Source organism: Protopterus annectens, chromosome 13.part0 (assembly GCF_019279795.1).
Source record: "Protopterus annectens isolate FY-2018-M chromosome 13.part0, PAN1.0, whole genome shotgun sequence".
NCBI lineage: Eukaryota > Metazoa > Chordata > Ceratodontiformes > Protopteridae > Protopterus > Protopterus annectens.
In genome coordinates, this window is record NC_056747.1 from 371,856,785 (window position 1) to 371,928,873 (window position 72,089).

The following is a 72,089-nucleotide window of genomic DNA, read 5'->3' on the forward strand; positions in this document are numbered from 1 at the left end:
AGTGCAATAGCCTTTGCTGATCGTTTGTAGTCGTTTAAAGCTGTTTTAAGTGTATTTTTTACTGTCTTTGCCTTATCTTTTAAAAAAACAAAAGAACCAAAAAAAAAGTCCTTGTTTACCGCCTTTCTAAGCTAGTATAGTCCATTTTTCAGGCTAGTGCTGAATTCAGGGCTGTGACACTAGTTTCTGAGTTGCCCATACCTTGCTTGGATAGAAGGAAGTTTCTCTGTTCACCTGTGAGAGAGGGGAGCTTTGAGCAACTTATCTGTCCCTGGAGGAGTGATTCCAGGCCAGAAGTTAATAGTTTATTGGCCATTTTGGGCTAATTTCTATCTCTTTCAGATCCCTACTATAAAAACCGTGTTTGCATGGTTTTCCGCACTGGGCAGTGCCGGTTAGCTATGGTTAAATTATTCCCGGCTCCACTAAGTCTCCTCTTCAGTTTTTCCCTTGAAACTAGTCTAACTCTCAACCTAAGCACTCAAAAAGCATCTTACAGCCTAGCACTTGCTCAGACCTAATAGCAAGCAATAATATACCCTGACACTGATTGCCCAGCAGGGCAAGGCTCTTTATTCACCCCTCACATACCAAGCAACTAAGCAGCTCACCCTACTATTCAGGCATGACCAAAGGACAACTTCAGGTGCACCCTCCAGTCCAGCTGGTGAGTCTGGGTATCCTGAGGCAATGTTACAACTGCCTCATGTACACAGACAACCCTCTCATCCTACCACAAAACACTAACATATGCAAGAGATGCAATTATACAGCCAAACTGGAAGCTAAGCTGTCTCCACCCAAGACTGGAACAGACAGTCAAGAGGAGAAGGTTAACACTTGCACCACACCTCCAGCCGCACACAGACTTACTAAAACAGCACTAGCAAAAATTACACATAAATACACAAAATCATACTCGGAGGCTCTAAATAAAAACCTGCAAAAGCATCAGAGACCTCCAAAGCAGACACCCAAACAACCTGCACTTCCCATCACAAACCAGACAACACATGAAACACAAAATCAGTGTGCTGCACAATCACAGCCCCTAAGGTGAAATAACATACCTAACACACTAGTAATAGGTGACTCTATAGTCAGGCACACTGACATCCCACTCACTAGGCTGGACAAGCAGAAGGTTACTGTTAGTTGCCTGTCGGGAGCCAGAATCCACCACATAACACAAGCACTCAGGTCACTCCAGAACAAGTACAAATATGACTCTGTCGTTGCTCATGTTGGTGTGAATGACCTGAGATGTACCTCCCTGGACTACATGAAAAGAGACATGGAAGAGCTCTCTGATCATGCAGCCCAGGCTAGTATGACCCTGACCCTGAGTAGCAACCTGCCCTCACCAAGAATGATACCTTAATATAAAGAAAAAAATGATCAATTTCAACAATTGGCTAAGCTTCTGGTGTCATTCAAAGGGGATCCAGTGTATGTCAGCCTGGGACATCATGCTTGACAAGCCGAGTTGCTTTGCAAGAGATGACTTGCACCTGTCATCCCTAGGCTTTCGAATACTGGCCAAGGCTCTTGTTGCCCCCATAGTGCCTTTTTAGGCAAGGCTCAAAAGTCAAACCCACCTCCGTAAACAGCACAACTAACAAAAAACTGAGGGTTATGCTACTCAATGCCAGGAGTTTAAATCTCAAAATGCACACTCTCGAAGCACTCCTCAGTATGGAGAACGTCGACATCTGTGCAGTAACTGAAACCTGGTTCAAGGCTCCAGAGAGCACCCCAGCACTACCGGGCTACAACTCATACCACACGTTTCGGCCACAGAACACGGACCGAAACACAAAAGGAGTGGGTGTATTCATTTTCATCAAAGATATTTACATCTCCAGGTTAGTGGCGCAGCATGATACCTCTGAGATCATCCATGTGCAACTAACATCGGGCAAATCTACAATGTAAATTGTGGCCTGCTACAGATCACCCACCATGATCTAGGACCACCACTCCACCTTTCTGGAGACAGTGGAAAACATGAAGGTCCTACCGAACACCCTGATATTGGGCGATTTTAATTACCCTACCATTCACTGGGAAAACTACTGAAGTACAAATTCCCAGGCCCAGCACTTCCTGGAATTTATCAACTCAAATGCCCTGGATCAGCTGGTAAACTCTCCTACCAGAGGTGAAAACATATTGGACCTGGTCATCACCAACATGGGCGACAGGTGTTCCACACCGGAGGTCAACCCATCACTGGTTAGATCAGACCATAAACTAATCACTCTGGATGTCCACACCCCACCACCACCCCCAACTAAGGAAACCACAGTAAAAAACTTTTCTAAAGCAAACTTCACTTTATGGATCATGCCATCCCTAGCAAAACCAAGACTCATTCCTGTAAGAGAAGGAAACCAGTTTGGTGGACCTCTGCAATAAACAGGCTATACAATAGAAGGAGGAAACTAGTTAAAAAAAAGCAAATCCCAAGAAGAAAAGACATCCCTGATCAGTATTAGTAAGAAACTAAGCTCCATCATGAAATCATCCAAGGCTAACTTTGAAAGAAAAATAGCCAAGGATTCAAAAGATAACCATGAAGCCTTCTTTAGCTATGTTAAGAATCTAAGTAGCAACTCGCAGATATGCACTGAACCTACTGATATTGCCAACATCTTGGCAGATAGATTCAGTGCAAACTTCACCCCCCCCACCTCCAAAAGAGCCCACAACAATACCGGAAAAGTGTAGTGTCCCAAAAATCACAGACGCACAAGTGAAAACAGCCCTTTCAAAAGCTAAAAACACAGCATCAATGGGACCATATGGTGTCCCAGGCTGTGTCTTGCATGAACTACAGAGCAAACTAACCTCCCACCTAAACACGCTGTTCAACCTCAGCCTCTCCATAGGCTATGTGCCCATAGAATGGCACACAGCAACGGTTATTCCTCTCCACAAAGGAAGGGCCACAACTGACCCTGGTAGCTATCGCCTCATAAGCCTGACTAGCCTGGAACTCATTAACAAAGCAAACACTTGACTCGACCCAGTTTGGCTTTGCTAAGGGCAGATCATACCTACTAAACCTGGTTGACTTCTTAGAGACAGTCACCAAGGCCATAGACAAGGGAAAGGTGGTTCACACAGCCTACCTTGATCTTGTCAAGGCTTTCAACACCATTCCTCACTCGGGTATTACAGAAAAACTCACCAGCCTGAACATAAACCCCTACTTCATGAGATGGGTTGCCAACTGGATTACAAACAGAACTCACACGGTAAGAACAGTGGGCTCCAGGTCCGACTCTAAACCAGTCACAAGTGGTGTCCTGCAAGGCTCGGTCCTGGGACCCCTACTGTTCGGCATATACTTCTCAGAAGTACAGGCAAACACAGGAGGACTATGGCTTACCAAGTTCTCCAATGACTGCAAACTGGAAGCCATAATTAACTCTCCAGCTGACATGGACCTCCTCTAAAAGGGCCTTACTGAGACGGACACCTGGTGTTAAAGTCATGGCCTCAAGCTATATGCCAAAAAATGCATAGTCATCCCATTTGGGAAAAACAAAACACCCATGAATTGCTGCATAGGTGGCAGCCGCCTTAATACAGAAGAGGTAATAAGAGATCTGGGGACCCAGGTAGATAGTAATCTCTCCTTTGACAATCATATTGCCAAAGTAGTTAGGAAATCCTTCTATGTGGCCCATCTAATTACTAAAGGGTTCACATCTAGAAATAAAGAGGTTATAGTTCCCCTCTACTCGTCACTCATTAGACCCATCATAGAGTACAATGCCCCATTTGGGATGTACCTCTCAAGATACTTCCAATAGCTGGAAAGACCACAAAAGTACCTCACCAAGAGGATTACAGGCCTCAAACATATGTCCTATGCAGCCTGACTGAAAAAATCCAGCTGTACTCAGTGGCATATCGCTTACTCAGAGGTGATCTCTGCCTGACTTACAAAGCCATGTCCAGCTCAGAATTGATGGACATGCTCCACCTAAAAAAATCCAAGTCACTGCGAGCCATGCGCTTTAGTGAGCTAAACCTCACCACAACAATAAATAGAACATGCTGGAGGGATAGATTCCTGACACAGAGACTTCCCATGCTTTGGAACAAAATTCCAAATTACACCAGGCAGAGCCCCTCACTAACACTCTTCAAGAGAAACCTTAATGAGTGGATGGGTAACAGGAAATACACCCCTGGGATCACTTCATTGGCTCTGCTTGACAGAGGATCAGTTAATTAATCAATGGGGTGGCGAAAGCCGACACACTCTGGCTAGGCTTATAAATGTCCTCGGGCAGATAGCCTAGTACCTACCTATGAACCTAAGAAGTGTCCATAGCTAAGCCAGCATTCTGTAGGTAGTATACCCCATAAAAATGAAATCATTATGTTCTAATACCAACTCAAGCAAAAAAAACAGATAAATTCTATCTTATCAATACAATAAGTGATGTTCACCTGTAGAAACTCCTTTGCCAACTGTATACCCTCTAAATTTAGAATCACAATGAACAAAGACTGAATGTCTAATGTCACCATGTATGTGGGTACTCTATTGTCACTTATTTTAAGATTATTGTGTAAATCTTGCAAAAACTGTTTACTATCCTGTAATACTACACTATACTGATATAAAACAGGTCTCAACTCTTTCTTAATATATATTGATAGTGGCTTGGTGAGCCACCCTCCCGCTGATACTGCAGGTCAAAATGCGGGTGTTTCTTATGAATTTTTGGCATTCCCTGCAACATGGCAATTAATAGATTCTCAATAAAGTATTAGAACAATTCTTTAGTGATTATGCCAGCACTCACAAAGTCACTTAATGAAGCTGTAATTTCTTGGGACATCAAGATTATTGTACTTTTTTCAATGACTTTGCACATACTATTATCTTGTAACATTTCATTCATCTTCATAAAATAGAACGCCCTATCCATCACAACCACAGAACCTTACAGCAGGTCTAATGACTCCTGATTTGTCCATCTGCAGTGCCTTCAAAGCTTCCCTCTCTTCCTCAGTCAAATTAACAAATCCAGATCTCCTATTACTGCACAACAAATCATATATTTCTCCTTCACAAACTAAACAGTAAACACTTATAGTAGAGGGTGATTCTGTGGTGTGTATGCATGTCTACAGTAACATCAGTCTGTTTTATCAAACATTAACGTAAGCATCAAATTCCTAACAAAAAGCTTTAAATCAACAATACCATGTCAGCCAGGTCCACTTGCTGAGCTGGTATAAATGATAGGCCCTTATTAAGGACCTGATATTCAGCTGTTGACAAACTTCTATTCGATATATTCCAAACAATTGTCATTTGTCTTTCTCCATATCTTTTTTATGGTTGGATAATTGGTTTCTTCGAATGACTGCTTTCTCTTGGTTCTTCCCTTGCTGTGAGATCTGGTTTTGATATCCTTCCTGTCTCCTCAAAAGGGAAAGAGTAACATAGGAAAAACCTGCCCACCATTAGGAATAGTTGTTTTAGGGTGAACAACAGGTACTATGACAACCTTAGCAGTTTGCTGAACCACCCCATTTTCAGACAGCCTGCCCTCCTGTGGTGTACCATAAACAGATACATTGATCACAGGAGTGAAATATTCTCATTATGGTGCAACATTGGCTCCCACACCATCATCTTGGACTGCTTCACTCGGTTGTTTAGCATTATTTTCTTGTGAACTCTCTTTGGGCCAAGTAAAAACATAATTGTACTGAAAATCCCTCATGTCTCTTTGAACCTTCGATTTCTTTTGTTGTATGAGTTTCCTCTCATAAACACCTACTTGATCAATAAGTTTACAAATATTAACATCTACTTTATCATGCTCTGCTAGAACATTCAACTCTTCTTGTAGTCACTAAATACTGAGACATAAACTGTGTTCTACTGGTTTAAAATAATCAACGAGCAGTTGCATATATAAAAAGCTGGTATCCAAGTTGATTTTCTGCCATTTTGCCAACAATTGAGGGTGTTCCCCCCCATAATATATACTCTACATGTCCACATTATCACTTAAGCAGAGTAGATAGGGCCATGTGTGTGTGTGTGTGTGTGTGTGTGTGTTTGTTGATATATATATATATATATATATATATATATATATATGGATCTACTGTATTTGGTCGAATTTCATTTGGTTGAAAATGATTTCCGGCAGCCCACTTCACTGACAGCTCATTTGACTGAAAGCACATTTGGTCGAAAACAGAATATAGCCCTTGCCCCACTGCAGTGCGACCCTGGAGTAAGAATATAAAGTTGGGCATGTGTGGGGGCACAGCCCCCCCCATTGGGGGGTGTGGGGGTGTAGCCACCCACATTTTGCAACCAGTTTTTACTGATGTTATATGTTTCAATGTATTTTCAATGAATACACGTATATAGAACCACTGTAGCTGGATAGTTTTTGCCCACTAGATGGCACCCTTTTCCCCTCTATATATTTCCTACTGACTCACATTAGAAATTCTTAGGAAATTGTTTTACATTACTTATTTCATTGTAGACCCACTTTAACCTTCCTTATTCACTATACTTCACTTAACTACCCTACCTACTCTGACCATTATTAAACCTATCACCTCCTTTAACTACCTCTACCTAAACTCACCTGTAATAGTCAGCATTCCACTGATTGTTTTTTACAGGTTTTCCTCCTTCACTTGGCTCTTCCTGCTCCGTTCGCCCTGCGGGCTCACTACGCTCCCCTACCCTACCCCCAAATCTCACCCACCTCCAGTCCATCTATCCTTATACTCGTCTAACCACACCCACTTCCTCCATCATCAAATCAAATCCCATCCCATAACACATTACGGTTTTTACATCTTATACACCACTCTTCCTACTACATTACATAAATCCTACCCACCCCCAGTGCGTCTGTCATAGCTTCATAGGTTCATACTAGGCTATCTGCTCTAGGGCATTTATAAGCCTAGCCAGAGTGTGTTTGGCTTTCACCACCCATTTTAAATTAATTTTGCTATACCCTTTTTTGAGGTTAGTATACTGTGCCTCTGTCTAACAGTGACACAGGAGTGATACCCGGGGTAAACCTACGATCTCCCATCCAATCATCAAGATTCCTCTTGAAGAGGGTCAATGAGGGACTCTGCCTAACCTGGACTGGGATTTTATTCCAGAGTGAAGGGAGCCTCTGGGTTATGAATCTGTCCCTCCAGCATGTCCTATTTATTTCAGTGCTGAGGTTCAAGTCTCTTGAGCGCGTGGCTCGATGGGATTTGGATTTTCTGAGGTGCAGCATGTCCATTAATACCGGGTTGGACATGGCTTTATACGTCAGGCACAGATCGCCTCTGAGCAGGTGGTATGTCACTGAGTAGAGCTGGAGTTTCTTTAACCGGGCAGCATATGGCATCTGTTTGAGCCCTTTGATCCTCTTGGTGAGGTACTTTTGGGGTCTTTCCAGTTGCTGCAGGTGTCTGGTAAGGTACATCCCAAAAGGGGCATTGTACTCAATTATGGGCCTGATGAGGGATGAGTAAAGAGGCACGATGACCTCCCCTGATCTAGATGTGAATCCCTTCATGATTAGGTGGGCTATATAAAATGTTTTTCTAACCATTTTGGCCACGTGGTTGCCAAATGAGAGATTGCTATCAACTTGGGTCCCCAGGTCCCTAAGTACTTCTTCTGTACTCAATGGATTACCACCTATGTGGTAATTTGTGGACACATTGTTTTTGCCAAAGGGGATGACTATACACTTTTTGGCATTTAGCTTGAGGCCATGGCTCTGGCACCAGTTGTCTGTTTCTATTAGGCCCTGTTGGAGGATGCTTGTGTCAGCTGGAGAGTCAATTATGGCACCCAGTTTGCAGTCATCTGCGAACTTGGTCAGCCACAGTCCTTCCGTGTTGGCCTGTACCTCCGAGAAATATATACCGAACAAGAGAGGTCCCAGGACTGAGCCTTGTGGGACACCACTTGTAACTGGTTTGGAGTCTGACATGGCTCCAGCAATTCTAACCATGTGGGTTCTGTCTTTGAGCCAGTTTGCAACCCATCTAGTAACATAGGGGTTTATATTTAAGCTGGTGAGCTTATCTATAATGCCCGAGTGGGGTATTGTATCAAAGGCTTTTGCGAGGTCCAGTAGGCTGTGTGGACCACCTTCCCCTCGTCAATGGCCTTGGTGACTGTTTCAAAGAAATCGACCAGGTTTAAGAGGCAGGATCTTCCCTTAACAAAGCCGAACTGGGTAGGATCCAGTATCTGTAGGTCCCCAATATATTTATTTATGAGGTCCATGATGATCCTTTCCATAGCTTTGCAGACCAAGCTAGTCAGGCTTATAGGCTGATAGTTTCCAGGATCTGTTGAGGCACCACCTTTGTGGAGAGGGACCACTGTTGCTGTACGCCACTCTTTGGGTACATATCCTGTAGTAAGGCTGAGATTGAACAGTAGTTTTATGTTTGGGTTTAGCTCTTCTTGGAGTTCATGTAGGACGCAGCCAGGGACACCGTCTGGTCCCATTGATGCTGTGTTTTTTTCTTTGGAGAGGGCGGCTCTTACCTGAGCATCTGAGATGTCAGGGGGGCAGCACACTGCTGGGATAGATATTTGCCCTTTTGGTGGGGAGGGGGGGGAGAAGTTTGCGCTGAACCTGTCAGCTAGGATGTTGGCAATGTCTGTGGGTTCGGTGTATTTTTTGTCATTTGGACTAATTCTGAGCATATCTGGGAATTCCCACCCAGGTTCCTGACATAACTAAAGAAAGCCTTGTGATTATCCTTAGTGTCCTGTGCAATTTTTCTCTCTAAGCTGGCCTTAGACGATTTTATGATTGCCCGTAGTTTTTGCTAATACTGATCAGAGATGCCTTCCCTTTTTGGGATTTTGCTCTATCATGTAGTAGCTTCCTCCTTCTATTGTATAGTTTGTTTATGGCTGGGGTCCACCAGACAGGATGTCTGCCTTTGGAGGATTGGGTCTTGGTTTTATTTGGGATTGCATGATCCATGCATTCCTGAAGGTGTTCATAGAATGTGTTTATAAAGGATTCTGTGGTCTGGGCCGTATTTTCCACAGGCCCGGGGGCTTTGAAGGATTCCACCTCGGTTTTGAGGAGTGTGAAATTTGCTTTAGAGAAGTTTTTCACTGTGGTTTTCTGGGCAGGGGGTGGGGTCGGGATGTGAATATCCAGTGAGATTAGTTTATGGTCTGATCTTACCAGTGAGGGATACACTTCTGGTCTGGAGCATAGAGTCCCCATGTTGGTGATGATCAGGTCTAGTATGTTTTCCCCTCTTGTGGGAGTGGTAACAAGTTGTTCCATAGCATTTGAGTCCTTATACCTCTCTAACCACTCCCACTTCCTCCAACATCAAATCGCATCCCATCACACATGTTTCCATCTTATAGATCACTTGTCCTGCTAAATTACATTACCTCACCTTCCTATACTCCACTCCCAACTTCTTCAGCATTATGGCTCCTTTACCCATATCACCTTACCTCAGATCCTTACTTCTGTTCTCAATTCTTCCTTTCCTTCTCCTTCCCTACTTCTTAACTGCCTATGAACATCTTCATTACTCTAACTTCCACCAACCCTCTAAACAAACATCCCTTCCTGCTCTACCATCCACCTTGAAACACATAAACTTAACACCTACCACCAGCTATTTCCTCCCACATTTCATAGAGTCTCCCATATTACCTATCAACACTACCATGTTAAGAAAGCACATAACATACTAAATCTTTCTCTTATTCACACATTTAGTCTACACCTTCACCTCCTACTAGATGGTGACATTCACCTCAACCCTGGCCCTACCAATAACAGCCCCACCTTCCCAACCATACCCTCTCCCTCTCATACCCCTACAAGGCCTCCTAACTCCCTCTTCTTAGCCCACTTAAACATTCATAGTATTAATGATAAAGTAACACACCATCATGCCCTACTGGATATACATAACTTTGACGTTCTATGTTTAACTGAGGCATGATTAAAACCATCTACCCCAGACTATGAAATCACCCCTCCAGGATATAGTATTTTAAGATGCGATCGCCTTCATAAGAAGAGAGGGGGCGTAGCCTTAATATACAAAGCAGGGCTCCAAATTACACTACTTGATACATACCCTCCATCTGATACCAATTCTGAAACTATTTTTGCTAAGCTACAACTAAACACTTGTAAGTCCATCTACTTTTTATGCTCATATCTTCCCCCAGGAAATAATATCAACTCCCTTGAAAATATCCTAAGCTGGCTGTCCACTAACTTTCCTCAAGAAACCATTGTACTAGGTGACTTTGATATCGACTGGAATACCTGCAATTCTGATAACCCTACCACCCACATAAACCTACATGGCTTCTCTCAAACTATCACCTTACCTACTAGAATTCATAAGGCCACCAACAAAGAATCCACCCTAGATTGGATCCTTATAAATACTCACTCTCCAAGCTATATGGCAGGCATCCTCCCTGATGACATAAGTGATCACTCACTAACCTATTTAATTAGACAAAAGACCTACACACCAAGCCCTACAACCTTCAGAACTACTCGTTCCAGTAAACATTTTAACCCTGAACACTTCCAAAATGAACTGAGAGTTTGCAACTGGTCACCCTTAAAACACCCCCAACTAGAGGAAGCAGTGGCATACTTCAATTCTAAGTTCCTTTAAATCCTAGACTAACATGCCCCTTCTCGTACCCTTAGGAATAGCACCAAAACTGCACCTTGGCTTTCAAAGGAAACTAAACAAAAGACTTTGCTAAGAAACAAACTTTGGGCCAAATGGCGCTCTTCCAGAAACCCATTGGAGCACTTAAAATTTCAACAGCTCAGAAACTCTACTAAAACTTCTATACTATTAGACAAAAAAACTTCTTCTTTCAACTTCATCAAGCCAACCAACAAAATCCTCAAAAATTTTGGTCAGGAATCAATAGAATCCTTCATCCAGGCTGCTCTAAGACACCCACCCCATCCGGAATTACCCAAGAGACTCCCAAACATATTGCTGACTCCTTTAATAACTTCTTTACTGAAGCTATCCAGTCTCTTGCTAACTCACTACTTCCAGTATCCACTACTTCACCCCATCCTCCTATTTCTCTCCACCCACTTTCCAACTCCAACCCATCCCTACATCCCTCATCTGTACCCTCCTTCAGAAACTCAAACCCTCTACCCTTCAGCTGACCTCCTACCTGCTAATTATCTTCAGATAGCAGCCAAAGTTATTGCTTATCCTATCTCGATCCTAATAAACAGAACCATTAAAGAAGGTACCATCCCATCTATCTGGAATGTCTCACACATTATCCCCCTACATAAGGGTGGCAATTCAAATTAACTTTCCAACTATCATCCTATTGCCCTACTCTCACCCATAGCTAAAATCATGGAAAAATACATCCACCGCCAACTATTAGACCACCTTCTCCTAAAATGGCCTACTAGCCAACTCTCAGCATGGCTTTTGACCCTTCCATAGCACCACTACTGCCCTCTTGTCATTTTCTGACCACATTAACAAAAACCGTAACAACTACACACTGTCCTCTGCTATCTTTATTGATCTTTCAAAAGCATTTGACATGGTTAACCATCAACTACTCTTGAATCTTCTCAAGCCCCTCTCACTAGATACTCAAGCACTACAGTGGTTCAGGTCTTACTTAGATAACAGGCAACAAGCAGTGCTTTGGGAAAACACTCTATCTGCCCCTCTTCCTGTCACCCTTGGTGTACCCCAAGGATCTATTTTAGGCCCTCTTCTATTCTCCATCTTTATAAACGATGTATCCTCTAGTATCCCTCAAGCTGTAACTATACAATACGCTGATAACTCCACATTAATATCCTCAGCTACAGGGCCTTCTGAACTGCAGTCCCTTACCCAAAATGTCTTTGAGCTTGTAGAAGATTGTTTTTTACAACGCAGTCTCCTCCTCAATGCAAAAAAGACTAAACTTCTAATATTTACTCCTACACAAAAATCTACCCCATTTCACTTCTCTATCAAATCCAAAAATGACACAGTCATTTCTCCTGACATTTCTACCAAACTCTTAGGAGTCACTATTGATAACAGCCTTAACTATGATACTCATATCAACTCCACAATAAAGTCAGTTAACCGTAAATTAGGCTCCCTCTACAAAATCAAACCCTTCCTCATTCCCTCAGCCAGAACTACTATTGCCTATACCCACCTTATCTCTACTCTCTTTTATGCCTCTCCTATATACACAAATCTATCTAAAACTAACCTCAACAAGCTTGCAATCTCCTATAACAGCATAGCCAGATTTGCTACTGGCTCCCACTTTAGAACCCACCACTGCCAAAATCTGAAGCAACTGGGCTGGCTTGAACTGCACAATCAGATTTTATTTCAACAACTAATTATTACCCATAAAACCCTTTATTATCCAGGTAAAACACCAATTTTCACAAATCTTATCAGCCCATATAACAATCTTAAAAATCTACGCTCTGCCCACAAACTACTTGTTTCTGTACATAAACCCTACAATAAAGCAGGTGACTCCCTCTTCTCTAATGCAGTGGGTAAAAGCTGGAACCTACTGCCCTCTGAACTTACCTCTCTCTCTTCTACTATACTTTTCAAAAAGAAACACAGTATTTCTAACTAGCCACTGGCTATGTCCCTGTACTAACCCAGACTACTGTTCTCTCATCCATTTATCATTATCATCTATTTCTTCCTTTGCTTTTCCACCTCTACTCAGTTTTCTCTTAAAGTCCACTACCTCTATGTCAGACTTATTCTTCCCAAGATACACATAATGAACTTCTCCCCTGTCGCTCTGAGTATCTACCCCTCAACCAAATTTCTCCCAACTCTCTTCTCTTTAATCTACTCTCTCCTGCTGCTCCTTACTTATTACTTTGTTCTGGAATCTCCTCATCCTTCTAAATACTTCCTTCCCACAGTGATTTGCCGGGGGGGGGGACGGGACAAAATAACTTATGGGATATCTTATTTTGTTCTACTGTCTTATATCACATATGCTTATTTACTTTGTAGCACATGTTTTGTATGACTAGTATCTTTAATTGAAGTTTAATGTCTTGAAACTGAATTATTAATGTGCTATATATTTTATGTGGAGCTTTTCTCCCCGGGCCTCTACTGAAAATGGACATATATCCAGTTAGACTAGCCTAGTCAACAAATGTAAAATAAATAAATAAAAATAAATATAATAGTGCATAAACTGCAATTACCCCCTTACTTAATATTCTCACTCCAGGGTTGCACTGCAGTGGGGCAGGGGCTAAATACTGTTTTCGACCAAATGTAATTCAACTAAATGTGCTTTCAGTCAAATGAGCTTTCAGTGAAGTGGGCAGCCTGAAATGATTTTCGACAAGGTGTAATTTGACTAAAAGCAGTAGACCCATATATATATATATATATATATATATATATATATATATATATATATATATAGCATCATAAGTGCATTTTGTCAAATGTGTCCCAGTTAGATGCAATTCTGTAAAACAAAAGTAGAAATATGAAGTTTTACTTGGTGATATGTGTTACCTACACATAGTCACTGCTGCTCTGGTTTCTTTTATGAACCAGCAATCATGTCTAGAGTATGGGGTTTCTCTTTTCTTCTTGGTTATGCAAACCTGGCATTTGTATATTTAAGTAAGGGGGGATGAAATCTCTACATACTGGGGGTGTAGTAAGGCTACATTTTTATGAAACACTTTCCAGTGGGTTCTTTTTACTAGGTGATGCTTTATCAACTGGTTTCTAACCAAATGGTCATTAAACTAAATGGGCTAATAATGATTTAATCACTTAGAATTCAACCAATTTGTCTAAATGTCGTGTGTGTGTGTGTGTGTGTGTGTGTGTGTATACGTACATATCTTTCTCTCTCTTTATATATATATACATATATATATATATATATATATATATATATATATACACGTATACACACACACACACACACACACACACACACACACACACACATGCAATCACAAATACAGAGATGGAGGGCAAAGCTCCCACACCTCACTTTAACAAACACCTACACATATTCCCATTTGGTGAAAAAGCATAAATAAATAAAATCTGGGCCGCAATAAATAAAGTGTCTGTTACCTAGGGTTTTGGAAGAAATTTTCTTAAAGAGTAGTGAAGTTGTGAAGCCACAAGTCACAGAACAGATTCCTATACCTCAGACATTTCACTTACTAACTCTCAGACCCAATATATACAATTTACCCATTTTCTCTTGTATGTTCTACTTTCTTTGCATAAGGAGATTTACTAGTGCAGCCATTAGTTTTTAGTGAATAGAAAAGATACAGTTTTACATTTTCTTTGTGCTTCTGTTTTTTAATTAGTTAGGGGGTGTATCTTAGTCTCTTGAACAGATGAAATCCATGGCCACCATTAGTGACGGATCTATTGGCCAGTATGATAGGCTATTTTTTATTTACCTTCATTTATTTTTTTAATTTGTAGATAGTTTTGAATCTTATTTTTCATGATTTTATTTATTTTGAGAATGGCAGGTTTAAGATTTGAGTTGGATGGCATACTGAAGGGCTTTTGGTTATGATGTGTGGTTGACAATGTATCCTGTGCTTCATGATGGGTATTAGAAGTGCCTTTGGTAGTTTGGACTCATTGGAAAATTTGGAGTCTGATAAGTTTACAATACTTTTAGTATTTCCTTATTATTATTATATCTTTCTTGCGATAATGTTTTCATTGTTTTCTTCAAAAAGCACATTTGCATATGTCTTTGTATTAGGAACAATTGAGCTATTTATTTTTGGATTAGATTTTTTTTTCATGAAAGCTGGAGAACTTAAAATTTTTATCAGTTTGTTTAGGCATATGTATTTGTAACGGTGATGTGTATACTATAATTATGACTGTAATTTGTTTTGGAAATATGTGTGTGTGTTATTTTTGGTGTACCTTGGATGTTGTTATTGTTAATAGTTATGTGTATTTGTCTTATATGTTCTTATATATGTGTATAGGTGTGCTTTTACTGTGTATCATGTTATGTGTGTTGCTTTGTGTTATATTTTTATGTAGATTTGCTTCATCATCATCTTCTTTCGGCTGTTCCTGTTAGGGGTCGCCACAGCGGATCATGAGTTTCCATTTCTTCCTGTCCTCTGCATCATGCCCTTTCACACCAACCGCCTGCGTGTCCTCTCTCACCAGATCCATAAACCTTATCTTAGGCCTTCCTCTTTTCCTCTTACCTGGCAGCTCCATCCTTAGCATCCTTTTCCCAATATACCCAGCATCCCTTCTCAGCACATGTCCAAACCAACGCAATCTCGCCTCTCTTGCTTTGTCTCCAAACTGTCCAACCTGAGCTGACCCTCTAATATACTGATTCCTAATCCTGTCCATCCTAGTCACACCCAGTGCAAATCTTAACATCTTTAACTCTACCACATCCAGCTCTGACTCCTGCCTTTTCGTCAATGCTACCGTCTCCAACCCATATAACATAGCTGGTATCACTACCCTCTTGTAGACCTTCCCTTTCACTCTTACTGGTACCCATCTGTCACAAATCACTCCTGACACTCTTCTCCACCCTGCCTGTACTCTCTTCTTCACCTCTCTTCCACACTCACCATTACTCTGAACTGTTGATACCAAGTATTTAAACTCATCCACCTTTGCCAACTCTACTCCCTGCATCCTCACCATTCCTCTACCCTCCCTCTCATTTACACACATATATTCTGTTTTAGCCCTGCTGACCTTCATTCCTCTCCTCTCTAAAGCATATCTCCACCTCTCCAGGAGACCCTGGAGAGGTGGAGCCCTGCTGACCTTCATTCCTCTCCTCTCTAAAGCATATCTCCACTTCTCCAGGGTCTCCTCAACCTGGCCCCTACTCTCACTACATATCACAATGTCATTTGCAAACATCATAGTCCACAGGGCTTCCTGTCTAATCTCATCTGTCAACCTGTCCATCACCACTGCAAATAAGAAAGGGCTCAGAGCTGATCCATGATGTAATCCCACCTCCACCTTAAACGTATATGTCACTCCAACCGCAGTCCTCACCAATGTCACACTACCCTTGTACATATCCTGTACCACTCTTACATACTTCTCTGCCACTCCCGACTTCCTCATACAATACCACAACTCCTCTCTAGGCACCCTGTCATATGCTTTCTCTAAGTCCACAAAGACACAATGCAACTCCTTCTGACCTTCTCTGTATTTCTCCAACAACACTCTCAGAGCAAATATTGCATCTGTAGTGCTCTTTCCTGGCATGAAACCATACTGCTGATCACTAATCATCACCTCCCTTCTTAACCTAGCTTCCACTACTCTTTCCCATAACTTCAAGCTGTGACTGATCAATTTTATCCCTCTGTAGTTACTGCAGCTCTGCACATCACCCTTATTCTTAAAGATAGGTACCAACAAGATTTTCTTCATGCTTTTGATTATTAGGTTATGCTGTTTTGTGTGTGTGCAGTTTTGTTTATGAGTATTGTGTATGTTCTGTTTGTATTGTGTGTTTGCAGATTTTATTATATGGATGTATGTAACATTTTCTGTTACTTTTTGTTCTGTGGGTTGGCTTGTTTTATGTTGAGAGTGACTGTATTGGGTGATAAATTAATTTACTTGTTCTTATTGAGCATGCTTTATTTATGTTATTTATTTATACTAGAATATCTACAATTTGCAATTCATTGTTTTAGGTAATGCAGACGCTTTTGGTTTAGTGTTCTTTTAATATTTGCTTATGAGTTAGGTTCTTAAAAATCATTATGATGTACTCTGTTCTTATTACTATCTCAATACATTATTTATGAATAATAAATTACTTTTTAATTTTTTTTTTTATTTTGATTCCTTGTTTCTTTGTTTTTTTTTTATTTGACTTTCTTTCTTTCTTTTAGGGGTTTTTCAAAGAGCATCACAATTTGTTTTCTTTCATCCATTTTTCTATGTTTTGTAACATCTTGTTTATATTATTTTTTTAATAATGGATGATTATTTTTGGCTATGTATTCATTGTTTGGTGTGACTATTTCACCTGTAAGTTTTTCTCTGATCTTTCCTGGTATTTGTTTTTTATTTTATGTTATTTCTCCTTTTTATATTATTTCTAAGGCTGTTTGTCAGTACTGTGAGATTTGCAACTATGAGGGACTATCTCTGAATATTATACATTGCATTTTCAATTTCTATTTAGTGGATTTTTATAGGCATTATAATTGAATGGAGTGTTTGTGTGTGTGTGGGGAGGGAGTTTTATGTTAGGATGTAGAGGTTATACCACCTAGATCTATATGCAAATTAACTTTTGGGATTGCTGTACCCTGGAGTTTGAAGAATGCACTGAGATGATGTATGTGTTCGTGCATTTGCACTTTCAGTGTATTGCTATTTTGAGAATCACAAATATGGTCCTCATATTTCAACAAGAATTTGCATTTTGAAGTGTGTGTTTTTTTTTTTGCTTATATGTTTATCAGTTCTTTTCTGATGTTATATTTGCTTTTATTTTATTTATTCTTTTCCACATGATATTATGTATATTTTTACTATTTTGTTTCTCAGCCTTTTAAGAATTTTTCTTTGTTGTATTTAATCATCTATTGCAGGGTTTCTTTCATAACATTGTAAGGAGTTTTTAACTGTGTTACCATTTTTGGTATTGGGCATTGCGTGCAATTGGTTATGTTAGCTGCTGTGTTCTATAGGTATTGGTCATAGTTACTGTGGTTTAGATGTTGTTAATCATGGCTGTGTGTTGAAATGGCTACTTTTAGTGTTTTTACTTGTGTTTTATATTCCATGATGGTAGTTGTATGACGTTTGTGCTTTGTTTAGATGGCAATTTATTTTTTATATTTTAGTATTGTACATTTTAACTTTATTCAGGTTTAGTATTACCACTGTTTTCCCACTGAAGTGAAAAGGGGGTTGTTTGTTTGTTTATATTAGCTTGCATTGTGCTTTTTAAATGTTAAGTTGGACATATATGTTTGTATTTTATTGTGTATATTGTATTTTGCTACTGTAGCCTATAAATTTTGTTTCCATAAAAAGAATAGGGGATTTTTGCTTCATTGTCTGTGGGGATGTAGATCCAGTTTGCTTGCTTAATTTTGTTACGATGATGAACATATACATATTTTTGGATGGTGTAATCAACATGCACATTTTTTTAATGTTCATACTTTCTAGTAGATATGTATTTTTATTCTAACTTAATTTAGGAGTCGATGCCTCCAGAATGGGAAAGAATACAAACGTATCTAGTTTATAGCACACATTGAAATACAGAGCTGTAGCTGACTTATCTAATGCCCTGTGCTTATTCCTGAGCTGGGGCCAGCTGTCCTCTGACTTAGCCTGTAAGTTGTCTTCTTTTCTAATGAGCGCCAGTGTGATAATGATTGCTAATGTTGTGCTTCCCAACTCTTGGGACAAAAAAAATCTGTGCTTGCTACATTTGTAGCAACTGTAGCAAGTAGTTTAACACAAGTTATAACACACACATGAAGCAGTAAAGCAAGAGCTTCACTTAGGTCCTGACAGCAACAGTAGTATTTCTGTATTGGCACTCAGAAATACTGGCCCAGAAATGAATACGCTACCAACTGAGTGGTATCTGTGGATCATGCTCCCCTAACACCTTACACCTGGGGCAGCTGCCCCTTCACTCCATCCTAGCTACATTTCTGCTGAAAAGGGGATTCCTTGCTTTGCCATTTTTTTCCTTTGTATCCCTTAGCAGAGAAATCAGATCTTCAGTCTGTTGAAAATAAAATTGACCTGATTAGAAACATTATGACAGAGCAGCACTTTTCTTTTGTTTATTCTCAGGAGAATGTAAAATATTAGCAGATGTGTCGTTTATTAACAGAATACATTTTAAGCATGAAATAGAGGTTTATTCTGAATGTTATCCTGTATTTATTAAAGACACTAAATGGTTCTTGATTACTAGTCATTTTCTTGACCTGTATATGTTCCATTGAAGCTAATTTAGTCAGACCAGCCATTTGACTGGCATTTAGCTAACCGTGAAATATACATAGCCAAGACCAGAAAATATGTGAGTGCCATCCAGTTGGGAAGGCCAGATAAGGCAGGCCTCAACAGAAAGGTCTGTGACTAAGCCACCCAGCTCTTTCTTACTTAGATAAAGCTTGTAGGCTAATTTTTAATTTTGCAAATGTAGTAGGCATCAGGAATGGCATTTTCTGAAAGCCATTTTAAATGACAGATCACCACAACTGATATGAATAACATAAAAATGAAACAGACAGAATATGTTTTAGGAAGGAATATGTGATTTGCTCTGAAAGTTGTGTTGGTGGTGTGAAAATAAGTGAAATGTTCTTTGCTAGATGAGATTTGAAGTTCAGAGTTTATTAGGTCAAATGTAATAACTGCCAAGAAAGTCTCTTCCACAATCCATCTGTCCATTCATTCTCAACCCCTTTTTCCCATTTTGCACATGGGGTCGGGGTGTCACTTCAACAGTGACAATCATCTTGAGCCAAAGTTTACACTGGTGGGTGGCTAGTCCTGCCATGGTAGTTCATCCATACCACTCACTCACACGCACGGCCAATATAGAGTGTCCAATCCACCTACTGCATGTCTTTGGAATGTGGGAGAAAACAGGAGTACCTGGAGGAAATCCACGTGAATGCAGGGAAGACATGCAAACTCTGCACAGAAGGAATCCCAGCTGAGAATCGAACCAATGAACCTCTTGCTGTGAGGTGACAACTCTAACCGCTACACCACTGCAGCCGCCTTTCCACAAAATACTTTTTAATTGTAAGTACCCACTAATTCATATGCAAGAGAATACTATTTTGTTTATGTGTTTGCATTTGTTAAAGGGGGCATTTATATATTTATTTAACAGCATGTTAAATTTAACTCTAACAGCATGTGTCCTATCCTTAGCCATTTGGCTATCCACCTGCTGACATAGGGGTTTATGCCCAATTTTGTGAGTTTATCTATAATACCCGAGTGGGGTATTGTGTCAAATGCTTTGGCCAGGTCAAGGTAGATAGTATGTACTATCTTACCCTCATTCATGGCCTTGTTGACCTTTTCAAAGTTCTTCACCAAACTGAGTAGGCAGAACCTGTCCTTGATAAAGCCAAACTAGAGAGATTTCCTACTTTGCCTGTCCCAGCATGATGGAACAATGAGTCCTGATATTAAGGAGAAACAAGTATAACGGGGAGCATCTGATCACTTGCTGATTCTCTGGAGCCTTCTGTAATAAACCAGAACAAAAGTTCAGTTGGAATTACACAGCAAGGAAAGGAGCAGGAAACAGTGGCAGCTCTGATGCAGGCAATGTTGTGGAGTGATGGGCCAATGAGGTTCCATATAAAGGAGCAGCAGATAATGCAGGATGCAGCTGAAGAGGAAATGTCACAGGAAGACATTCTGGAACTTCCTGTAGAATACCCACAGGAAACAGAGAGCAAAGAATCTGCCCTCCATTTAGAAGAAAATGATCTAAGGGAAAAGTTACTTGATTTACTAGAGATAGACATATTAAGACAGATGAAATAAATAGATTACAGAAAATAAATAAGGCTCAAAATGTTAGAAGTCTGGTAAAACAGATGAACACAGTAATCAAGACTATTAACAGAAATTTGTGTGATATAACAGAAGTAAATCAGATATGTTAGTATGCAGATAAAGTCTTACCTCAAAAATACAGACCAATAAGGGAATGGAAGGAAGAAATAAAATGCCATAGTGGAAGCATCAAAAAGAGAAAACTATAAAGCAATTAAGGCAATAAGTGAGGTGTTAGAAGAATATAGAAGAGGAAACAGATCAACAAAAATACTTAAAAAATAGATGTGACAAAAGCGACACACATCAGAACAGACCAGGATCTATCATACACTATTGCAAATAAACTAAACTAAAGACAACAGCACAGACAGAAAAACTTAGGGGATATGCAGATAACTATGAAGGAAAACAACAAAATAAGCATTTCATTGATGACCCAAAAACGTTTTATAGAGAACAAAATGCACTCACTCGAGGCACTCCTTAAAATGGGGAACATCAACATCTGTGCAGTGACAGAGACCTGGTTCAAGGCTCCAGAGAGCACCCATGCATTACCAGGCTATAATTCATACCACACCTTTCGGCCACCTGGACCGAAACACTAAAGGCAGAGGTGTGTCCATAATCCTTAAGGATATCCACACCTCCAGGCTAGTTGCTCAGCATAATGCATCCGAGATTATCCAAGTGCAACTAACTCTGGGCAAGACCGCAATCCAAACTGTAGCTTACTACAGATCACCCACCATGCCCCAGGATTCCCACTTCTCATTTCTTGATACACTGGAAAATATTAGGGTACAACCTAACACCCTAATAATGGGCGATTTCAACTACCCCACCACTAACTGGGAAAACTACTCATGTACCAACTCTTGTGCTCAACGTTTTCTGGAATTCATAAATTCCAATGCCTTGGATCAACTTATCCACACAACCACCAGGGGCAGAAATATCCTAGGCATGGTCATTACCAACATGGGCAACCGGTGTTCCACACCAGAGGTCAATTCCTCATTAGTTAAATCTGACTACAAGCTAATCACTCTAGACATCCACATCCCGCCCCCACCCCCATTAGGGAAACCACCGTAAAAATTTCTCCAAAGCCAACTTCACACTTCTTAAGACAGAAGTGGCAAAGTTCATGACACCCATGCTGACGGACAACAGAGGTACGACTGCTGAATCCTACACAAATGCACTTTATAAGCACTTACACGAGTGCATGGATCTTGCAATCCCTAACAGAACCAAGATGCTATCCTCCAAAAAAAGGAAGCCAATGTGGTGGTCCCCTGCCATAAACAAACTCTACAACAGAAGAAAGAAACTGTTGCAAAAAAGAGTAAAATCCAATGATTGGAGGAACTCCATGGTCAGCCTCAGTAAGAAGCTGAGATCCCTCATAAAATCCTCCAAAGCCAGTTACAAAAACAAAATCGCCACTGATTCTAAAGACAACCACAAAACATTCTATAGCTATGTCAAGAATCTCAATGGCAACACTCAGATCTGCTCTGAGTTACAGCACAATGGCACTAAATATATAGAACCAACTGATATTGCCAACATCCTGGCAGATAGGTTCAGTGCTAACTTTACCCCTCTCTCACCCCCTAAAGGGCCCATCTCTATACCAGAAGAATGCAAAGTTCCAGTAATCATGGCTGCACAGGTAAAAATAACACTCACCAAAGCCAAGAACACAGCATCCATGGGAACTGACAACATCCCAGGCTGCGTTCTACACAAACTATAGAACAAACTGGCACCCCACCTAAGTACCATGTTCAATCACAGCCTCACCTCAGGCTTTGTGCCCACTGAATGGCACACAGTGACGGTTATCCCATTCCACAAAGGGGGAGCCTCCACGGATCCTGGGAACTACTGCCCCATTAGCCTGACGAGCCTGGTCTGCAAGGCTATGGAATGTATCATCATGGAACTTATAAACAATGACATTGGTAATCTCCAAACTCTGGACCCCACCTAGTTTGGGTTTGTAAAAGGCAGATCATGCCTCCTAAACCTGATAGACTTCTTTTAAGCGGTCACCAAAGCCATAGATGAGGCTAAGGTGGTTCAAACAGCCTATCTAGATCTCGCCAAGGCTTTAGACACCATCACCCACTCTGGAATTATAGATAAGCTCACTAAACTAAGTATAAATCCCTATGTCACAAGATGGGTTGCCAACTGGCTCACTGACAGAACCCACACTGTGAAAGTAGCAGACTCCAAATCCAACTTCAGACCAGTGACAAATGGAGTACCACAAGGTTCAGACCTGGGTCCTCTCCTGTTTGGTATCTACTTCTCTGAAGTACAGGCCAACACAGAAGGTCTTTGGCTAATGAAGTTTGCAGATGACTGCAAACTAGGACCCATAATCAAAACTCCAAAAGATGTGGACATCCTACAAAAGGGCCTCACTGAGACAGATGCCTGGTGTCAAAGCCATGGCCTCAAGCTCAATGCCAAAAAGTGCATTGTCATCCCTTTTGGTAAAAACTCTGTACCCATGAACTACCACATAGGCAGTAGTCTACTTAACACCAAAAGTGTGATAAGAGACCTTGGGACCCAGGTGGACAGTAGTCTCTCCTTTGATAATCACATCACCACAGTAGTCAGGAAATCTTTTTACGTGGCACACCTCATCACAAAAGGTTTCTCATTCAGGAAAAAAGAGGTCATTGTTCCCCTCTACTCATCACTCATTAGACCCATTATAGAGTACAATGCCCCTTTTGGTATGTACCTCACAAGACATCTACAACAACTGGAAAGGCCACAGTAATACCTCACAAAGAAGATTACTGGCCTCAAACAGATGCCTTGCTGTATACTGTCTAAAAAACTCCAGCTTTACTCTGTCACATATCGCCTACTCAGAGGTGATCTCTGGCTAACATACAAAGCTATGTCAAACCCAGAGCTGTTGGACATGCTCCACTTAAAGAAATCCCAATCCCTCCGAGCTACACATTCTAGGGACCTAAACCTAGTCACCACAATAGGTTCATAGGTTTATAGTTTAGTACTAAGCTAACTGAACCTGCGAACCATTTTAAGCCTAGCCAATTATCCCTTGTGAGAGTCAAACCCTGCACCTTGTGTTTGTAAGGCAAACACCTTAGCCATTAAGCCACCCTCCCAACCAATAAACAGAACATGCTGGAGGGATAGATTCCTGTCCCAAAGACTTCTCATACTCTGGAATAAACTACCTATCTATGTCAAACAAAGCTCCTCATTAGCACTCTTCAAGAAGAATCTTGATGATTGGATGGGAAATAGGAAATTCACCCAGGGGATCACTTCTGTGGCTCTGCTCGACAGAGGCACAGGTAAATAATTTTCTTGGGAGCCGAAAGCCAGGGTACCTTTTGGCTAGGCTTATATAGGCCCTAGGGCCAATAGCCTAGTACCTACCTATGAACTGGGAAACAAAGCAAAAGCAATAGCAACATCATCAAAAATGAAAAAATATTTTTGAGAATGTTTACGAAGACTCTCTGGAACATAATAAAGATGCTGAATGCACAGGAAAATATGAAAAGAAAGAGCAAGGAGTTCAAAACTATATGAAATGAAATGGGATGAAGTAACGGCAGGAGAAATTGAAACAAAATTTAAAACCATCTCCTGAATGGGAAACCCTAGATCCAGATGCAGTACCTAACTTCTGGCTAAATGTATTAACACCATTACACAAAAATGTACCCCCTAATTAAGAGCTACTTATATGAGCATTCCAAATAGACACCGACCTGGTTAACAACAGGAAAAAACAATACTCCTCCTTAAGGGTGAACCTGTAAGCCACCCTAAAAACTACTGAGCAATAACTAGTCTTCTGACAATGTACAGACTAAATACTGGAAGTGATGCAGAAAGAGTTTATACTCATTTAGAAGGAAACTCAGTAAAGGCAATAGAGCAAAATGGTAACAGAAATAAAGGCATGGATCAAAGGATCATTTGTTGCTAAATAAAGCCATAATGGAGAATTGTAAAAAGGGGAAAAAATCTAAGTATGACATAGATTACAAAAATGCATTTGACAGCATCCACATTTGTGGATAAAGGAGTGCTTACACATTTATAAGATACATTCCTCAACGATCAGTTACATTACAATGACTGTGAAACGGTAGCAAACCACTTTGCAACTAAGCCATGACAAACGGCAAATTATTATCCCAGGGATAAACAATTAAAGGGGCATATTCCAGGGTGATTCTTTGTCACTGCTGTTGTTTTGTCTTGTCCTTAACCTGTTAAACTCTTTACTTGACAGATTAGGTCTTGGTTACAATTTGACACAGAAAACAAAACTTGCCTAAAGATTTCTCATCTACTTTTTTGTAGATAATTTAAAACTCTATAGTTCACCTGAAGAAGAGTTGAAAGCACAACTGCAAGTGATTAAAACTTTTTCAGATGATATAAGAATGACATTTGGTCTTGATAAAGATGCAAAAGCAACATTTAAAGCAGGAAAGCTGCAACACCAAAAAATAGAATCTAGGGCAGGAATGTAATATGAAAGAACTTGAGCTAGAAGGAGTGTATAAATATTTGGGAATTGATGAAGGATCCATAAAAAAACATGAACAAAGGCAAATAAAACTCAGTGAGGAATATTTCAGAAGACTAAAGCTAATACTGGAAATAGCCTTGGCATCCAGGAATAAAGTTCAAGTTGTACATCTTTTTACTCTTCCTGTTTAGAGTTTTGCTCTGACTGACTGGCCCCAAAAGGTATTGGATCAGTTGGATGGGAAAACAAAAAAAAATGCTTCACACTTATTAAATGATACATAAAAATCAGTGTATATCAAGATTTTATATTCCACGCTCTGAAGGAGGTATGGGCCTCCTCAAAGTTGATTACATGCATAAATCCATAGTCATGGGACTGCATACATATTTGTTTACCCTATCAAATCCAAACATAGTAAAAGTTTTACAACGTGAGGAGAGGAAACTTAAGATGATCTCTCTGCTTAGTTTATCAGAAGCATTCATCTGGCAAGTGGGAATGGAAATCTAACTAGAAGTTATCAAAAATCAGAAAGCAGCTGAATGTGCCAAAAACAAAAGAAGGGATATAAGGAGAAAGAGCAGAGGAGAAGGAAAGAAATGTGGAAAAGTCTGAAATATAGTGACAGATTTAGAGATCTCCTGGAATGATCTTATGTTAATTAGGATTTGTCACAGGAATGGTTGAGGAGAGGTGAGTTGAAACCAAAGTAAAAAAGGTTAATATTGGCAGCCCAGAATAGTGGACTATGTACATGTTGATTTACAAAGTTCATTGAACAGCTGGGAGAAATAGACAAATGTAGGTTCTGTAAAACAAGAACTGGAAACAGTCGCACACCTTGTTGCTGGCTGTGATACACTCATAACAGTGGGCCTGTACATTGAAAGGCACAGTAATGTGTGAAGACTGTTGCACTGGGGATTGTGCAATCACTGCAATACAGAAGTAGCTGAGAAACACTGAAAACATGAACCACAAAGCATTATAGAGAATGATGAATTGCACATCACATAAGATCACCCGTTACCAACAATTCAAAAATTATATGTGAAAAAACAGATATAGTATCTGTGAAGAAAAGACAAAAAGCATTGATCACTGAAATTGCTACACCTAGCAATTACAGTGTCTCGTATACAGAGAGACAGAAAGTCATAAAATATCAAGATTTGCAGTCAGAAATGAGATCAATGTGGAAGAAAGATACCCAGACAGTTCCAATAGCAGCGGGAGATATGGATCTAATAAAAAATAATCTGCAGTCATATTTAGATATGCTATCAATACATTTAAGTCCAGATGAATTACAGAAGGAGTCAATTCTGGGCACATTGCAGGTGCTGCATATAACACTTCTGGGTGAAATCAAAGACTAAAAACCAATATTAATTTCATGGACTTTAATTATACCTTGACTTAGGAATGGGGTCTTTTCCCAAAATGGTACTAGAAACCCAAAAGAGAAATTAAACAGAGGATGCGAGAAAAAAATATTAAATTAGTTAAAAAGTGTTGAAATGAGACAGAAAAGGGAAAAGGAAATGTCTTACAGCCACAAATGAGAATCCTTTCCAATTAGCTAGGTAACTATCCTGGGTGGTGGAGTTCTTACCTGGTTGAAAATGGTACTGGTGACGTATATCATGTCCTATGGATGAACTATCAGATGGAAAAAGGAAGCTATGCATGAAGACTGATGGATCAGATATCTGGATGTTTTATCCTGCTATCAGAGCTGGAATAAGGGAGTTTTGTGCCCAGGACAACTACTTTTGTATCTACTTGCCCCTCTGCCCCTCACTCCCACCCCTGACCCAAATGCCAGTGCCACAGACCCACATAAATATTGCAACAGAAGAATAAGAAAATAAGATAGTCTGGAATGCATGAACATCCACAATTCAAAACAAATGCTTAACTGGTTGATGTGTTGCAGAAATCTCCCTGGACAAGAATATTGTTTTTTGAAGGACATTTCTATGTGACAGACCCTACAATGCTCATCAAGATTTGTCTTCAAAAAAGCCCTAGACAAGAATATTGTTTTCTTGAAGGATATTTCTATGTGACAGACCCCACAATGCTTATCAAGTATTTTCTACAAGTAAGCTAGCACATCTTCAAAAATGCACTGCTGTTCCCCTTTACTTCTAAGAGGTCAAAGGTCACGTTTGTATCAAGGCTTATGCACTCCTAGAGAGACAGATGAAACATGCAATGGAACCAAATGATCTTGGAAATCTGTGATCACCTGATTACAGGTTGCCACCAAAGAGTCTGTGTTTTTATCAAAACTGCTACTTATAAGGAGGTAGAGAAATAAAGGAGCTATGTCTTCTTTAGTTATCTTCCTTTAACTCCTGTATCTAACAGCTTACGGCTGGGCAACTTCATGAATAGGGGCTTTAGATGGATGGGAAGTGAAGCAGGAGATGGTCTGACCAAAAAGACTGGATCTTCCATCAAACCTGAGGTGACTACAGCCAAGTGAAATGTCCTATCAATAATGCTCTTTGTAGTGGGCAGCAGAAATAACAATATGAAAAACACAAGACATCTCACATTAAAGTAGTCCATAATTAAATCCACTAATTTTCCATCAGTCCAGAAAATGACATCACCCAAAGTAAGTCAATATGGGTGTTCCAACACAGAGTTTACAAGGAAATCAGTAAACTGTTGCAAGAAATGTCCTCATACACCAGTTGGATGGAAAAGGGGGAGAAATCCACATTTTGTTCTTGCATCAAGGACACATTCAAATGAACTGGTAGTGGTGAGGGAATTGTGGCCACTTTTAATGTAGATTTATAAGGTAGAAATATCCCTTGTATTTTCTTTTTTCTAGGGGTATGCAAAATGTAATATTCTGTTGAAATTTGCTGTTACTAAATGAAGGCTAAATTTGTTATCCAGACAGGTCTCCATTACAAATGCAAAGTCCACATCATCCGACAAGTCAGATGCTGCTGGATCTAGTGATCACACAAGAGAAGCAATATAAAGCCATAGCAAATCCTACCAACACATATGTTATGCTATGCAGTATCCCTGAGTATCTCACACAGATTGGAAGAATGCTTGCTTCTGTTAGATCTCAGCCCTCAGCGGTGCACAGTAACCCTCACAGAAGCATGCAGACCAACAGCAGAAGAAAACTGCCTGTGCCTCTGTATTTGCTTAGTATATTTTACCTCCCACAACTAGTACAAGTAGGCATTAGGATGCCAGTTTGGCAGAAAAGGCAAAGGGACAGCAACAGGTTCATATCTTAAAAGAGATACACATCTGCCAAAAAAAACTAAAATACAGCCACATTTGTAAGTTTTAGCATACTATATGAAATGCAGATATGTAAACCTATGAAACACAAGACATATTTAAATCAGAGTAAATAAATTAAGCAGTTAAGAAATACACATTGGAAGGCAAAATAACTAGGTAGCTTAGCCAGTTAGGCAGGCAGATAAATAACTAGAAACTTTAATAGACCCTAATATGAATTACGGACTATATTCCAAGAAAAACATGTCATGAGCTAGTCCATGAGGGAACAAGATGACTTCGATGATTTGAAAAATACAATAAACCATTTCATTAAAGTCCAGTTAATTCAAATAGAGGAAAAATGACAATGGCAGAGGTTTGATACCCAGATAAAAACGTCAGCTTCAGAGTACCAAATCCTCTGTGGCAGTTATCATAAAGTGTTGTAACCAAGTGTTGCAAAGCAGATCAGTGGGCAATGTTAACATGCTATAATTTTATTCAGTTACAACAATAAAGCTGAAGTCAAATGTGGACATACAGACATTAGGAAAAAATAATAAAATGTAGCAATAAGTCTTAAAGGTTAAACAACAAGGCCCAAACTGCTCTGCATTTTCTCACACAACACAAGATATCTCAAATTATACTAAAATGTTCTGGTCATTCAGAAGGGATGAAGACTTTGGGTGGCTAACAAGCTTCACCCTTTGGTGTAGCTGGACAGCTCAGTGGTAAGAGCTCTAGCTTTGTGTCTGAAAAATGGTGCAGAGATCAGACAGCTTAGTGTAACAAATAAATAATCAAATACAAGTACACGTACGTACGTGCAATTCATAGTCCTGCTTCAGTTTCCTGAGTTTCCAGTTACTAGTACTGTTGTTCTGAGCATGCCACTTACCTAGACAGTAGCCCCAGGAGCGGCCCTAGGCCAGCTGGTGCCATGAAAACAGGCACATTTTGTTAACAAAGAACTAAATAGCTAGTAAAATATAAAGTGAAATGTCACAGCAATTAAAGAAAGAAAACCTCTTCCAGAGTCACTTTCCATGACCAGGAATGCTACATGGTAAGCTCACCTGCCAAAAACAATGCTACTCCAACCAAGCATGACTGCTAGAACTAAAATTCCAGACATTTTCAGGCTTTTAGGTAGGCAGTCACCGCAGAAATCGACAGCCTTGCTTATGAGCATCCAGGTTAGAAATAGAAACAGCAATCAATGGGCTCTTACAGTCACATTATAATGTAAGTCATATACTAGGAAAAAATCAGAGACCCCCCCCTACCCCCAAAAAAGCCAATGGTGTACCAGAACAGTCAAAACACTTTGTGATACTCTAAGTCATACCTTTCATCCTCCTAGTGCAAGAAATCTGTACAAAGCCTGAAATTATGGGGGACAAAGACCCATAAACAGGGACAAATGTTAAATATTGCTCTTAGAAAGTTGTTACAATAACAGGCATTATGTTAGCATGCATTTTTCTGAGGGATATGAAGTCCAAAACTCAAATATGTGCCAATATTTAATTACTTATATTCTCTGTGATTTGCCAGAAAGCCACAAATTTTATGAGGAACAGACCAAAAATATTAGGCAAAAATCTGGATATTCTGTGGAAATCTGGACAGTTGAGATGTCTGCTCTAAGTGAGTCAGCTTAAAATAGTTATTCTGTGGTCTGCACAATTCAAGTCCGGGCACATAGTTACAAAGCTGCAGCCGTACAGACTGACTGCAATGCAAACACAGTAGTCAGGGCACTCATGAACAGTCTCAGATGATAGCAGGTTAAATAAGTAAAGCAAAAATATTTTAAGAAATTGACGGAACAGAATAAAAGTCAACTCTCTGAAAGAAATGCTGGCAGCCAGCAGCTACTATCCTGCTGGCAGACCGAGTGCATTACACTTACATAATTTCAGTTGAACACTTCCTCGGAAATTCTAAACTATCCTGTAAATGTGTCGAGATTAAATTCCTTTGTGACATACAGTTTGAGCTTTGTTTATTTCTACCTTTGAATAATTGTTAGAGTGGTCTAAGGTATAACTAAGTCTGGAAAGTATTTTCAGAATCCTGAAATAAACCCTATGAGACTCCATTTCACTGCTTTTATTCAGTTTTAAAAGTTCATTCAAATCACTTTTCCAAATGAACTGATTTATATACCCACATAAAAAATATTTTTTGTTTATTTTTGGCATCTTCTAATCACATTTCATGAATATTGAACAGAAACAGACTTTCATTACTTCTGCCTTCTCACTTTAACTTTCTGCCAATATCTCTGCCTGTGAGTTCATTCTCTATCTCCCATAGTTTTATTTTGATGTATAATGTGCTTATTAAAATTTTCTCTCCTTTCCTCACAGTCTGTAACAGTGTCTTAATCTTGAGCTTTTTCAGGAAAACCCTAATTTCATTACTGGCTCAAGCAACTGACAGAGTGACAAGAAGGATGGGTGTGCCTATCCTGGGGGAGGGACATGCTGGATTGTCATCTAATGGATTCTGGAGTAGGTTGGAGTCCAAAGGATATGACCATCAAACCACCTTCACTCCCACTATCTCCCATGCATTCCCCTTCCTGGCAACCCCCAGCGTTCATTTCATTGGTTCCTTCTGCTTTACCTGGCATTATTCAATCTGCCTCATTCCTCCTGTGTTTTCTTATCATTCCTTCTTTATCTAAGCAGATTTCATTTCCATTTCATCTAAGAATCATAATTAATTATTCAGTCATTTATTGTGTTGATTTAAACTGCAGAAGCAGACAGCAGTTTTGGATTTCCTCATAGGTTTTGTCCTCCATCTAGACTGTCAGCCAATACTTCTGCTCTTCCCTTTACCCGTCACCCCCTTCTCTTGAGTGTACCAGAAGCAAGATTTGTATCTCCCACATGACTTGGATCACAGACATATTTTATACAGAGCATCCAGTAAATCTATGTATGTCATTGCACTCCAGTCCATGTGGTCCATAACTCTGGTATAGGCTGCTCCCTCATCAACAATATCTCATTTTTTTCTCTTCCCAAATACTCATTTTTGGGTGTGCATAGCATGTGACCATCAAGCCACTTTCAGCAGCCCACTATCTTCCATGTAAACCTCTTCCTGGGAGGCCCTCTGGGAGGAGCTCCTTCTCTAAGACAGGCTCTTCTGAGTTAGGTAACAAGCCAGGCAAGCAGTAAGATAGGCTGGTAGAGAGGCCATCATCTGTTTGTCTGTATATGAGGATTTTTTCTTGGCCTATCTCCCCGCCCTTGCATGCTGATTCTACTACTCGATATGCTGGGCTGACAATGGAGGGACCAGTCCCATTCTAGATGTAAGGCAAACCCACTATACTCCATTTTCTCCATTCCCACCCCCAGCCTGCTTTCATATCCTTTGGACTCCATCCTATGCCAAAATCCATTGGCTTATACTTTAGCATGCCCCTCCCCCAGGTTAGGCACACCCATCCATCCTGTCACTCCCTCAGATGCTTGAGCCACTTATCAAGCTCAGGTTACCTGGGATTTCATAGGATCATAGGAAGTTACTAGGCTATTGGCCCCGAGGCCCTTACAAGCCTAGCTAAGAATTTAGTCCAGGTTTCAACAAGTCAGCACCTGATGCCACTGTCCAACAGGGACACAGGTGGAATTCCAGGGGTGTATGCCACTGATTTAGTCCAGGCTTTATCCTTTTATGCCACTGCAGTGACTCATCCCAAATGTTCTTAACCATTTACTTTACCCTTTTAGAAGGTAGAATGCAGTGGCATCATGAAAGTACCCATGCCTCAGCCTGCACTCCTTGAGATATCTGCTACAACCCCAATTTGTAGCTTGGTGACTGCATGTCAGGGAAGTCTCCACACTCAGTTTTCCTGCATTTTCCCATCAAGAAAAAGGCATCAGTCCTCCAGCCACTCATTCTCTCTAACCCCCCTCTGGCATTGCACCCTGCCCCCAAACTTGGTTCACTAGAACCACATATATCTGTTCTGATGCTTTGCCAGCACTTCAGTGCAACTAGTCATTCATGTACAATGCTGCGACTATCATCATCATTAACTTCTATTAACATAGTCACTCCTCCATTGTGTCCAGCTGATTCTTAATGGGCATTCTTTTATAGTAACTATGTTCCTTCGAAGTATGTTTACCCTTGTCTCAAATTATTATTTTAATGACATTTTTATTCATAACTATACCACATGCTATCTTATTTCACTGGTTTGAATACTTACATCTTTTATTATTTACAGAGACAGTATCTCTCTGGATCTCTCCTGAAAAAGGAATCTTTACTTCTGGGCTATGAGCTTATTAGAAGCATACAGAATGAGAGAGAGAGAGAGACAGAGAGACAGAGATAGGGACCGAGCGAAACAAAAGAATGAAAGGGAAAGGAAATTATTTACATTGTGAAGGAAAAATTACTCTAAGTACTGAAATAATTTCTGCTAATTGTCATCAAGCTATGTACCACTTTTATTTTCTGTACAGTTTTCAGAGCTCATCTTTGTTGCAATGATCAAACATGGTTAATTCTCAAGTTTTCTACCAGCTCTCGACTGGGCAGTTCAAACACAATTACAGCAGACTTATTACCTTGAACTTTTACTAATCTACACAGGAGGTATGGATGATTAAAAAAGTTTAATAAGTAAATCCCAGCATGGGTGTAACTTTCAGAGAAAAAGAGTGAAGTGTAGACAGAATTCAAGCACTGGTGTCAAATTCAGGGGCAGTTTGATTTTCTTTTCTGTTTTTACTTTACATAGAAGACCAGACTGAATTAACCAAGTAGATATGTGCCAATTATATGAATCTTCTCTTTTCAAATGTGGAGGATGAGCTAAACATGAGACTGACGAGACATCTGGAAACCATCTTCTGTCTTGGAATGTAGGCCTATGGAGTCCTCGCTGTGCAAGAACTGTTGCACATAAATAGAATCTATAACCTATATTACGAAATTTTAGGTTGGGAACCTCTCTGATCTGCAGGGTAACATTGTAGAGCCCGAGGTACATAGTCAATGCCTTTCCACATCTGTGGACAAATGAAGAGAAACGTTGAGCAGTTTGCTGTATACAGTCAGAACTGAACAGGGCTAGGATGGACTCTGAAGAAGCATGGCAGTGTTATTAACGATTTACTGCTCCAGATAAATAAGCCTCTGGAATAAAGGATGGTACAGATGTACTTTTGCTTTCTGGTCCTTCATGTCTTGTATTCAAGAAGAAAGCAGAATACAAAACCTCCCAGACAAAGCAGAGTGTTACTCACTGACTAGGTCAACCCTACTGATAGCAGCTCAAATGCCTTCATTATCTCATTGGGTATGTGCTGGTAAGCCTGCAGCATAACAAAGGCCTGAAAGTGGTAGTGAGAGCAAAAAGGAAATAAGATGATAAAAATTAGTGATCACACCAAAAGCAAAATCAAAGTTCCAGGCATCCCAGAAACCACAAGAAAACAGTAGAGAGCAAAATAAATGAAATACACAGGGTTTCGTAGACTCATTTATTCTACGGCATTGAAATAATAAGTCAGATGTAATGGTCATACATGTATGTAACTAATTAGATTCATACCTCTCATCTTCTTAGCACAAGAAATGTGGACAAAGCCAAGAATAATGGGGCAGGTCAAAGGCCCAAGATAAGGGACAGATTTGAATTATTGCTCTTATGAACTTATGAGCCTATTAGAATAACAAGTTCTGCATTAGTATACATTATCTAAAGAGTATGAAGACTGAAACTCTAATGTCTGTAATTATTTAACCACTTTAAGCCTCAATGTTTGCCAAAAAAACACACATTTTATGAGCAGCATATCAAAAACATGAGGCAAAACTCTGTACTTTCTGTGAAAATCTGGACAATTGAGAGGTATGCTAAGGTCATTCAGTCTCCAATGCAATGTTAGACAAAGAAAACCAAACTGTTTCTAAACTTGACACCAGTACTAGACCTCTGTTTGCATTTCTGTCCTTCTTTATGAAAGTTAAACCCATGCTGAGATTTATTTATTAAAGCATCTTGAATTTACATATCTGCTGCAAAGGATTGCTGAAAGCTCAAGGTAACAAGTGAGCAGTCCTGCTAGGAATTCTCCTAGCCGTAGACTTTTAGAAACATCAGGGTTTAACCGTACTTCCTTATTTGGAACATGGAACAGTTTTGGAAATTGTACAGGGAACAAAAGTGGTATATAATTTAACTGCGTTCACCAAAATGCATAGTTTATTCCTTCTATGTTTTAAATCCTTTTTTTCCCTTCACAGTAAGAACATTTTCCATTTCCTACATTCCGTCTGACCCTCATTCTCTCTACTGATTTTGATAACACCATGGTCCTACTGCAGGTTTCCTTTTTTGGAGTAGATCCCATGAAAGCATTCCTTTAAATGACGAACATACGGATTTCTAAAACAGCCTGAGTAAAACAGCACATAGTACAATTATGAACAAAATGCCATTTATATAAGAATCTGAGAAGCAGCAGAGGGACATACTTCAAAAGTATATGGTTGACTTACAAAGAATGCAAATTAAAAAAATCAAACTGATGCATTGGAGGGGTAACTATATGTTGAAACTGAATTTTCATAATAGCAGCATCATCAAACAAAACTGATCTGCAATGCTAAGACATCTGTCTGCTTTTGCTGACACAAGTGTGGAAACTGACTTAAGGATAGTTGTTAAATATGGATGGAATGGCTAGAGGCCTGCTTTCTCTTTTCTACTGATAAAATATAAAAACCTATTGCTGAGACTGGCTAGAAAAGGAAGAACTGAGGTCAGCAATCTGCAACTAGAGAGTGTAGCAGGTGTCTCTAGGGCGCAGACTGGGGCAGGTATATTCCTATATGGCATTGCATGCCACTTCCTAATAAGGTAAGCAATGAGGCAGCCTTGTTGTTTGACTGATGCCTACTACACCTGTTCTACCACCCCTCCCCCCTCACAAATAAACTTTTTACATGTCATCAATAAGGCAGTTCCCCACTGGAGGTGGGAGATGTGCCTGCTAATGAGACACACCAGACTAGACAATGGGCAAGACAAGCATATAGCATGTGAGATCAAGGGTCACAAAGCAGAGGTCAGTAAGGTCTAAAAGGAAAATCCAGCATTAGAAAAGTATTTCAGTTATGCAAACTGCTGATGTAAAGAGGTACTAAGTGCATCACTTGAACACAGAACTGGCATTAACCATCATCCTTCCATGAAAAACATTAACAGCTGAACTCTTCCAAATGAAACAAAGATCGTTCATGAAAGGAGGAGTTAAACATGATATGGTGAGTTGTATAAAGCACTGGCCAGCTAGGACAACAAAACACTAAATGCACTTTCATGAGTTCTAGTGAAGTTTCCAAGGACATCAGGGAAGCGACCAAGGAACACAAGTGTTCTAGATAAAACATAAAGTAACAAGGCCACAGTTCCATTCTAGTATTTGTCATGCAGGGTATGGTAGAGCACAGTATGATAACACTCCTAACTAATATGCAGCTATCTTAATTTGTTATGGTAACATGCAGCTACCTTAATGTATCATGGTAACATGCAGTTACCTTAATATGTCATGGTAACATGCAGCTACCTTAATGTATCATGGTAACATGCAGCTACCTTAATTTGTCATGGTAACATGCAGCTATCTTAATTTGTCATGGTGATTAATAAACTGAAGTGCATTCAGCTTGTAACCTAGTTAATTAAAAATGCCTAAGTTTCATTGTACAAACCTTTCTCTTCTGAAGAGGCAACCACAACAGCTGTTTAAGTAGAAGGGGTAAGTGGGCAATAAGACCTGTTATCTTTTTTTTTTTTTACTCAGAGGATAAAGATCAGCTGACCATGAAACTGTAACCTAAACTTGCTGAATGTTATAGATGGTGTATTTTTTATATTTTATTTATTTATTTTTTTATTTTACATTTGTTTAGTGGGAAAGTCCAACTGGACAAAATGTCCTTTTTTCAGTGGAAGCCTGGGGAGAAAAGCTCCACAATTATAAATATCCATAAGCTACATATACAAAGTACAGATACAAATATTGATTCAGTCTCAGATACAAGTACAGAATGAAAATACATGTTATACATTTGACTGATACAATCATATAGTCTAGATAGAATACAAAGAATAGCAGTATTGTGCTTGTAGGTGCAAAACAAGCAGGTTAAGTACAGATATGCATAGTAGGGGAATACTATTCAAATACAAAAATAACAGGTTGTGTTCTCTTATCAGCCTTAAGACATCTATTTCCTAACCAGGGTTTGTGCAAGAGCAGGTCCATGATTCTGATAGGTGTGATTTTAGAAGTTTTTTTAAAGCTGGAAGCATTAGTAGTTGTTCTGATATTTAATGGCAGGGAATTCCAAGTTTTGGCTATGCAGTTCGAGTAAAGGGAAACTCCATCTGCATTGTTAGGTTTGGATGTATTTAGGAAGGATTTGTTACTGGAATGCAAAACCCTGTTATTGGAGTAGTGTATTAGTAGAGTACTTGTACTTTTTCTGGCTAATTTAGTATTCAATGGGTGAAGGTGAGTTGATTATAAGCTAGTAGACTTGGTAGTTTGAGCCAAGATAGCTGTTTTAAAGCCAAACAATGATAGGATCTGAAATTGGTTATGTGGCAAACTTTGCGATTCTATTATAGCAAGTTTCGAGAATTTGTGAGGCGTATAGTAGCATAGAGATAAGATGGGTTCTTGCTATAGTGGCCTTTGAAGATTTATTTAGAAAGTGTCGATTTCTGTACAGGGTTCCTAGTTTCTGTGAACTTTTTATGGTCTGTGATATGTGTCTGTCAAGTTGTATATTATGGTCAATGACCACTCCAATAAATTTTGTAGGGGAAACTGGAGAGCTAATTGTATGGTTTAATGATGAGATATTGAATGATAGATGGGCATCTGTAGCTCTAGCTGGAGAGAAGGAAATGCATTTTGTTTTGGTAGGGTTAAGTATAAGTTGTGCATTGTTTAGCCAAGATTCCACAGCATTAAATAACTGCTGGGTGATTGTTTTGGAGTTTTTGTAGTGTTGGGGCAGCACAAAGGGTGGAATCATCTGCATATTAAACTACGGAGGCAAGTGGGGTGGCCGTATGAAGACGGTTAGTAAAGATAATAAAAATCAGTGGGCGCAGAATAGATCCCTGTGGTACACTCAAGGTTACAGGCAGTAATGAAGAGAAATTTTGTTGCCATTTTATAGCTTGTTGGGGTCCGGTTAGATACTGGTAGAACCAAGTAAGTGCAGAATAGCTAAGTGTAAGTTCTGAAAGTGAAGGTAAGAGTTTAGAATGGGAGGCAGTACCAAAAGCTTTAGACAGATCAAGAAAAGTGGACGAAACTAAATTGGTGGTTAATAAAATTAGTAAAGTTAACAAGGATGATGGTAGTGCTATGATTAGGACGGAAACCATGCTGAGTGTTAGATAGAAGATTGTCAGTTATTAGATAGTTCAAGATTTGTGAATGGATACACCACTCAGGTATTTTAGAAAATGGTGATAGTATGGCTGTTGGCTGGCAATTTGATAATTCTGTTGCGTTTCCACCTTTATGCAGTGGAATGATACGTTTTACTTTCCAAATTTTAGGAACTTGTTCTCAGATGGATCGATTTATTACGGATACTGGATAGCATATTGTTTCTGCAGTGATTTTTAGATATTTGGCAGGTAGATAGTCAGCAGCAAGTGTAGTAGGGTTAAGCCTTTTGAGATAAAAACTATGGTGTTTATTGGGACACGTTGGAAAGAGAAGTTACTGGGATCTAGTGCGGGTACTATGTGAATCTGAGTAAGGGGACAGCAATTATTGCTTGTGAGGGCTAGTATGGATTCAGTGAAGTTTCTGTTAAATTGTGACGCTATGCTAAGGCTATGCTATCTTTAGTATTGATGAGTGTTGAGAGGGAGTACTAGTTTGTCCTGGATGTGGGATTTTTTTTATGGCAGCCCAACATTTTGTGGGCTTCTTTGAGTTTCTGATTGGACGCTGGCATAGTAATTTATTTTGTCCTGTCTAATATGTTTTTTGCTTTATTTGGTGGTCCTAGATATGTTTGCGGGTTAGTTGTAGTTTTGTCATTTCTCCCAGGCCTTTTCTCTAGTTTTTAACAGAGATCTGGTTTGTTTGTTTTTTACAAGACAAAAACAGAGCATTTGATAATGGAAATCCTGCTACATTTGAGAGCTCATAATCTGGACAAATACAGCAATAGCAACATGTATGGACATTATATGGGTTTGCTGCTTCTACAGTCTTACTGCACTGGGTATGTGAAGGCCAATAATAAGAGAACATCTGTATGGTTCTAAAAACACACAGTTTGTATGGATTCTGACAGGTGTTCTGGCTAAGTTACTGTGAAACCAGTGAGTTACATGGGGGATCAAAACCAGGATTGACAAAGTTACAAAGCTTTTGGTCCACAAAATTTGAGTCAGGTCCTTTAGAGACACTAAAGAATCTTACACCTGAAGAAAATCCAGGATGTCTTGCACATAATATATGATCCAGATGAGTCAGTGAAGTGTCATTTTCCAGAAGAAATTTAAACTATTCTACTCCTGATGATATAACAGTTTTATGCCACTTATTCAGTTCTGCTAGCTAAAAGGCTAAGGTGTGACAAGTGTCAATATTTAGAAAAAAATCAGGGGGCACATAGGCGCATTTTTGAGAAGCAGTTGTTGGGTATCTATTACGTTCTAAGGACAGTGATTTCAGATACATACTTCGAGTGGGGCAAAGACCACAAGATTTCAGGGTCTGTGGCTAGCTGGTTCAAATGTTTTTACTAGGCTAATGACTACAAGGGCCTTTTTAAGCCTAGTCATGTATCCCAAATCTCTGACAAGTTCTAATACCCTTGGTAAGTGTAAGCATGGCCTAGGAGATGAACCATTTACAGGTTACCTGTTTGTATCAGAGACATAGGTGCCAAACCAGTGATGAATTTCGTATTTCCCATCCAATTGTCCAAATTGCACTTGAATTGGATTAGGGAGAAACTCTGCATCACGTGGATGGGGAGCCTGTTCCATAGACGGGGTAAGTCTCTGGGATACATACCTATCTCTCCAGCAGGTCCTATTTATGTCACAGGCAAGTTTAAGTCTTTAGAATGGGTAATTCTGGTGTTGTTTGTTTTGTGGATATGCAGGATGTCCATCAGAGTGGGGTCTGACAAAGCCCTGTATCCCAGGCATAGATCTCCCCTCAAAAGCCTGTAGGAGACAGAATACAGAGATAGGATCTTGAGGCGATCTGCATAGGGCATATTACTTACATCCTGTATTCTTTTAGTGAAGAACTTTTGTGAACATTCCAATTGTTGGATATGCCTGGTTAGGTACATACCAAAGGGGGCATTGTACTCAATGATAGGTCTGAAGAATGCCAAATACAGTGGAACAATGACTGTCTTGGACTTGGATGCCTTACCTTGGTTTATAAGTTGAGCAAAATAGAATGATTTCCTCACCACTGTAGACACGTGATGATCAAAGGCTTGATTACTATCTATGTGTGTCCCTAAGTCCCTGACTACTGGGTCATCTCTAAGGGTGTGTAGTCAATATGATAGTTACCAGGGATGGATGACTTCCAAAATTATACTATTATGCTTTTCTTGGCATTTAGTTCTAGTCCATGGCTCTGACACCAGTTATTTGTCTGTGTCAGCCCCTCCTGGAGAACATTTGTGTCAGTGTCAGATTCATTTGGGTCAATTATTGGTAATTATTGGTGCCAATAGTGCAGGAGAGCAGTACCTGCACTACTTCTTGAAGCAAGGATGCTGTGGCTCCCTAAATGAATGTGGGAGCTCTGTAGCAAACTGCTTTTAACATTTGTAGCTGGTCCTTATCAGACCTTTCTTCAGCAACAAGAGCAAAGAAATGCAATACTTAGCAACAGCTTTTATTGTAGCCAATCAACTAGCCTGTTTTGAGGAGATGGAAGCTGGAGAGAATATACAAACTCTACACAGACAGTGACTGGAGGTTAAGATTGGGACTCAAACCCTGCAGCTGTGAGGCAAAGATGTTAACCCCCCCCCCAATCCAACATTCCAGCTGTATAAAAAGGGTTTGCCAACATTGTTTTGTAGTTGTATGCAGCTCCATACAGCTGCTCCTGCCACCCACCTAGCAATTAGAAATGTACATGGCTCTCCAGATGTTGCTCCTTTGCAAAGTAGTAGCATCCTGTGCTCTTTGTAATTTAAATATTTGAATCATAATCATCATCATGAATTCATAATCAATGGCATGTAAAATTGCTGTTCAGCATAATTTTCTAGAAAGCTGCAGAACCCTATGTTGTTTAGAGTTTGGTTTGTTTGTCCTATGGATTCTTGACTACAAGTAATCAAGTCTGCTGTGCAACATGGCTTTGTGCAGAGTTGTTGTAACCCATGCTCTGAGTAGCATTTTATAATCTAAGTGCTTTTTTTCCTTTTAGGTCATACCTGGTGTGCTAAGTTGGTCACAAGAAGTTAATAACCAAAATGCACAATTCTGTGTTATTTCCTGCCCATGGCTATGCACCATTTTAACTCATGTTAGCTTAGGCTAATAGATTCATAGGTAGGTACTAGGCTATCTGCTCGAGGGCATTTTTAAGCCTAGCCAGAGTGTGTCGGCTTTCGACACCCCATTGATTAATTAACTGATCCTCTGTCAAGCAGAGCCAATGAAGTGATCCCAAGGGTGTATTTTCTGTTACCCATCCACTCGTCAAGGTTTCTCTTGAAGAGTGTTAGTAAGGGGCTCTGCCTAATGTAGTTAGGAATTTTGTTCCAAAGCATAGGGAGTCTCTGTGACAGGAATCTATCCCTCCACCATGTTCTATTTATTGTTGTGGCGAGGTTTAGCTCACTAGAGCGAGTGGCTCTCAGTGACTTGGATTTCTTTAGGTGGAGCATGTCCATCAATTCTGAGTTGGACATGGCTTTGTAAGTCAGGCAGAGATCACCTCTGAGTAAGCAATATGCCACTGAGTACAGCTGGAGTTTTTCCAGTCGGGCTTCATAGGACATATGTTTGAGACCAGTAATCCTCTTGATGAGGTACTTTTGTGGTCTTTCTAGCTGTTGGAAGTGTCTTGTGAGGTACATCCCAAACGGGGCATTGTACTCTATGATGGGTCTGATGAGTGACGAGTAGAGGGGCACTATAACTTCTTTATTAATAGATGCAAACCCTTTAGTAATTAGATGGGCTACATAGAAGGATTTCCTAACTACTTTGGCAATATGATTGTCAAAGGAGAGATTACTATCTACCTGGGTCCCCAGATCTCCTATTACCTCTTCTGTATTAAGGGGGCTGCCACCTATGTGGTAATTCATGGGTGTTTTGTTTTTCCCAAACGGGATGACTATGCATTTTTTGGCATTTAGCTTGAGACCATGACTTTGACACCAGGTGTCCATCTCAGTAAGGCCCTTTTGGAGAATGTCTGTGTCAGTCGGTGAGTCAATTATGGCTCCCAGTTTGCAGTCATCAGCGAACTTGGTTAGCCATAGTCCTCCTGTGTTTGCCTGTACTTCTGAGAAGTATATGCCAAACAGTAGGGGTCCCAGGACCGAGCCTTGTGGGACACCATTTGTGACTGGTTTAGAGTCGGACCTGGAGCCCGCTATTCTTACCGTGTGAGTTCTGTCTGTAAGCCAGTTGGCAACCCATCTTGTGACTTAGGGGTTTATGTTCAGGCTGGTGAGTTTTTCTATAATTCCCAAGTGAGGAATAGTGTCAAAAGCCTTGGCGAGGTCAAGGTAGGCTGTGTGAACTACCTTCCCCTCATCTATGGACTTGGTGACTGTCTCGAAGAAGTCAACCAGGTTTAGTAGGCATGATCTGCCCTTAACAAAGCCAAACTGGGTCGGGTCAAGTGTTTGGAGGTTCCTAATATCTTTGTTAATGAGTTCCATGATGATGTGCTCCATAGCCTTGCAAACTAGGCCAGTCAGGCTTATGGGGCGATAGTTACTAGGGTCAGTTGTGGACCCTCCTTTGTGGAGTGGAATAACCATTGCTGTGTGCCATTCTATGGGGATGTAGTCTGTGGAGAGGCTGAGGTTGAACAGTGTGTTTAGGTGGGGGGTTAGTTCATTCTGTAGTTCCTGCAAGACGCAGCCTGGGACACCATCTGGCCCCATTGACGCTGTGCTTTTGGCTTTTGAAAGGCCTGTTTTCACCTGTGCGTCTGTGATTTCTTGGACACTACACTTTTCTGGTATTGTTGTGGGCCCTTTTGGGGGTGAGAGGGGGGTGAAGTTTGCACTGAATCTATCTGCCAGGATGTTGGCAATATCAGTGGGTTAAGTATATTTTGTGCTATTTTGCACTAGCTCAGAGCATATATGCGAGTTGCCACTTAGATTCTTGACATAGCTAAAGAAGGCTTTGTGGTTATCTTTCGAATCCTTGGCTATTTTTCTTTCGAAGTTAGCCTTGGAGGATTTTATGAGGGACCTTAGTTTCTTACTGATACTGATCAGGGATGTCTTTCCTTCTTGGGATTTGCTTTTTTTCTGAACTAGTTTCCTCCTTCTATTGTATAGCCTGTTTATGGCAAGGGTCCACCAGACTGGTTTTCGTCTCTTAGGGGAGTGAGTCTTGGTTTTGCTAGGGCATGCATCCTTGTAGGTGCTCATAAAGTGCATTTGTAAAGTTTTCTGCATTTTGAGCAGCATTATACTTTAGCGTGGGGGCTGAGAAACTTACCACCTCTGTCTTAAGTAAGGTGAAGTTTGCTTCAGAATATTACTTTGCTGGGGAAATTACTGAAAAGAAAACATCTGGTAGGTACACTGGTATAGGTGTGTGGTGCTTGCCTAAATATGGGAAGGTGTTTTGAGAAAAACAAATTCAATGGATTGAGTTGGCTTATTTGATGTTCAGTTTTTATGGCCATCTAAGGAATGAGACAGTAGTCTAGTTTTTGACCATCACATGTCTATAGTGGTGAGGAAATCATTCTGTGCTGTGCAACTTATAAACAAAGGTGTGCCATCTAGACCCAAGGAAATCATTGTTCTAGTGTGTTTGGCATTCATCAGACCTATCATTGAATACAATGCCCCTTTGGTATGTACCTAACCAGGCATATCCAACAATTGGAATGTCCACACAGGTTCCTCAGTGAAAGAATACAGGCTGTAAAAATGTATCCTATGCAGACCACCTCAAGACCCTAACCCTGTATTCTGCCTTCTACAGGCTGTTGAAGACAGATCCATGCATGGTATATAAGGCATTGGCAGACTCCACTCTGATGGACCTCTGGCATACCAGAAATCAAACAGCACCAGAATTACCCATTCTAAAGACTTAAACCTTACCTATGATGTAAACAGGACCTGATGGAGAGACAGGTATGTATGGTAGAGACTACACCTTCTTTGTAACAAACTCCCCGTTCATGTGAAACAGAATTCCTTCCTAACCCAATTCAAGTGTTCGATGGGGAACAGGAAATTCTTCCCTAGTGTGGCATCTATGTCTCTAATGGGCACAGGCAGCCTGTAAATGGTTCATCTCTCAGGCCACCACTTGTAAATGTTTCATCTCCCAAACCCCTACTTACATTTATCAAGGGTACCAGAATTTGTGAGAGATTTTGGGATGCATACCTTGGCTTAAAAAGGCCCTTGTGGTCTTAGCCTAGTAAACACCTATGAACTTATGAACCTACAGAAATGATGATTTCATGTTCATTTTTATGGTCACTTGAGGAAAAAAAAACAATTTTATATATATATATATATATATAGAGAGAGAGAGAGAGATAAATGGATGTACTTTATATTGTCAAAAAAACACTTGTGTGAAATTCAAAACATCGAGACCACTTTGCCGAAACGGCATGCTATCAAATACCTGGAACATCGCAATTTCACTCCGAGAAACTAACCACTTCTCCGCCAACACAGAAAAAACAAACTGAAGCAAATCATACCCACCCATGTGGGGGGTTTTGCCCCACACTCCCCCCAACCCTGTAACTAAATATACCAACTCCAAGATCGCAGTATAATGGAGAAAATGGCAAACTCCACCATGGTGGTCCAGTAGTTACTTTCCCAGAGTGAAATTATGATGTTCTGGGTGTTCAATACCATGCTGTTTCGGAAAAGTGGTTTTGATATTTTGAATTTTGCTTAAGTGGTTTTTCAACAATATAAATTAGATATATATAGATAGATGTGTGTGTGTGTGTGTGTGTGTGTGTGTGTGTGTGTGTGTATGTATATATATATATATATATATATATATATATATATATATATATATATATATATAGATAGCTAGATAGATATGTGTGTGTGTGTGTATGTATATATATATATATATATATATATATATATAGATAGATAGATATGTGTGTGTGTGTGTGTGTGTGTGTGTGCATATATATATATATATATATATATATATATAGATATATAGATAGACAGGTATATAGCTAGCTAGACAGATAGATAGATAGATATGTGTGTGTGTGTGTGTGTGTGTGTGTGTGTGTGTGTGTGTGTGTGTGTGTGTGTGTGTGTGTATATATATATATATATATATATATATATATATATATATATATATATATATAGATAGATAGATATGTGTGTGTGTGTGTGTGTATATATATATAGATATGTGTGTGTGTGTGTGTGTGTGTGTGTGTGTGTGTGTGTGTGTGTGTGTGTGTGTGTGTGTGTGTGTGTGCGTGTGTGTGTGTATGAGCTAACACTTGAGGACAACTTTAAGGGTATCAGTGAGCTTGCTTGTGTATGAGTGGAGTGCAGAAAATGTCCATAATTTTATTTATTTTATTTTACATTTGTTGACCGGGATAGTCCGACTGGATGCATGTCCATTTTCAGCAGAGGCCCGGGGAGAAAACCTCCAAACTTACAAACAGATAAAGACAAGCAAGTTACAGTATATGTGCAAACATATTGTGTTAACATACAAGTTACAGTCTCACATTTCAAGCCTATGAAGAATACAGTTTATATTCAGAAATATATACAAATATGTTATAGTTTCTCTTATCAAACCTATGGATGCAGCTATATACAGAGTATCTGCAGAGATGTCACAGTTTCTCTTTTCAAACCTTTTAGTGTAAGAGGTAAGTCACTGTGAATAAAAAAATGCAGGGATATGGAAGCTGATTAGGCTTTAGTCGTGAAAGTATGACTAAACCTGGAAAAAATGGCGGAGCTGATTGTGTACTAGCTTGGCAGACAGATCCTACATTGTAATATAAAGTTGGACTGAAGTGGTCATAGAGGTGGCACTGGGAGGCTAACTGTATTGTACATCGACATCTGTAGCTCTGTCTATATCGGTCTATGAAGGAGGTTGGGATAATGGTTAAGGTGATTACCTTACAAGCACAGAGTGCAGGGTTTGATTCTCATTTGGGGTAACTGGTTGGGTGTAAAATGGCCCACAAGGGCAGTTAGCCTAGTACCAATCTATGAACCTATACATCTGTTCATTTATCAGTGTAGCCTTTTTCATATTTTTAAGAGAAACACTTCTGCACTTGAAGGCAGTGTAGCTAATGAGGTGATTGAACAGTGATATGTAAAACACTTTACTAGTATTTGTAACTGAGCAACAAACTGTTAAAATAAAGAAGCCCTCCTATATTTATAGTCAGGCAGCAAACAAGTGAAATTTAAAGAACAGATACATCAGAGTGTGTAGATAAAAAGTTGTACAAATGTTTCTACAGATAGCAAGACTACAATCCAGAGCACTCATGGCAGACGTTTTCAGGGTTAGCGTAACCTTTCCTTATCTAAAAGGAAGCCTTCATCTTTATTTTGATTTACCCACAGACACTTGCTTGAATGGACAATTGAGTTCAAGGTAACCTCATAAAACTTGACATGCACACCCTGTCTTAGCTGCAGAGGGCTAGAGGGGGCAGGACTTGTGCTTGCTGTGAATGTTGCAGAGAAAAAAAAGTTTATTTTATTGCTGTATTACATTCTCCAATTGGATATTAGTGGACATTAGAAAAACAAGTCTGCCTCTTCATGGCAGCAATTCATAATTCTAAATCTCTTAGTGCAATAAATCTGGACAAAGCCTAAAATAATGGGGGGGGGGGGGGGCAAAGGCCCAAAAATAGGGACATATTTTAACTATTGCTCTTAGAAACTTAGAAAGTTGCTAAAATAACAGTTGTGTGTAACATGCATTTTCAGAAGGATATAAAGTCTGAAACTCAAATGTGTGTAAGTACTTAGAGACTTCAGTCCTGAGTGATTTGACAGAAAATGAAAATTGCAAATCAAATGTTATTTATGGGACACAGAAAAACTATGCAGCAAAATCTGGGACAGTTAAGAGGCATGGGAAGCTACAATATCTTGCATTGTATGATTTCATTTTTCATTTATTTGATCAACAAAGTGACTGTAATTGCTGGTCATGTGTGTGTGTGTGTGTGTGTGTGTGTGTGTGTGTGTGTGTGTGTGCACGTGAGTGCACACGTGTTTCAATGTATATGTGTGTGAGTCTGTCTGTGAGAACTTCTGAATATGTGTGTGGACATTAAATACTTACAAAACTTATATTTTGGCTGCAAAATACTTCCTCTGATAACAATTACACATGGCACAGCAAGTCTTGAGACAGAGAACTATTTTACATCAGAAATATAAATATGGTATATACTAATAAAAAAAAGTGATGGCCCAGTCTCTAAGTGCAATAATGTCCTCCAAGATGGGTGTTATCGAGCAAATAATGCCCTCTACCTGTGGCATTAGGCTTCACAATACTCCTGGGTGGGCAATAATTCCTCTGATAATGCCCACCCTGTTGGACATTATTGCTTGTATATCTTCCTCTGATAATGCCCACCCTGTTGGACATTATTGCTTGTATATCAAACTGTTAAGAGACAATCTGAGGTCCAACACCACAGACAGGCACATGGATTTAGTGCTGTGAATAGATGCTCTTGTTTTTAAGAGGACTCTTTTGAGTGACCTGTGAATTTTTCTACCCTTATAAGCCCATTAGTAAAATGCTATAATTGTCAAAGCAAGGGTTACTACATATATATCTGTACACACGGCATGTTAGGCTTGCAGTTAAACAACTGAAAATTATATTTAACATGTATGGGATACATTTGCAGAGACATCTTTTTTAATGTGAGTTGTGGTGGGGTATGGAGAACAAAAATATATAAATATTGGTATAAAAGGGATATCCTTGCCTATACTCTTAAACGAGTCACATCAGTGAACAAGGAGTTGTAGCTGAAATACAACATTTACAGCCTTAACAAAACAACATAATTCGGCCACATATTCTAGCTAAACTAGATTTATAGACAATAAAAACTCAAAAAGATCTTGTACAGATGGCAAGCCTTTTTATGTGTGACTTGCCAATCACAAATCAATCCCATCCCCACCCATGGAATGTGGCCTTGAAATTGACTTCTAAGCTTGAACGAAAGTAACTCGGTTAGCAATCCCTTCAAGACTGAATTTAACTAATACCTCAGAATGCTATTTAGAAGACAGCAAATTACAAAAATGAAAGGGACTCTTTAAAAAGAAACAACCAGACTATGAAACATAAAATATAAACCAATACTCCTTCCAAAGACAGTTGAAGAAAGGCAATCTCATAAAAGAATAGGCCCACCAAAAATGTTTTACCTCTCTGATGTTGTCTTGTGGGGGAAATAGAAGACTGTAGGATGACATCAGTATAGCAGCAGATGACCCCAGCAGGCCTTTTTGGGTATAACAACAAGGAAGAATGCAAACCCCTTATAGTCATGCACTGACATCACATTTGTGGAGAATATTGAGAGAAGACGAAAAATATAAAATTTTCTCCATTTTTTTACTTTAAGGAAAGGACCAGCAATGACCTTTATCGTTGCTATTGCCTATAGTGCTTGATATCCCAATTTGGGTACAATATTTTGTTGTAAGATGCCTGTGGAACTGAAGAGTGACTTGTATTCATGTTTTCTTAGCACTTAGAAGGTTAGTCCCAGTGCTATACCATGCTATGCCACCCCCCCCTCCAGTGGGTTGTCAATAAGGTACAATTGCCGAAGGTCCAGAAGTACATTTTTTTTTAATTTTTTATATCTCTTAGCACTTCTGGATTCCTCAACACAGCAAGCTAGTGACTCTATAAATTAGGCTTTTACATGGTTACACTGATACCCCAAACATTTATTTTCTGTCTGGATTATCTTAGGTGAAGTACAAGAAGCTCATATGTCCTGCCTCAAGGAGGTATCGTTACCAGGCTGAGTAGCCCTGCATCCATGTAGGCTGTGGCTTCACCCCCCCCCACATACCACACATGCACACACACATACATACAAACATTCACATTCATACATGTGCATGTGCAGTGTGTGCACACATCCACATGCATACACACACACTCACACACACATGCGTGCACATGCATGTATACACAGAAACAGAAGCACGCGCACACACACACACACACACACACACACACACACACACACACACACACACACACACACACACACACACACACACACACACTCTGCATATCTGCCACATACCACCTCATCTCAAGTTAATTGGAAAAGTTACTGGCTTGATAGCCACTCACTCTCCTCCTAAGCAGAAGACAGATCTCACATGGTCTGGGAACTGGTTTCCCAAACTTTGTCCCTGACTATGTCAGCAGGGGTTTCCCTACAGCACTGTAACCATGGCATGTAATTTGTTAGCATGGCACAATGCACTGCCCTTGAAGCACCTAAAAGGCATGCTATACACATGCTTCCCTTATTGTTATTATTTTGCTTTGTTTTTTTTTTCTTTCCTCTTCTTCAGTGACTGACAGCCTTTTTTGCCTGTTTCATTTCCCTCCCATCCTCATGGGTGTTGCTAAAGTACATATTACATCTAGTAAGTCTGATGGGTCGTGGGCCTCATTTAGGAAGATGGGGTACTTTTGCCCTAACCCTCTCTTTGCAGTAGTGATGGATGCTTCTTGCCAGAAGAGGTGTTTGCACTGTTGGACCATCTAGTGATGAACATATGCTTCCATACACTCCCTGGTACCCAGCTAAAGCACAAAGCCTGTTTGGCAGGCCAAAAGTACCTCATTTTTACCCGAGCTTCTAGTTGGCATTTTGCTACCCTTGACATCCATTAGGTGGCAGTAGTGTTGTAACTGCATCACTCCACTGGGCCCAGCAAAGTGACTGTAACCACTAAATCACAACCATCCATACTCTCAACTGTATAGAGTTTCGTAGAATATCCAGATTTTTGCCTCATATATTTGGTCTGTTTCTCATAAAATTGTGGTTTTCTGGCAAATCACTGAGGACTGAAGTCAGAAAATAATTGCACACATTTGAGTTTCAGACTTCATATCTTTTAGAAAATTTATGCTAATGCATGGTCTGTTATTCTATCAACTTTCTAAGTTTGTAAGAGCAGTATTTAAAAAGTATCCCTATTTTTAGGCCTTTGCCCCCCCCTCCCCATTATTTGTGCCTTTGTCCAGATTTTGTGCTCTGACAGATTGAGAGGTATGCAAACATATAAAGTCACAAAGCACAAACTGAAGCAGATAAACACAAAAACCAGAAGTAGTAACTGGATTGAACCCACTCAAAGTAATGCAGGCTGCAAATCACCACACAGTTGTAGAATGCAGAATCCACTTTATTAACTTCAGACCAAAAAATCCAAGGATGTGCGCTTTCATCCAGAAAGATCTAGATCTTTCTGGATGAAAGCACTCATCCTTGAATTTTTTTGGTCTGAAGTTAATAAAGTGGATTCTGCATTCTACATCTGTGTGGTGATTTGCAGCCTGCATTACTTTGAGTGGGTTCAATCCAGCTACTTCTTCTGGCTTTTGTGTTTATCTGCTTCAGGTATGCAACCATCCCAGACTGCTCCTCCAATGCCCAGAATACTAGTTGAGCTGAGACATCTAGGCATATTCAGGCTCCATCCCTCTGTGCCATAAAGCAAACTCTGCTCTAATAATTACTGATGTTATGCTGATTCAGAGAAGAATAAAGGAACTCTCTGCACTTCTCAATCGAGCCCTCTAACACCTTGCACCAAAGGAGGCTGCTCTATTTTCCCCTGCCGTGCCATGACTCTGCATACACATACCCATAATGTTCCATTTAAAGGACCACTAGTTTTATTTGAGGTATTGGAAAAACATAGGAATACCTGGTGAAAACTTACATTAACACAGGGAAGACATGTAGACTCAAAAGAAGACACCAGCTGGAATCCAACCTGGGAAACTGAGCACTTTGATGCAGACTAACTACTGCACTCCTGTGGCATACTGGTAGAAATGTTAGGTTAACTGGTAGAATAATTAATTTGGTTAACTGGGAAAGGGAAGCCTTTCAGGCAAAGGAAGTGGTAACATCATGAAACAGATATATCAGACAGGAAAAAAGCAACACTGAATTGGTTAAGAGTGTCAAAGAAACAAACATAGAGGAAGAATAAAGGCTGAGATACAGGGCTGAGGAGAAACTAGAGAGGTAAGACCAAAGGGTCTGAAGCAGTGAGTATTTCTTGACTGAGTTTCCCTTTAAGTGGTCACTATTTAGTTGTTTGGGTCCATTTGGTTATATTTGTACTTGATCACAGGTTGCCTCGTTGTACCATAGTACTGTGGTACTGCTGTTTCTGTGAGACCCCTATGTGTTATATTTGGGGAGTTTCTCCTTTCCACACCATAGTGTTAGCATGGAGTTAGGGGTGAGTCTTTTGGGTGAAGTCACCTACATGGGAGGGTTGCAGATGGTATGTCCTTTGCAAAAGCAGCATTTTGACATGTCTGAGAGAACTTCAGGCAAAGTGTGGTCCCAATCAGGTGTAATCAGTGAACTGGTTTATTATTGATTGTTTGCCAATCATTCACAGGTGAAAGTGCATTTACTGCTGCCTGCTGAACTACAGTATTAGTTACATACAGCTGGCTATTACACAGTCCAACACTTCCATTTCCAGTAATCATCCAAGTAAATGTGTTTATTTATTTATTTACTTACCAGGGTAGTGCCCTGATCGGTACTGACCAATTTTACGCTTAGTCCCAGAGAAATACAAAACATCTCACAAACAAAGTCAGAAATGTATGCAATAACAGACTAGTGAAGATTAGTTACATAGAAAAACTGTGTATTTATATTATTGTAAATGGGCGGAGTGTAATGTACAATATTTACATTAGTTTCTAATATGGTCAACCTTCGGTAATTTTGTGAAAGGAGAAGAAAAGTGGAATAGAGACAGGGATAGTGTGTTAGGTGATGTGTCCTATGTTGAAATAGGAGCATTTTACTTGGATGAAGAGGTGCATTTAGAGTTGCATTCCGAATTTGGAGTAATTGTGATTATTATTTAGGGTGATGAGGAGAGCTTGCCAAAGAGCAGGTGCCTAAGAGGGAAATGCATAAGCAGTGCTGTGGAGTTTGGTTCTAGGGGTAATGAGAGTTGGTGTGGCTTGTGAGTAGTGTCTCAAGTTGTATGAGGAGTTTTTTCATGAAGTGTAGCTTAGGTACAAGGGGAGTACATTTCTGGAGTTGGAGTAATTTGTAGAGCTGGAAACCAAACAATAGGTTAGATCTTAGTTTGTTTTTAATTTCTCCAAATCTTTTGGGTTTCTAATAATATGATGGAAATGGACCGCATTCCTAAGTCAAAGTACGATTAAAGTTCATGAAATTAGTATTGCTTCAATCTTTGATGTCAACCAAAAATGCTCTTTGCAGTACTCGCAATGTGCTCAGTAATGACTCCTTCTGCAATTCATACAGGGCTACATGTATTGGCAACAGATCTAAATACGATTGTAAATTCTTTTTTATAAGACCTATTGCCCCAACTACTACTGGAACTGTCTGGGTATCTTTCTTCCACATTGCTCTCGTTTCTGCCTGTAGATCCTGATATTTTATGACTTTGTCTCTCTCTGTACGCAAGACACTGTAGTCACTGGGTGTAGCAATTTCAATGATCAATGCTACTTTTGTCTTCTTTTCTTGGACCACTATATCCTGTTTTCTAGCATCTATCTTTTGAACTGTTGGTAATGGGTGATCCCATGTGATATAAACTTCATCATTTTCTATGATGCTTCATGGCTCCTGTTTCCAGTGTTTTTCAGCCATTTCAATACCAGTCCTGGGTGGTGGTGCTGCGGTAGCGTTGTCGCCTCACCGTAAGACACTGTCCGGTTTGATTCTCAGCTAGAGCATCTTCTGCATAGAGACATGTGTGAATGGGAGTACCTTCGTTGAAGGTTGTGTGTCAGGGCTGGTAACTTGGCATGTAAAAATCAACTACCAATCATTAGCGGACCGGAGTTACGCTGTGGCGACCCCTAACCGGGAAAAGCCGAAAGACACAAATGTTTGCACAATCCTCAGTGCAACAGTCTTGCCACATTATTATGCCTTTCAGTATACAGTCCTTCTGCCATTAATATGTCACACCCAGCAACGAGGTGTGCGACTGTATTCAATTTGCTTTTACAAAACCTACATTTGTCTGTTTCTCCCACATGCTCAATGGACTTTGTAAACCACTATTTTGGGCTGCCAATATTAACCTTTCATCTCTTGGTTTGAATTCGCCTCTCCTTAACCATTCATGTGTTTGTTCCTGATCAACATGAGGTTCTTCCAGAAGTTTTATATACTTGCAATTATATTTGTTTTTTCCACATTTCTTGCCTTCTCATCTGGTCCTTCACCCTATATTCTTTCTTTTGTTTTTTGACACATTCAGTTGCTGCCTGATTTTTATCTACTTCTGGTTTGATTTCCATTCCTGCTTGATGCTGATATGCTTCTGCTAAATTAAGCAAAGAAGTCATCCCTCATATTTCTAGACTTTCACTACATTTGGGTCTTGTGAAATCAGCAGATATGTCTGGAGTCCCAGAGTTGCAGATCTATACATGTAATCACTTTCAAGGAGGCCCATCCCTCCTTCGGAATGGGTAATATATAATCTTGGTAAACACTGATCCTTACATAGATCTTTATATGCATCTTTACTTTATGGTTTTTCTATGGTGATACAGGGATGCTGACAGGGAGTGTTTGTAATGAGTTGGCAGATGCCATTGGAGATTTCTTGGAATGTGGTGGTATTTTTCTTGGAGATGGATGCAAAAAATGAAGTAGTCCATATTCTATCTGGGACAGAAGAACTCCTTTGCTCATTGCTGATCTGGCTGGTTGAGATAGAAGAGGGAAGATCTTTTAATTAAGCAGCCAGTGCCTGGAAAGGCTTTGGGTTTGTTGTTCATGGAAACTGATGAGCAGGTCATTCCAAAGTCTGGAGACATAAAGTGAGAAACTTACATCACAGCATTTATTACATGTTCTGGCCATATTAACCGGGAAGCCTTTGAATTATCTTACAGTCCTAGCAGGAATGTAACACTTGAATTGACTAAGATGGGCAACATGGTGGCTCACTGATAAGACCTTTCCTCTCAACTCCACAGCTCGGAGTTCAGTCCTGAACTCCAGTTACTGTCTTTGTGGAGTTTGCAAACAGACCACTCAATTGTCCCTATTTTGGAGGAATTTTCCTATTTTGAGGCCTGATGGAGGATGTACATATATTTGGGGGTGTGTCCCTATTTTCAAGCTTGATTTAGTTACCCCTTCACACAATTTTCTGAATCCCTCTAATCATATGTGATTTTTTTGAGGCTGCCTAATACACTGAAAAACACAATACATAATCCAAAACAACTCCTTAGGTAGCTGAAGGACTTCAGGACAAACCGATATGCAAATAAATGAAAAAGACCAAGAAGTCCAACGTCCAAGATTTAATATAAGCACACACAGTGATAGAAGCAGCAAAGCTTTTGCTTATAAAACTCTTTCTCAGTGCATGATATACAATGTGTAAAACAGCTCTTAAATACAAAAACACCAGCCAATAAAAAATAAGAAAATAGTCATGGGAAAATGTGATATGATCCAGAAACACAGGACATATGTAACATCATAGCAACACTAAATCACAAAACATCATGCTTCATTTTTAGAATTGGTTTTAAGCTATTAGTAGTGTTGTCGCCTCACAGTTAGACGTTGCCCGTTCGATTCTCAGTTAGAGCATCTTCTGTGTGTCGACATGCATGAATGGGTGTTCCTTCGTTGAAGGTTGTGCATTAGACCCGGCAAGCCAGCACGTAAAAATCTACTGACAATCATTAGCGGACCGGAGTTCCGCTGTGGCGACCCCTAACCGAGAAAAGCCGAAAGAAGACTAGAATTTAAGCCAGGTAATTTATCAGCCCTAAAACAGTTAATCCATTTATATTCAGAATACTCAGTTCTGGTTATTAAATCACTCCCTTGTGGGCCTTGAAACACATTCCGCAAGATCCTAAAATTAAATTTATGATGCTCACAAATAAATTAAATTACCTGGTTAAGAGCTGTTTTACACATTGTATACAGGGGCAGTTAGTGCTATAGGACTGCAGGACTGCAGCCCTCCCACCTAAAAAAACAAATAAAAATAAAACAGAGAAACACAAAAACAAACACCATAAATTCCCAGAAGTGTGCGCATGCGCGCACACTCTAAAATAGACGGGAACACTCTCAGACTGCTTTCTCAGCAGTCTAGATAGAGGGAACTGCTTTCTCAGCAGTCTAGATAGACGGAAAAGCATCTCGGTCCCAAGATGCCGAGCAGTTTGTGCGGCGGTGATGTCACAAAATGGAGGCACTCCAGACTGCAGCAGCAGCAGGCTGGACCAATCGCAGATTTGGACTGTTTGGGATGGACCAATCACGCTAGGAATACTGGCAAAGGGGCTGTTTGGATATCGGCGGCAAGGGAACAGTTATTTGGCTCGTCGGCAAGGTAAGCAGGCAAAGTGGATATCGGCGGCAAAGTAAGCAGGCAAAGTGGATATTGGCAGCAAGGGAGCAGTTATTTGGCTCATCGGTGGCAAGATAAGCAGGCAAAGGGACTGATATAATAAGCAGGCAAAGTGGATATCGGCGGCAAGGGAGCAGTTATTTGGCTCATCGGTGGCAAGGGACTGATATAGGGGAGATATGTGTGTATGTGTGAAATGCCCCAGTTACTATATACTGGTGGCTAGAGCAAACTCATGGTGGTGTGGTAGGGAATACCTCAGGCTTGAATCCTGTACCTTGTATGCAGGTGTTAAGGGCCTGAATTCCCTACCCACCGCCATTTGTAAAAAATTTGCAGATTTTTGCCTCATATTTGATCTGTTCTGTTCCTCATAATATCTGTGGTTTCTAAATGTTTAAATGCTTAGATATTTGATGGTGCAGTGGTAGTATTGTTGCCTCACAGCTGCAGGTTCTCATGCTTGATTCTTGGCTGGAGTGCCTTCTGTGTGGGGTCTGCATCTTCTCCCTATGTTTGTGTGGGTTTGCTTTTGTGTCCTCCCATGTTACAAAGACATGTCTGCATTATTTCTTCCTGGGCCTCTGCTGAAAATAGTTTTTTTGCTCCAAGTCAGACTGTCCTGGTTAACAAATGTTAAATAAAATTGACAGGCATTTGAATTTCAGACTTCAGGTTTCTGAATGCTTAATTCCTTAAATATTTGATGGTGCAGTGGTAGCATTGCTACCTCACAACTGTAGGTTTTTTGGCTTGATTCTTGGCTGGGGTGCCTTCTGTGTGGAGTCTGCATCTCCTCCCTGTGTTTGTGTGGATTTGCTCTGGTATCCTGCCATTTGACAAAGAGATGTGGCTGCAGTATTTCTTCCTGGGCCTCTGCTGAAAATTGTTTTTGTTCCATCAGAAGTAAAATTGACAGGCATCTGAATTTCAGACTTCATATTCTTCAGAAAATACATAGTAACACAACCTTTTATTCTAGCAATTTTCTAAGTTTATAAGATGAATATTTGAAATGTATCCCTATTTTTGGGACTGTATTAGCTTCGTCCATGTTTTTTGTGCTAAGGTTGACTATGGCAAGAACTGAATTCACTGAATATGTTTGAGGGCTGTATTTCCTCATTAATGGGTTTGTCCAGGTGTTTTGTGCTAAGAGGTTGACAGCTATGGTGAGAACTGAATTCACTAAATGATAGCCATTTAAGTTTCAGTCTTCCTCTCTTTCACAAAGCAGCTGATTTGGTGTAGTGGTATGTTGCTCTGACTGTTTTGCACAGGGACCTTGGCAGTAAAATGTATGGTGGTAACAGCATTTTATTCTAGCAACTTTCCAAGATTATACAAGCCATGTTTAATGTGTCACTGTTTTTTGGGCTTTTGACCCCCCCTCCCCAATAAATTTTGGCTTTTTCCAGATTTCTTGTGCTGCGAAGTTGAGATGCAGTTGAGTATTGAATAGATTTTACAAGGAGCTGAGAGCTGCAGGGGAAGAGAAGTTTAGTGCTGCTTATGCTGAGTTTGCTTGCATTGTTAATAGCACAACAAGTTGTGTACTTGCTTTTGATGCAGAAGGCTGTGGGGTCTACTCCCACAAGGGGTGGATGCTGCCGTACTAAGAATGTCCTAATTGGCGAAGATACTAACTATGAGTGTTATCAGTTTGCCATCCATTTCCTATTGCAATATTACTAGCTTACCATTTTTAATGAAATATAGGCAATTTATTCCTCAGGGGCAACAGACACTTTATTTTTCAATGAAACCATGAAATATAAAGGTGTTTGCTAGCAGCAACCTCTTCATTAGTTACAGATTTCATTAATGTGGAATTGTTTAGATGACTTTTACTTCTTCAAAGATTGTGCATATTTACTGATAATGGTGGACTGTAGAATTGTGCATATTTACTGATAACCGTGGACTGTAGAATTGTGCATATTTACTGATAATGGTGAACTGTAGAAGTTTGAGTAGTATTTTATGACGGAAATGTTCTGAACTGGGCAGTTTTGTCATTATGGGTGCATGCATTTTGTTTCATTGTTTACTGGAAAAATGTTCTGAATTAGGCAGTGTTGTCAATATTGGTGCATGCATTTTGTTTCATTGTTTACTGGAAAAATGTTCAAAACAATAAATTTAAAACGCCCTCTAACAACTGTACTGTATTATACAAAGTATATAATTTAGTACAATCAGGAAGGTGTATCAAAGAACACATGTATGTTTCATGTGCAAGGGGCCTATGATTTGAAAACAGCCCAAAATTAATCTTTATCTGCCACTGGCAAAATGTATTTTCTTTGAATGTGGGTTTCAATGCTGTTTCAATTAATGTGAGTTTCAAGGACAGAGAAGTTTTAATGCTAAGTCTGTTTTCATTGTGAGACTGCATTGCTTTGTTTAGCAGATGTCTTAGTGTTTGTGCTGTAAAATGCAAAATAAAACTTTCAAATGAAGTCCAAATCATCATAGAAGTAAAGCAGTATGCACATTAGTGTTTATGGTAAATGGAGTAAAACAGCCAAGTAATGGATCATTGGAATGGCTGCAGGGGGGAGGCTCCAGTCAACTATGATTTTGTGAGGGAGAAGTGTGGCAAACTCAAAGGCAGCCCCAGCTGAACTATACCTCCCAACTGTCCAGATTTTCAAAGAATGAATAGATTTTTGCTTATTTGTGGTTTATTCCTCATAAAATTTGTGGTTTTCTGGCAAATCATTTAGGAATTAAGTTACTAAATAATGACACACTGAGTTTCAGACTTCATAACCTTCGGAAAAATACATGCTAAAGTAAGACCTGTTATTCTATTAACTCTCTCAGTTTATACAAGAGCAATTTTTAGTACTGTTTACATGTTCCCCCAATATATTTGGCCGTGTCCAGATTTATTACATTAACAGGTTGAGAGGTACATGCAAATAAATTGCTTTATAGAATTAGGCATAGCCAAACCTCTCAACTGTCCCTGATTTTGGCTCAAAATGTCGCTCTTCCCCCTAATAATCCCTCCGCAAAATAACAATTTTGGAAGAAAACATGGAGGGTTTACAATTAAGAAATAACTGTAATAATCAGAGTTATAGATTACTTTTATTTCAGAAATGCATGTAGATTATTTTATTTTGTCAGCTGCTCAAGTTAGCAGTACTAATATTAAAGCGTCCCTTCTTTGACAGGTTCCTAGTTGTATTGTGTGGCTATTTTATATTTTTGCATCACATTTTGGTCCATTTTTCATAAAATTGTGTTTTTTTTTGGAAAATTAGTGACAAATCATTAAAGACTGAAGTTAGAAAATAATGACATTTGAGTTTCAGATTTCATACCCTTCAGTAAAGTCATACTAATGCAAGACCTATTCTATTATCTTTCTAAGTTTATAAGAGCAATATTTAACATTTGTCCTTATTTTTGGGCCTTTGTCCCACTTCTATGTATGGCTTTGTCCAGATTTCTTGCTCTGAGGTTGAGAGGTATGACAAATGTGTCAGGGCCATCACAGTCAGCCAGAGACATTTCAAACTGTGACATACTTGTTGCACCCCACTCCCCATGTAGTGACTCTGGGTGTGTCCAAGCAAGGCAAGGAGTAGTTATGCAGTGTAAATGTGCAGAGTATCCCCCCATCCAAGGTAGACACAAATACTACAGTAGCTTTTCATCTGTCCTTGATTTTGCAGAATGGTCTGGTTTCTGTCATATTTTTGTACTGTTTTTTTATGCTTATTACAGTAAGACGTTGTCCTGTTCGATTCTCAGCTAGAGTGTCTTCTGTATGGAGACATGCGTGAATGAGCATACCTTTATTGAAGGCTGTGCATCAGGGCCGGCAACTCGGCACGTACAAATCTACTGCCAATCATTAGCAGACCGGAGTTCCACTGTGGCGACCCTAACAGGGAAAAGCCGAAAGACACAACAACTCAGAAAGTGCCTGTTGCTCTGCGTTTAAGTAGCAATGCTTTAATGACCATCAGGTAAGCTTGTCTGAAATCGTAAGATCCAAGTAAGCTTTAATAAGCATACTGTTAAAGAACTGCTAACATTGAAAGCCTTTCTGTTGTTGCCATGCAGAGAATACTTAACTAGATACTATATAATCCTTGGGTATTGAAATGCATATGACAGTATTTGTAATAAAGGATAGGATTACATTATTTTAAGAAGCTCATTATACTTGTTGGAGACTTCCAGTCATCTCTGCAGGCTTTACCCGTAAACTAAACAGAATGCCAATCATGTGTGGTCCATAACCTGTACAGTAATCCTTTAAGCAATGTATTTTGAGCTTGCTTCTTGTTTGCTTTTCATTTTTTACTTTGATCATGTTTTCCCCCATGAAACAAGTAGATAGTTGTCAGGCAGCAGGTCTTTTTTGGATAAGAAACATTTTTACAAGTGGGGGCATCACAGAGATTTCTACTTTCAGCATGTTACTTGGTACTTTAATAAAGCTGAATATAAATTATAATTAGAACTGCAGTGCAAGGAGAAGTGGTTTGAGTTGAGTGCTGCTTGTTTTTCTTATACTTGATTTTGACTGGCATTCCAGTAATGTATTTAAAAAGTAATTTATTTTTTCATGCCTCACAACCTTTTGTTTCTATCTAGATATTAAGTAAGCTGTCATGCAGCCAATGCACTGAAATATTTTTATTCTTCTACACTTCATTTTGTCTTGATTGGACTCTCATAATGACGGTTTGCCACCCAGGGCAGCATATTTAATTAAAGTTAGTTTTTGTGGTTTTGAGCATAGCTCCTCCCCTTTCTAGTTGGCCACACCCCCTCCAATTGACCCCCACCCATTCAGCTGTCTCCTGCAGCCCTCCTTTTGATTTGAAGTCACCAGCTGCCACTGACTGTGTATCATGCATTGAGAAAGAGTTTTATACTTGAAAGCTTTGCTACTTCTATTACTGTGTGTGCTTATATTAAATCTTGGATGTTGGACTTCTTGGTCTTTTTTGCCTAAAAACACAATACATGACCAGCATACTAGTGGCAACAATAGTTCAAAGTAAGAGGGCACACATCTTATAACTTTTTGTTTTCTGAAGCAAAAATAAATGACCTTGTCTGGTAGAAATTTGCAATGCACTTCACTGAAATCTACAGATTTTACCCTGCCGCTTTGATTACATGCTTATGTTTTTCTTCATTTTTGTCATGCTCTGTTTTTAAACATGTTTCTACGTAGTATTCCATATTCTTACTGGAAGCAGGAAGATTTATGTGTTATATGGTATTTGAAATTTATGCTAATTAGATGTACAGATGTTTATTTTATTTTTATTTTTATTTTACAGTTTGTTTACCAGTATAGTCCATTGGGACGAAGGAGTCCGTTATCAATGGAGTACTGGAGAGAAAAGCTCCAACAAGGTTAAACAAGTGATAAGGTAATTTGACAAACACACCAACAAAATGTTACAAAGTATATAAAATTTGTAAAAATATGTAGTATACAATGAAAAAAATATGTACTAGCAAAATAAATAATAGTATAAAATGCTTCTACAGGGCAATCAAAGGTAGTATCTATATGTGTGTATATATATATATATATATATATATATATATATATATATATATATATATTTGCATAGTCTAGACTAGTGACTTTTTAAGTCAGCTTACAAAAGAAACAAGAATCAGAGAAGAGGGAACTTTAGGACTACTTGGTGAAATGAAGATATAGGTGTATAAGGAAGAAGTAAGGAGCCTAGTTGTATGAGGAAAATAGGTAGGAAACTAGACAGTGGGGATCAGAGTTATGAACATTTGAAAAAGAGAGGTGGGTGGGGTGTGGATAAGTAGAGGAGAGGGATAAGAGTTATGAGAAATTAGAGAAGAGAGATAGGTAGGATATGCTTAAGTAGAGGAGAGTCAGGAGGGATGGGAGAAGGCACATTCCCAGAGAGATGAGAGGTGGAATGGAGCAAGGTTTTGAAGTTGGAGTGGTTGTTGGTGGTACAAATTTGTGGAGGAAGGGAATTCCAGAGTCAGGATAGAGAGAAGGACAAAAGGAATTTGCCTGGAGTTCGAGCAGGTTTGTGTACTTCGATCAAGCTTTGATTGTTTGACCTGAATAGTCTATCAGGTTGATGCAACTGGAGGGAGGAGTCAAGGGAAAGCCAGAGAAAGGGTTTAAAGATGAGTTTATGTGCATAAGAAAGTTGGATGAAGGAGAGATGATGGGATAATTCAAGTCAATTTAGTTTGCAGAGGGCATTACAGTGGTGAGTGGAGGATTTTACACCAGTGGCAAACTTTGAGATTTTGTTATAGCAGGAAGCTAGTTTAGTCTTAGACCAGAATGGGGATTAATAAAAAGGAGGGCGCCATACAAGAGGGAGGGAATGAGGTAGGTGGTAGAAAGGACATGTTTGGTTGAGGGAGTAAGGAAGCGGTTGGGACGGTAGAGTAAGCCTAGTTTTTGGTGGGTTTTCTTTATATTTGTTTGGAGATGAATGTCAAATTTAAGTTGTTCATCGATAGTAAAACCTAGTAGCTTTGTTTGGGATACGATTTCTATAGGTGTCCTATTTTGGCTAGTTATGGATAAAGAGTTCTTGTCACTTTTAGTATACTTTGAAGGGGTGAATATCATAATTTTGGATTTTTAAGCATTTAGTGCTAGATGGTTGTTTGACATCCAGTTCTCAGCTGATAGGAAAGCTTCTTGGGTTAGTTTCTGTAGTTTGTGAGGGATTCAGTGGAGCAGATTATTATAGAGTCATCTGCATATTGGAAGAGCTTGACATTAGGAATATACTGATAGAAGTCATTTTTAAATATATTAAATAGTAGAGGGCCTAATATAGACCTCTGTGGTACTCCTGTGAGAGTGTTAAGGAAAGGGGAAGTACAGTTTTTCCACTTGACCTTTTGCTGCCTATTAGAGAGGTAACTGGAGAACCAGTTGATAAAAAAGGTGGATATGTTAAGATGAGATAGTTTAGACAACAGGAGGTGGTGTGAAATTGTATCAAAGGCCTTGGATAAATCGAGTAGAAGGATAGATACTATATTGCCAAAGTCGCGTGTGGAACTGACAGTTTCGAGGAAGGAGAGGAGAGTGGCGGTGGTGCTGTGTTCAGGCCTGAAACCATGTTGTGTGGGGGTAAGCAGATGGTAATCAAGCAGATAGGGTAGTAGTTGCAGATAAATGCATTTTTCTAAGATTTTTGAGAAAGGGGAGAGAATGGCAATCGTCCGGAAGTTAGAAATATCAGCATGGTTACCCTTTTGTGAAGGGGGATGATAAAGGCTTTCTTCCAGAGTATTGGTACATAAGATTCTTAGATTGACTAGTTTATTAGGATGGAGATGGGGAAGGCTATGTCATTGGCATTTAGCTTAAGGAAGTTAAATGGAAGGCCATCAGGGGCATTTGAACATGGCTTCAATCTATGTAGGAGTGTTTTTATGGTAGAGATAGGAACAGATTGGAGAGTGAAAGGATGGAGTTGAGAAGTTTTATTGCTCAAGGAGGGTGGGCTAGGCATCTTATTTTTAAAAGATGTAGTGAGTTTAGCTATAAAGTCAGTGAAAAAGGAGTTACATTGGGTAGCTAAGGAGAAGTCAGAGGTGTTAGGGTCAGGGCAAGGGTTTACTCTTTTACCAGGATGGAGGAGGGTAGAGATACTATTCAAGAAATTTTTAGGGTTAGTTTTGTGGTTGTTTTGGAGTAAAAATAATAGGATTTTTGGTCCCAGGCTATACATTGTTTGACTTTGTTACAATGTTGCTTATAGTCAGTCAGGGAGGAAGAAGATTTGTGTTTCTGGTAATTTTTCCATGCTTTGTCCTGGAGGTGCTTGAGGGTTATAATCTCATTGGTTATCCAGGGGGACGTATTATATTTAATTCTTTTAGTTCTAATGGGAGCAAAGCTATTTAACAGGTTGATGGAAGTTGTATTGAAGTAAGTAACCAAAAACCAGACAATGGAAGTGCTGTACGCAGAAACGTTTAATCACAAGCATAAACGCTGAATTTGCACAAGGCGTTTTCATCCAAGAACCTCTCAGACTTCCTCAGATATGGTGTAAACACTTCTAATTACATACTTTTATTCAATTCACCTTAATTGACTAATTGATTAATTTGTATCTTTAAAAACATATTACTATTTATTATAAAATTACTATTTATTATAAAATTCTAAAAAATGAATGACTTGAATATGTAAGTATATTAAAACCACCACAATTGATTAAAATATGTACACATAAAATGTTATAATAGTATCAAATGTATCAATATGAATAATCATATATAATGGATGAATAAATAGATCAATGTAATAAATAACATAATAATTAATACCTGAACAGAAAATATAGAAAGATGATAGTTTTAAAATGGATATATTGTATACACACAATTAATTTCTAAAAGGCCACTTCTATAATTTTGCAGATCTAAGCTTTAACAGAGGTAGAATTGAAATATAATCATTAAGCCCTGGGGTTTTATTAGCTTCCAGGATTATCTGCCATAATGTTTCCCTGAATTCCAATTTAGTTTCCCAGGGGCCCTCTCTTGCCTCTTGGGGGAACCATTTCAATTACAGAAAAAAAGAATTGTGCATTACCGCACTCTAGTGTATGTTTAAACAAAGCATTTGTACTATTCTCTTCCTCACGTCATTCAGATGCTCATATATTCTGCATTTTAATTGTCTTTCCATTTTACCTTGAAGTAAATCACTGTGTCATCCAGGGGGGAGGGATTTTAGAGGGGTCCAGTAATTATGTTTTAGTGAGTCAGAGAAGGATTGAGGTTTGAAGTTTTTAAGAGAGCGAGTGGAAATATAGTTATGAGATAGATGTAAAGAGGTGGGTGAGCAATGAGTGAAGGCAGGGAGGTGATCACCAAGAGAGTCAGGAAGGGCACCCTTATCAGAGATAGTATGGGGGTGAGAGACTAGTATCCAGTCCAGGCTGGTTCCAGAGGAGCTGTCTTTAGAGGGTCTAAGTAGGCAAGTTGATTAGTTGGGTAAAGTTATAGAGGTTTAGATTGTGTGATGTAGTGGGGGATTGAATGGTTGCCCAATTTATATTAACATCACCTACAATTATAGTTTCATTACATATGTTAGATGAGAACCAGGAGAGGATTTCCTCGAGAATAAGGATATTGTCAATGGGTGGAATGCACAGGGAAGAAATACATATCTTTTTGTGTTTATTTATATTTAAGAGGGCCAGGGTTAGCTCAGCAGTACCAAATTAGGGTACAGGTTTAATATAAGGAGTTAAAGATAGGGAGGAAGAAAACAGTAGGGCTACTCCACCACCTTTCTTATTATGGGTTCTGTCATTCCTTATGATATTATAGTTGGGAGGGCTAATTTTGGGGTCTTTAATAGGAGGTTTTAACCATGTTTCGGTGATAGATAGGATGTTGGGGTGGTTGTGGAGGAGCCAGGCATGGAGGTTGGGTATTTTGTTACATAAACATTGGGCGTTCAATGTTGCAAAAAGAAGTTATTTTTTTTTGGGGGTGTGTGATGAGAGTGAGTTGGAAGGGTGATTGACAGAGGGCCCAGGGTTGGGTTGAATGTCACCTGAGAGGATAATAGAGATAAGTTGACAAATGTGGGAGTAAAGGAATCTAGAGAGTTTAGCATTTGCTTTGGGGTCAAGGTGGTACTTAAGGTTGGGTGTGACTGAGAAAGGGGCTGAATTTCTATTATCAGTAATAAGTTTAGTAAGAAAGAGATGTACCTATTTTTCAAGGACCTCTGTCCCTGTTCTCAATGTCTGCATGTTGACAGGTGTGAAATGCAAGTTTTTCTCATGTCTGTATGTTTCTCTCTGGGTATTGTGTTTTTTTCCACCTCTCAAAAGCATGCTGCTGACTCTACCTGAACTGTGTATACTGCATTTACCCAGGTCATGTCTGAATGGGGTCTAACACTAATCAGTTCGCTTTCCTCGGTAACTAAGAAATTCATCATTAATATTATTAGATTTGAATAGTTTTGTTAGTGGGTTTTGTCTGCCAGCTACAGGACCACTGACTAAATATATTTATTGTTTTATTACCAGATTTGCATATCATGGACTAAGAAAGCAGTTTCCACAACAGAGTGAATTTGGTTGGATTCTGGCTACTTTATTTGATGAATTTAGATGAAGAATGTCCATTTCTGACCAATGAAATGGAAACCTGTATGCCAGAAGAGTTTGGGTAGTATTTAATCAACTCTGCAGCTCTTTCTACCCAAGCGATTTAACCATGGGTTCTGTATTGCAATCTGTTATTACTGTAAGTATACTGTCATAAGGAGGCTATTATTTGGCCAAGGTATAGTTAAGTGTATCAGTGAAGATTATGACCAGAATAATACCCGTGGACTCAGTGTGGCTGTGGCTAGGTTTTGTCTGCTACTGATGGTAAGATATTACTTACACAGCTAGCAAAACACTTGATTCTTTTTTGATGCTGCATAGTTACAAGATTAAAAAAAATGAATTTAGTTATCGGTAAAGGCACCAAGATGGTAGTTCTCAAGCATGATCTCACAGATGGTCCATACAAGGCTATAATGCTCAGTAAAGAGTAGTAGGCTTTACAGTCTTAATTTTGCTGGTGCTGTGAAGCCATCCACCAAGACTGTCACTCTTTGGAGTTTATAGAATGATTGTTCAGTCAAGAGCTGAAAAGATGAAATATCCTGTGCTGAGTATAAAAATGTGGAGTCATTTGTATACTTGGGAAATTAAGTTCAGTTACAGTGTTTTCATATGTCACTGAAGAAAATGTAAAAGGTAAGTAGACCAAGTACATGTCTTGAGGACATCCTGCAGTAAAATACACTTTTGCCATGCAAAATTTTCAGTCTTTTAAATTGCCAGTGTAGAGAGCAAGGCTAATGTATTAAAGTTTTAATGTTTTAAATGCAAACCTCCCAGTAAAAGAACTTGACAAGTCTAGCTCTTGCCAGATGCAGAGTGCTCTACCAGGAATGAAAAAAGTGAAATAGTTCCACGAACATGGATAGTGGCATATAACAGGATGTGTTAAAATATTAAATATGTTAAAGTGTGTCAGAAAAGGAAATGCCCTAGTGCCGGAAATGACAATCCCTACCACTTAGGTAGCTCTCCTGGACTGATGGGTTCCTATATGATTCAAACAGGAAGTTCATCATTAAAGGAACCAATTTGTCATCAGTCAAGATGGTGACATCAACAAAATAAGGCAATTTAAGTGTTCCAACAAGGAGTCTATAAGGAAGAAAGTAAACTCTTACAGAAACGTCCTCATATCAAATGAACTGAATAGGATGTGAATCTTGGACACTTCTAATGTGGATTTAAACAATAAAGATGCCCTCTTCAGTCCTGTTCTGCCTAGGGTTCTGCAAAATGGAGAAACCTTGTGGGATTGCTACTGCTGGATGACAGCCAAAGTTGGTAGTCATTCAGGTCCTCCTTCTAAATGAAAAAGTTGTATCATTCAGCAAGTCAGATACAAGAAAGAGCTATACATGGAACTAACATTTGCACACAGCATCAGATATGAATGCATCAGAAAGCAGATCCTGCTGACAGGCCTATTATGATATGTAGTATTCCTGACTACCTCATACAGATTGTCTGCTATTGTCAGATTTCATCCCTGAGTGGTGCATAGTAACCCTAATAGGAGCAGGTCTGTCCTGCTCAAGCAGACCAATAGCAGAAGCAAAATGTTTGTCACCTTCCATGTTTGCTAAGTATAACTTACACATATTATAAGTAGGCCTTTGATTGCCTTTTTGGCAGAAAGGGCAAAGGGCCAACTAGAGGCTCTCATAAAACAGACCCATAGTAGCCCAAAATTAAAATTAAAATACCACCAAGTTTAGAAGTTTCAATATTATGTCAACTACATAAAATATGGATACATAAAGCTATAAAGTAGAACAAAATATTTAAATCAAAGTAAATAAACCAACCAGGCAAACATACAACGGAAGGCAAAACAGATAGGAAGCTCGCAACCTAGTTAGTCGGATAGATAAACAATGAGATTTCAGTTGTAGCAAGATGTCCCTTAAAGTTTTTATATAGTCCTTTATGTGAAGAAAAAAACCTCAAATGCCTCGGTGTCAGTGGTAAAATAAATAACACAACACAAATTAACCACTGTGTAAGAAAACAAAAAAGGACATGTAGTAAAAACAAATACTATTTTAATATGAATTTAGTGCTTTTGACCATAAAGTAGGTCTTCAGGATTCTGTTTAGGGATTACAATGGTACAAGTCTTTACAGACACCACAAAAATTTCTGAATTACAGTAAAACTGTTGTGGCAGTTCAGAGGGGCTAAAGACTATGAGCCACTGACAAGCTTCACCCTTTGGGGTAACAGGGGACTCGGGGTAAGAGCTCTAGTTTTGTGGTTGAAAAATGGTCCACAGATCAGCCAGATTAGAATAACAAATAAATAATTAATCAAATGCATACATACATACATACATTTTCTATAAACCACATAGTCTTGGGCTTAATTCCCTGAGTTCCCAACTTCAGGCTCCTGAAGAAATGTTGGACAGAGATGACAGGCTCCTGAGGAAATGTTAGAAATAGATGGCAGGCTTCTGAGGAAATGCTAGACATAGATGTCTGGCTCCTGAGGAAATACTAGGCATAGAGGGCAGGCTCCTGAGGAAATGCTAGGCATAGAGGGCAGGCTCCAGAGGAAATGTTAGCCATAGACGGCAGGCTCCTGAGGAAATGTTAGACACAGATGGCAGGCTCCAGAGGAAATATTAGCCATAGACGGCAGGCTCCTGAGGAAATGTTAGACATAGAAGGCAGGTGCTGAAGGAAATGTTAGACATAGATGGCAGGCTTCTGAGTTAATGTTAGACAGAGATGGCAGGCCCCTGAGGAAGTATTAGACATAGATGGCAGGCTTCTGAGTTAATGTTAGACAGAGATGGCAGGCCCCTGAGGAAGTATTAGACATAGATGGCAGGCTCCTGAGAAAATGTTAGACAGAGACAGCAGGCTCCTGAGGAAATGTTAGACATGGACGGCAGGTGCTGGAGGAAATTTTAGAGTCAGCAGGCTCCTGAGGAAATGTCAGATATAGACAGCAGCCTCCTGAGGAAATTTTAGACATAGATGGCAGTCTCCTGAGGAAATGGTAGACACAGGCGCCAGGCTCCTGAAGAAATGTTAGACAGAGATGGCAGGCTCCTGTGGAAATGTTAGATGTAGATGGCAGGCTCCCGAGGAAATGCTAGACATAGACAGCAGGCTCCTGAGGAAATGTTAGACACAGACAGCAGGCTCCTGAGAAAATGTTAGACACAGACAGCAGGCTCCTGAGAAAATGTTAGACATGGACAGCAGGCTCCTGAGGAAATGCTAGACATAGACGGCAGGCTCCTGAGGAAATGTTAGATATAGACGGCAGGATCCTGAGGAAATATTAGACACAGATGGCAGGCTCATGAGGAAATGTTAGACATAGACGGCAGGCTCCTGAGGAAATCCCAAACATAGATGCAGACTCCTGAGGAAATGTTAGACATGAGGGATATTAGCCATAGACGGCAGGCTCCTGAGGAAATGTTAGCCATAGACGGCAGGCTACACAACAACTGATGGTCTAACAATTTTACACCATTGTTCAGTTTTGTTAGCTAAAAGACTAAGGAATGATAGGGGGTCAATAGTTTGAGAAAAATTGGAGGGGAAGAGGGGTGTTTTTGTGAGTGACATGTCCTTGTTATCTTTTACAATCCAAGGACAGTGCCTTCAGAGCAGACCTCTCAACTGTCCTTATTTTGGCAGAACATTCCTATTTTACAGGACTGATTTACCCTTTCCACAATTTTCTGAAGCCATTTCATCCCATGTGATATTTTGAAGCTGTCTAGTACACAGGAAACCACACAACACAACCAACACACTAGTGGCGATAAGAATTTAAGGAAATAGAACACACATCTTACATCTCCCTTTTTCTGAAGCAAAAATAAATGACCTTGTGTGTTAAAATTTTGTAATATAGTATATTAAAGTAAATAGATTTTACACTGTCTCTTTAATAATGTGCTTATATTTTTCCATCATTTGTGTCACTATCCCACAATTCCTACTGGAAATTTGAAGAGTTATGTACTAATTGGTATTCAAATTTTATGCTAGTGAGATGTCCACATTTTTAGTTGGATGTTTATACCTTTCACTGGCCTTTGTTCCTATTTTTATGTATGCAGGCTGAGAGGTATGCTTCAGAGCTATACTTGGGGTGAGGCAAAGATCAGACGATGTTAGGGGCCATGACTGGCAGGTGGCAGTGGTATGGGAGGGCAGTTCTGACACTGATTTATGAAGCTGTGAGGATATCATGCCTTCATAAGTGAATACTGATTAAATAGCAAGCTGATTGTTACATATGCAGCTGGCCCTTCTTGTACCATTTTCAGCCACGACCTTGGCCTCAAGGGCAAGAGGAAATGCAATGCATATTAACAGCTTTTACTGCAGCCAATCAATTAATCTGTCTTGAGAAGGTGGGAGGAAGCTAACGAGAATATGCAAAGTCCACACAGACAGTGATTGGAGGTCAGGATTGGGCCCAAATATCTGCATCTATGAGGCAAAAATGTTAACCCCCGAGCCAACATTTTACCCCAGCTCAGTACTGTTGCTCATACCACCTACTAGCAGTTAGAAATGTACACACCTCTCCAGCTGTTGCTTCTCTACAAAATAGTCACATCGTGTGTTCTTTGTAATTCAAACCACTGATTTGCTATCATAAATTCATAACCAGAGACAAGTGAATTAGCATTGCAGCATGATTTTCTAGAAAGCTGCATCCATTGCTGTTTATTCCTTGGTTCTACAGTGCAGATTCATAACTAAAAGTACTTGGATTTGCTGGGTAACATGACATTGTGCAAAGTTGTTGTTGCCTATACACTGCACTGTATTTTAGAATTTAAGTGTTTTTTCCCCTTTCAGGTCATACCAGAAGTTAATAAATAAAATGCATAATTGTGTTTTGTTTCCTGCCATCGGCTAAGTACTATTTTAGTTCAAGTTATATTAATTACAATATTACTTTGAAGGAAAATCATTGAAAAGAAAACTGCAAGTAGGGCCAGTGGCATGGCCTTCTTATAGATGGTGAGGACTTTACTCCAAATGATGATCAAACAGTCTAGAACAGTAGTGCTGGCAAGTAAGTGAAGTGGTCAGAGTAAAAACTGGGAGACAGCTTGATTCTCTTGGGAAAAATGTCATTGTTTACATCTGCTCATGGTAACATCACTGCAGATGCTATTGGCTATGCCCCAACAGAGCCATGCAGCATCCATGGACATCCTGAAGTGAATAGTAAAACTACATGTAGTCCTTGAGAATGATGATTAGTTAACACATGCCCTCCAAGGACAGAACAGATGAAGTGCACTTTCTGGCAGGGTGATGTTACTGTCCCACAGGCAGTTACTAGTGTATTTCATAAAGCTGGCCCAGAGTTAAAACTTTCATAGTCAAGATGGGTTGCATATCATGGGCAGCTTGGAGTATGGATCAGAGCGGTGGTAAGGGTTGTGTGACCAAGCAAGCATGAAACATAACCATTCAAAACAGAAATTTAAAATAACTAAACCACTTAATCAACTAAGAAGATGGGATAGTCAGCTGAACTGCTCAATCATACTTATCCAGTTAGCGTGTGTGTGTGTGTGTGTGTGTGTGTGTGTGTGTGTGTGTGTGTGTGTGTGTGTGTATGAGCACATGGAGGGGGGTTAAATGGCATTATTTTAACAGCTTTTGATTAGGATTAGAAGCATTTGGTTAGCACATTACTTGTCTGTCTGCCATTCTAACGTGTTCAATCAAACATTAACAGGAATTTTACATATTAACTACCAGACAGTACACGTCTGTTGATCAGTAACATATTTTAGCTTTGTTGTTTATTCTTTCTAACTATGGCAGGTACTGTAACTTTGTAGTTAAGGTAATGAGCTGTGACAAGACTTTATCCTTATGAGGGATTACTTTCCACAGTTTCCATTTTCATGGCAAAGCTCTAGAATCTTTCGTGAATGTTTGGAATGCTGCATCTAGTGGCCCTTAATCCTGTTAACAAAGTAAAAAAAATATTCTTACATGAATAAAATACAAAGGAATCAGTATGTGTTCCACATAATTTTGCAGGTATCTGATCAGTTGTTACACACCCCTGTTACAGTCTAGTCTCTCAGAAGGCACGTTCATTCACTCAACTCTGAAAGCAGCAAAATTTGGCATTCTAACCACTTCATCTTGCAACAATGGTCAGAGAGGCCTACTGGTTTTGTCATAAAACAATTTCTGTGAATGAAGCTTTCTCGACAGTTGAGCTTTGACTACCTTATTACTCTTTGAGGTAGGCACTAACAACTGTTTGCTGATTGGAAGAGTTGTTCGTGTTCATCTGGACATCAGTCTTTGAGCTAGTGAGCCAAGTGTTTGGTCACAAGGAATGTTTTGAAGATTTAGTAAATCGAGGAATACATCAGTTTCATCTCTTTTGGACTTTTCCATTAAGTGTTTTGCAATGTG